The sequence below is a fragment of the Chanos chanos genome, chromosome 4 (assembly GCF_902362185.1).
Source record: "Chanos chanos chromosome 4, fChaCha1.1, whole genome shotgun sequence".
Lineage (NCBI taxonomy): Eukaryota > Metazoa > Chordata > Actinopteri > Gonorynchiformes > Chanidae > Chanos > Chanos chanos.
Genome location: NC_044498.1, coordinates 7,943,480 through 8,015,568, shown reverse-complemented (window position 1 = coordinate 8,015,568; position 72,089 = coordinate 7,943,480). Strand labels below are relative to the sequence as shown.

At 41.1% G+C, this 72,089-nt stretch overlaps 4 protein-coding genes across 5 annotated transcripts in view; 3 read left to right on the top strand and 1 right to left on the bottom strand.

Moving 5' to 3' along the window:
- Nucleotides 1-5,427, bottom strand: part of ches1 (checkpoint suppressor 1) — a 23,389-nt gene extending 17,962 nt beyond the window's left edge. Inside the window, exon 1 of the mRNA XM_030772735.1 lies at nt 5,273-5,427. The gene's annotated coding sequence lies outside the window, so the exon portion shown is untranslated. The remainder of the gene's footprint in view (nt 1-5,272) is intronic.
- Nucleotides 5,428-35,640: 30,213 nt separating this feature from the next.
- Nucleotides 35,641-39,129, top strand: kcnk13b (potassium channel, subfamily K, member 13b). The gene is made up of 2 exons (XM_030772957.1): nt 35,641-35,977; nt 38,231-39,129. The coding sequence occupies exons 1-2, from the start codon at nt 35,641-35,643 to the stop codon at nt 39,127-39,129; spliced, it is 1,236 nt and encodes a 411-aa protein (XP_030628817.1).
- A 6,253-nt stretch (nt 39,130-45,382) lies between these two features.
- Nucleotides 45,383-49,428, top strand: LOC115809481 (26S proteasome regulatory subunit 4). Of its 2 annotated transcripts, XM_030771151.1 has the most exons (10): nt 45,383-45,431; nt 45,552-45,648; nt 46,100-46,224; nt 46,384-46,569; nt 46,835-46,963; nt 47,287-47,383; nt 47,503-47,692; nt 48,002-48,153; nt 48,648-48,802; nt 49,104-49,428. In XM_030771151.1, the coding sequence occupies exons 3-10, from the start codon at nt 46,165-46,167 to the stop codon at nt 49,236-49,238; spliced, it is 1,104 nt and encodes a 367-aa protein (XP_030627011.1). In that variant the 5' UTR covers nt 45,383-45,431; nt 45,552-45,648; nt 46,100-46,164; the 3' UTR covers nt 49,239-49,428. The 2 variants fall into 2 exon arrangements, with proteins under 2 accessions (XP_030627011.1, XP_030627010.1); XM_030771150.1 differs by lacking the exon at nt 45,383-45,431 and having other exon boundaries at nt 45,567-45,648; nt 49,105-49,194.
- A 6,356-nt stretch (nt 49,429-55,784) lies between these two features.
- On the top strand, nt 55,785-63,530 carry calm1b (calmodulin 1b). The gene is made up of 6 exons (XM_030770578.1): nt 55,785-55,875; nt 59,164-59,194; nt 59,663-59,806; nt 62,041-62,147; nt 62,307-62,442; nt 62,932-63,530. The coding sequence occupies exons 1-6, from the start codon at nt 55,873-55,875 to the stop codon at nt 62,958-62,960; spliced, it is 450 nt and encodes a 149-aa protein (XP_030626438.1). The 5' UTR covers nt 55,785-55,872; the 3' UTR covers nt 62,961-63,530.
- The last annotated feature ends 8,559 nt before the right edge of the window (nt 63,531-72,089 follow it).

Here is a 72,089-nt window from a genome sequence, read left to right as displayed (position 1 = left end):
ATCTTGCATCATTTCCCCCCCTGGCCATGCACAGCAGGAACCTTCGTAGGAAGGTGCGGTCGGATAAGTCCTACAAGTGACCAGAGAGGTAAAAATGCTCTCCCGTGCACTCCGGCACACTCCTGCGCACACCATATTTCTCAGCGTGTATTCTAAGCATGAACCAGAAGAGTCAGCAAGTCTGCCTGCAGCTGCCCACCACTCAGGCAGCGGCATAACTCGGCCTAGGCTCTCTTCGCCGGATCTGCTCCCCTTTCATTACAGCTCCTCTCATATTATACCCACGCTCGCTTAATCATAATGATAAGAGAGTACTTTGTAACATATCGCCCAAGGAAGGGTGAGGTGGCCTATTCTGCTCTCAGTAATGGAATGGCTCACACCACCTCCTCCTCCTTTCTCCTGACTGGCTCTTTGTGAGGTAAAAACACCCAGGAAAAAAAACAACAAAAAAAAAAAAACCAAAACACTAAAAGTGAATACAGGTCAAGCAAACCAAAGGTCTGTGCCTCAGTACAGTCTGACAAGTGCAGGGCATCTCCTGTAACGGTTTAAGAAACAGATTGCTAGCACTTTCTGTGACAACAAGAAAAAAAAAAAAGAAGAATTTCTCAGTCAGCTTTGTGTTATGGAACACATACAGTTTTTTTTGTTGTTGTTGTTGTTTTTTTTTTTTTATTAAATATATCTCTGAAATGCAGGTCCATCTAGAAACCTTTCACGGCATGTGTGTGTGTGTGTGTGTGTGTGTGTCTACTTTGTGAGGTAACTGCTTTGAACGGTTAAAAGATTAGCATGGGTGGCACTGGTGAGCACTCGTGACTAGAGCAGCTGCTCTCGATGGTCATAGTCACACAGTCATCTCAGGTATCATACGGCAGGGACCGGGGGGAAAAAAAAAGCAAGCACAGGCTTCCTCTGCTTACAGTAACATCAGCCTTAGCTATGCAGGTCAGGAGGCCACAAGGGAATAAGAGATCCAGAGATGCTCATGGCAGAACAGCATAGGGAACATTCAGGTATTTTGTCCTAATGTCATTGGAGTTTTAATTTGTGGGAGGGTGCACATGAAGAAAAGCTTCTCTTGCCCTGGCTCCTTGCTGGTCCTGCTACTACCGTTGAGCTCATTGGCTCAGGCCTGGACCCACAGCGGTGACATCATACAGGAAGGTATTTTTTCCCTTTGTACTGCCAGAGAACAGGCCCACGCACGGTCAGTAAAACACCGGGAGAGAGGGAAGGAGAAAGCAGACGGAGAGGATAGATGCAGCGATGGCTAAGCTGAGTTAAAAGTGGGACTTTGTTGTTTACAGCACTGTTTGAATGATAGGTTTATTGCAGATTGAAGTAAAACATTTAGGGAGAGTGTTAGTTCTTTGTTTGTTTGTTTTTTTAATTTATTTAATGACAGATCTTTAAATTTAGTATAACCTAGCATTTTTAAACATGTAACAGGTTTAGTAATGGAAGAAGAAGGGGTCAGCAAAGTAAATTAACACAATCTATGAAGTTAATTGAAGGGGATTGATGTGTAATTGTCAATTATTGCCAATTATTACTCTCTCTCTCTCTCTCTCTCTCTCTCTCTCTCTCTGTCTCAAACACAGTCACACACAGACACACATACGCACACTCACACACATACACAAAGTCCAACTCAAATCGCCTAGAGGTCTGACAGTGAAGAAAAAAAAACCTGTAAGCGGTGTCTCTTGATCTGTTTGGATAATTCCCGCTCAGGCTGTCAGAGAATTCTGGCAAGTATTATTCCTTTTTTTTTTTGCCTTCTTCAGTTTGAGCTCAGGTCTCATATTTGTATGTCTGAGGTATTTGTAAGTGAAGCATTCTGGAGAGACAAGCCAGGGCTGTCACAGAAAATGACCGTAGTAAAGTCCAGAAAACAGGTTAAAAAAAGAACTGAAAAAGGAGGAGGTGTGATGACTGGGTCACTCTTGAACGACAAAAACAAAAAAAAAATCCTTCAAAGGTCAAAACACAACTTAAAAACTTCATACATTAAAATAGGAATAATAATGAAATGACTAACTGAAAAGAGTTTTTTTTTTTTTTTACAAGGGGAAAGGACAGATGCGTTGCACATGCAGATGAATCATGTTAAGGCAATGTCAGAACAGTGTCCATTTTAGGCATCAGCCATGTGTGTTTCCACTCTGACCATGACATCAGTTTCTAATAATCAAGGGAAGGCAGACCACCCATACGTCATCTGGCGTAATGCCAATTACATAACTGCCTTGCACTGCAGATGACTACTCCATTATTTCAGCTCACGTGTGACAGACAAAGACATGACATCATAGTTAAGGCACACAACATGACATCACTGCTGTCACTCTGAATCCGTAAAGACAAGAAGAATCACGAAACACGGCAATACTCGATCCTGGCCAAGAGATGACCCATATTGTTACTGGATATATGTGTAATACAGGCATGTTAACAGAGGAAAGCGTCTGCACGACTTAACGCAACGTGACCACATGACCGCGTTTCATTTTCAAAAAATAACAAGCACACTGATGTTTATTTATTTAGCGGAGGCTCTGATACGGACAAATTCACAAGTTGTGCTCTGTCAGAGGTCACACACCTCCCAGGACGCTTTGGTGAAATGCTCGTCTCCTAGGTTAAAGAGCCAAACTAGCAGAGAGCCACTATGCTTAAGATTCAAAATAATAAACCTATAGTCACTGGACCATAGTGACAAATTGATAGAGCCACCACACTCAGAATTCAAACACAAAGCCCTCTGCTTATTGGGCTGTAGAGTTACACTGGGACAAGGCCAGCATCCTTGAGCTTTGAACCAACAACCCTTTGGTTACTGGGCCATAGAAGCGTAGTTTTTGCAAAGAGCCAACAGGCTTGAGATTCAAACACACAAACTTTTGTTTAATGGACAATTTCTTTTACTACTAGGTGACTATCACCGCTGATATACTGAAATCCAGTCTTTCCCCTGAAAAAAAAAAAATCTGAAGAGACAAGACAAATAACGAACAGTCAGTGTCGACTTACTCTCCATAAACAACAAGCAGCTGTAACCCAATTAGCAACAGACCAGCATAAAGCAACCATCAAATTGCCAGAATAATGAAACATTCTGACTCTATCAGCAACAACCTGCAGGAGTAATGACATCAGCCTCCACAAATACAAACCTGTCTCATTAATTGATCTGTTTTCTCCCTAATGCCTTCAGTTTAGCTCTTGAGTCTGGCAGCAAACTCTTTGTGTAGCTAGCAGCGTTCATATGGAAGGTATTTCGGCCCAACTGGATAGTCTCCAGATAATACACATCACTTGTGGTAAATGATAGAGTACTAGAGCAATGTAGTAATCGCTGACAAAACCTCAGCTCTGTACAAAAGAACAGGGATATAACTCCTGTGTGTGTGTGTGTGTGTGTGTGTGTGTGTGAGAGAGAGAGAGAGAGTTAAAAAGGTAGAGATGTGGGGAAAAAGATGAGTCGGGGGGAAAAAGACATCATGAAGGGAACCAACAAAGAGACTGAGGGCCGTGGGAGATTGAATCACCTCATTTTAATTTGTCACACACAGTTTGACAGAATATGATCCATTTATATTACTCACAGAGCACAGGAACCTGACAGAGGACAGCTCTCTGGGCATAAAGATTGAGACTGTTCTTGTAATTCTTAAACGCATAGTCAATATGAGTAAACTGCTGAGAAAACATTTGCGCTTTGGCAGAAAAAGAGAGAAAAACACACACACACACATACGCATACGCATATTCGTATGCATATGCATATGTGCGCGCACAGACACACACACACACACACACACACACATACACACAGTCTACACATGGCTTATTCTGGAGTGAAGTGAAGTGAGTAAAAAATGGATGGTGCAGACTGTCACAGACTGATGCAAAGTGTCACAGAAAGACTACCACTATTCATACCCTCTCATTTATTCACATATTCAAACACTAGTAAGAGGACACAAACAATGAACACAGTGAGAAATGGTCGCGCATACATTCACGTACAACACACACACATACACACACACACACACACACGCATGCACATATAAACACACACGTACATGCTGACACACATACACACACACACACACACACACACACACACACACACACGTGTACACGCCAGGCTGCGATTAAAGCATACCCTGTGAGGGCTGGCGGGAGAAAACAAACCGTCTCTCTCTGCCAGTCAGACAGCAAGGCAGCGCCACGCTCTCTCACTGTTGCTGTGCATCTCCTCAGATCTGCCCCTCTGTCTCTCCCTCTCTCTCTCTCTCTCTCTCTCTCTCAACAAGTTTTCCTTCAGCCATAAACTACATATACACACAAACACATACACACAAATACATGACCGGTACTCTGTTCTGTCTGCTCTCACACACACACATTCACATTCACACACACATATACACACACACACACACACCACTGAATCTCGACTCTGTCTGCCCAGGCTGTCTCTCTCTCTCTGTCTCATACACACACACACACACAAACACATGCTTTGCCTAGTAGGCATAGAAGAAGCCCCTCTGGATGAATTTCCTTTCAACACTAAGCACAACACATGGAGCCAGTCCAAGCTGACAACCTTCTTAAGAAATCTACAATTCAAAAGGAAGGGGTATGCTGATTTATACTAGACAGCGTCTCAGAGACCAAGACTACACTCTCTGCCTTATGTATATCAACACGCATTCCTTCACTGGCATGGCCCTCTGGGGCATATGCCCACCCCACCTCCAACACTCCCTCACGCAGGCACACAACTCAAAGAGGATTCTCTTTTCACCACACTTTCACTTTTTCTCCTTTTGTAAACACACTTGTTCAAGGCGCTCTACAGCCTTAAAGGAACCACCCTTCCACCTCACACAGCAAAACACATGCACACATTTCACACGGGTGTGTGTGTGTGTGTGAGCCTGTGTGTTTGTGTTTCTGTGTTGTGTGTGTGTGTGTGTGAGTGTGTGCGCGCGTGTGTGTGTGTTTGGGGGGGTTGGGGGGGGGGAGCGTTTAGTGATAACACATGTCCACATTCCTCTGAAGGGGAAGGCATCGGAAGACTAGCAGCCCTCAGACAAAAACACTACTATCACCACTACTCTCAAGCCCCCTCCACCTTCCAGTTCTCCCTCCTTGATGTCAACACACATATACACGCACACACACACACACACGTACACCCACAAACGCACATGAGAACACGCACACACACAGAGAACCGTAAAGTCACCTTTTAATCCTGCTCTTCTCTGGACAAGCCCCTCCACATGTACTTCTCTCTCTGACTGATCCACAACAATGTCAGTTTCCGCGACTAAACCTCTCCATTTCCGCCTGAGCTGTGTTCCTGCACTGACCACGACAGCAGCTGCGTTCCTCTAGTCTCTCTCTCTCTCTCTCTCTCTGTCTCTCTTTCTCTCTCTCTCTCCGTCTCTCTCTCTCTCTCTCTCTCACACACACACACACACCCTCCCTCTCTCTCTTCCTCTCTCTCTCTCTCTCCCTCTCTCTCTCTCTCTCTCTCTCTCTCTCTCCCTTCACAGTCTTCCCCTCTCTCAGCTTTCCCTGAGCTGAGCTCTGTGTTCTGGAGCTGAGGCAACCCTTACCAGGAAACCACTAAGCTCCCTGGGTCCTAAAGCCTGCCCTCTTCCCTGAAAGAATGCCATTGTCCCTTGCCCTCCTCACCTTGGTGGGTAACTTCCTCCTGAGGGGCAATAGCGGGTTGCCAGGACGATAAGCATGGCCGGAGGACAAGCTTGAATTGGCATGTCCAAACTGCAAATGGATAGGCTTCACAAGACAAAAGAATTGCTATTGAAATATATTCGGTGTTACTAAGTGCAAATGGGTCCTAGTACATATCAAATTCCAAACAAAACAACATAGTTGAGCAGTCTAGCATCCAAAAAGAATAATTCTGTCACTGCTTTCAGCGAATCAAGCAGAGTAGGGCAAGCATATCATAACTGTATTACTTTGACTATTCTGTTTCTGTAAAATGATGTCTAACATATCTGTCTGTAATGATTTATATATTTCAGTAATTATGAATCAGTTCATCACTGCCTTTGACTAAAGGTTAAAACACAGGCAGGGTTAATGCTTTGCAAGATCCCATTAGAGTACAACACTCAAGCATTAATTGTTTTACATTTTAATTAGCCAATATTTAAAGTGTAAAACACTTAGGCTGCATAATTTCATCTGTTTAAACAGGACAGCTTATTTACATAGAAGTGCATTGGGCATTTGGAGTAAGTTTGCGCATAACAAAGGTAAAATAATGTATCGTTGTTGACAGTCTGAGCTTGAAGCTTCCGTGAATTGTTTCTACACCCGAAAAACAACGTGCACAGCCTTCGTCTTTTAATGTGTATCATATATTTTGGTCCGTCCTAAAAAGTGACATCAAGTGGTAACAAGCAATTTAAAAAGAAAATTGCTTATTCATGTTATCCTTTATTTGATCAATTAAACAAAGGAAAATCACCTCAGATTAACTAATCCATTAGTTTTTTTTTTTATCTTCAACACAACAAAGTATGCACAGTCTAGTAACCTTTTTTTTTTTTTTTTTTTTTTTTTTTTACAAAATTACTCTGGTAAGTACCACTTTCTGTGTTTCCTGGCTATAGCTTCACATTAACAAAACATGCATAGCACCTGCCAGTCGAAATAGACGTATTATCAAACGTAAATCAACCCTCTAACTACTCATTCACTGCTATCATTTTCTAAGAGGTGTTGGGATCAAAATGCAGGCTCTAAGATTGAATTTGGCAAAAAAAAAAATCCCATTACAAAAGTTGTCAAAGATGAGGAAGTGGACTTAATATTTTAACCATTTTAAACACGCAAGAGCAACATCCAGAGTCCATGGGCACTGTCAATAATGGCTATGACAGACAGAGTGTAGAAGAGGAGAGAGAGAAAAAGGGTATAGAGCGTGTGTGTGTGTGTGTGTGTGTGTGTGTGGTGTGTCTGAGAGAGAGAGAGAGACTGATAGAGGGAGGGAGAGAGAGGGAGATAGACAGACACACACACACACACACCGCCCCTGGAAAGCCATGCTCTTTCCAGCCAGGGCCTGAATTCTCCACACAGATCGATAGTAATCCCGGCTGCAGGAGCTGTTTATTTTGGAAAAGCTGCAGGGCATGGCGGGTGGCACACTCTTCACACATTCATAAATCAGCTGAGACAGAAACCTGCTCTCCTGCCCTCAGTCAGCACACAAACACAGAGCGCCACTTACTTCACCAGCAGCAGACACACCTGCAGCTCTGTCTCTCTCTCTCTCGCTCTCTCTCTCTCTCTCTCTCTCTCCCTATCCCTCTTTCTCTCTCTCTCTATCCCTCACCTGAGTCTGTGCTCTTCCCTTTATCTCTGTTATACCCAACTCACCGCCTTTTCTGAAAAGCTTACCTTGTCCTAAAGAAAGAAAACAGTCAGTTCTGACCGTTAAATGCAGCTGTTCTGGTTGCAGTGGGCTGGTGTGCTGGCCAGGGCCAGACTTGGAGGTGGTTAATGACGGTCAGGCGCTATGTGGTTGTTGGTATCTGCATATGAGTAATGTTCTCTGCCAGTCGTCTTTTGTTGCTTGTTGATACTATATATAGATACAACACTATACCCAGGTGACTGTCAAGTAAGAGGGAGATTTATCAGATGTGTGTGTGTGTGTGTGTGTGTGTGTGTGTGTGTGTGTGTGTGGTGAGGGTGGTGGGGGTTCTACAGCATTCAAAATAAAAGGAGAAATGCAAAGAAATGCTTAGGTTGATTGGTGCTTGTTAGAGAGGGAGTGGTCACAAGGGTAAAAACGTTTGTTTTAAGTGTGATGGTTTGTAGAAAGAGTTTTGCGTGTTTCTGTCTGGGTTCCTTTCCATTTGGTCACACTGAGAGAAAAGCAGGTGAAAAAAATGTAAACCAAAGGTACTTGTTCAAGCAATACTTGTTCTCTCTCTGTCTTTCAGTCTCCTTCAAAATCCCTCTCCTTCTCTCGCTTTGTCTGTTTCCCTCTGTCTCTTTTCCTTTCAGGGTAAGGTGAGAAAATGATGTCAGAAGAGGTGGAGTTAACCTGCAGGTCTGCTCTTTTATGTGTGCGCGCACACACACACACACACACACACACACACACACACACACACACACACAAAAACATATTCTGAAAAATATTTCATTTCTGCCCGTGTTGTTCACTCAGTGATCCTTCAGTGAATTTTATCCAACTGCCTGCGTCCTCATTCCTAGTCTCTAGAGTCTCTTCATTACTCCACTGCCCAGTCATATCACAATGGACTGAGACATCATTCAAAGAACACACACACACACACACACACACACACACACACACTTTGGCTTTGAAAAGCATCCATCTACTTAAAGCAAAGCGCCGTTCCCCCCGGGGCCAGAAGAGCCGGTCTTGTTGTTTGGGTGAGGGTAAATTTGGCTTTATTCACTATGACAGACCGACTCACATGATTCACCCACAGCCAAACCCCTTCCATACCCTGCCCTGCCTCAGCACCGCAATCCTGCCTCTTTATCTGCCCCCTCTTCATCCTTCATCCTATGCTAACGCACGGCGATGAGAAGTTATTTCCTCAAAGGAAGAGACAAAGAAAGAGAGAAAAAAAGCTATGTGTTTCTTTCTCAGGCCTTTAAAAAGAAACCATAGGAAATGATGACCCACTTAACAGAACAATACGCTCTCTCTGTGTGCGTATCATTAAAAAAACAAACATAAAATAACGGGCCTCGCAATCGCCTAAAGACAAACACTAAACAAAATCAATGAGGTAGGAAAATACAGACAGTGTCGCTCAAAGTACACCCCCCAGCGTATGTGTGTGTAAGCGTGTGTGTGTGCGTGTGCGTGTGCGTGTGTGTGAGCGCTCGCGTGTGTGTGTCTCTATGAGAGAGAGAGAGAGAGAGAGAGGGAGAGAGAGAGAGAGAGAGAGAGAGAGAGAGAGAGAGAGAGAGAGAGAGAGCAAAGCATCGATAATGATGCTTTCCATCTGCTAGCTTGGGAAAGGCAGCAGGACTAATGAACAAGCCAATCTGGGTTTCAGACAGTGACTGCTGACTTCACTGAGTGGCTGCTCAATGTCATCTGTTGTTTGTTTGTTTACTTCTGTTTTTGTTTTTATTTGCAACACACTCAGAAGACATTAATAACCCCTCGTTTTTACCATGTGAAGAGACTACGGAGCGTATGAGAAGTGAGCATACAGAGAGAACATCAGTCTTTGAGGCACCCATGAGTCCTGTAATGGTGGAAAATACAACATTCCTTACCTATGCGCCACAACTGTGAATTTACAAACAAAACTGAATGTTACAGCCATTAGTACAAAGAGCTAGCCTTGTATAAAACACTTATTGTTCCTGGCTTGCCAGGATATTCCCATATAGTCCATGCTTGTTAAATGAGTAGAAAAATTCTCACATTCTATAAATAATAGAATTATATGACGCTACTGGATAACAGGTTACGTCACACACACCATACAGGAACACAGAGAGAGAGAGAGAGACAATAAGAAGTTTGAAACCCTGTTGACCAAATGCAAAACACTTCAATTAGTTTTGATCAAACTGAAATGAATTTGTTGTCCGTTTATTACGTTATTGGAACTGGCCAATTTCTCCTCTTCAATTATTCAAACGTGGTAACACAAATTAAGTTGCACCTCTACCCTGACCTGAGAGGGAAAACAAATCTATTTTATCCACATTATCAATGAGTCTTCTCTCTCTCTGTCTGTTTGTCTGTCTCTGTCTGTTTGTCTCTTTCTCTCTCTTTCTCTGCCTGTCTCACCTGTCTGTCTGTTTGTCTCTTTCTCTCTCTTTCTCTGCCTGTCTCACCTGTCCGGCAGCCTGAAAACAGTACATCTCTTTGATGTTTTTGGAGTTGACAGTCACGATTGTGTCTTCCATAAGAGTGTCATGCAGCACATCATCCATCCTGACGTGGTTTGGGGGGCGGGGGAGGGGGCTATATGGGTGTGTAAGTGGGTGGGTGGGTTTTATAAAATACTATGCATGTTAATCATCTGAAAAAACTTTTCACAAAGAGGAACATAGCTAGCATGAGGAAGAAATTGGGGGGTGGGTGGGAGGGGGGGGGGGTGAAGGTAGAAGAGAGAGAGAGAGAGAGAGAGAGAGAGAGAGAGAGATGACAAGAAATAGACACTAAGCAGCAGAGTACTTCGCTGTGATGACAGAAAGAGAAAAGGAGAGAGAGAGCAAGAGAGAGAGCAAGAAAGAGAGAGTGAGAGAGAGAGAGAGAGAGAGAGCGAGAGAGAGAGAGCGAGCTTATCTTTGGACTGATTTAGGTCATTGATCGTACAATTGCCTCCTGATTTGCGGTTTGTGAGTGGCTTGTGAATGGAGCCTCTCCTTCTCTACGGGCCCAACTGTCCTCTATAAGAACACGTTACAGTGAACCTACCATCACTGAATATGGAAATTCCTGCATATGAGCTGACCCATTATAACCTTTTGTGGCTTTACATACTACATTAACCACAAGAGAGAAGGGGGAGGGGTACTTCAATGACCCCTTTTATTGACTTCTGTGGAAGACTAGATATGTCAGTAAGTTGTAAGTTAAACCCGCACTGCATGAATAAAAACCCTCCAATATGACATTCACTGGTAATCTAAGGAGGTCCAATCAATGATGGTCACAAGTGTTCAGAAGAGGTTCGTCATGGAACGTAGCAGAGTGCACCTACCTATGATAATTAATAAAGAATAAACCAGCATTGCCAACATTCACAGCTCGACATAAAATTTAGCTTTGTAACTTCAAAGATGCCTAGACACCTGTCCAATCTAGACATGAACTTTTACAAAAGGCCGAGCTGACAGGAATTCAACAAAGATTTTATCTAACGAGTCCATTATTGAATTGTTTGGATGAAACAAAGGACTGGAGAATGAATGAGATTGTGGGCCATGACTGCTGTACAGAAACCACAGATATGCACTATAAACTCAGAATTTATTTTTTTTTAAACTGAATATAATGTTAAATCTATATATTTGTTATGTGCAATGCTGTTCAAAATTTTTTTTCACATTTTACAAATTATTAACTCAGACATTTAACTGGGATAACACTAGTGAAACTTCATTTGCTTCATTTGCACAACTGATATTTACTGTAAGGTTAGCACGTAGGTAAGAGTGGTCGATTTAGAAACTCTTCACTGAGCTCCAACAACTTCTAAAATGTTTCACCGAATAAAAGCAACACCTGTCACACCTTAGTTTTAAGGCTGCGTTCGTTCTTCCTGTTGATGAAGAAACTGCGGTTTGAGATTCCTAATGAGTTGGGAGAGACGCATCTGCTTGTGGACGACTCGTATTAAATAGAACATCCATGGCATTAATGAAGCGGAAAATAACACCAGCAATGACAAGATGTTACGGTTAAAGCGATCTCCACTGCGTTTAATGGAAGTGTACAGCCACAACTGGGCTACAAGCACTGTGAAATTTAAGATATAGTTCTGTCTTTACTGACGTGCCTGTATAGCCTATTCTGGCGTCATGAACATAAGGTACTTGCTTGCCTGATGACTAATTCATAGTGTTCAATAAGAGGGCACTTTGGGTTGATGAAATATTAAAATAGACACCTTTTAAACTCAGGCCTACTTTAACCCAGGTGCCGAACCGACGCGCAAAATTTCTCGCCTTTGCACGAATCACTAATTATTTTATGCGATGCATGGAGTAAATGGACTTTTTTTTCTTTTTTTTTTTACTAAGCTTTCCAAATACAGCGTGCTAACTGCCAGTGAAATGTGCATTTGAAATACCTCGCCTTACACCTGCGGGGTTTTGAACATGATGAATATCGGTTTTAACATTCATGCAAACAAATGACATTTCATGCCGAAGCTCTTTCTTTAATCAGTGGCCAGCCACCGGAGAGCCGAGCTTAAAAACCCAACTTGCCTGTCCGTTCTGTTCTAGCCCCGGCGCCGCGCCAGTGTGATATAATTAGATTGGAAATTACAGAAAGTTACACGGAGCTAAATCCCCTCGAGGATTGCGTGGCTAAAAATGTCTCGCAAACGCCAGTGGATGTATCACCATAGCAACAGCCCTCTTCTCCACTCTATTTCAGGGGAAGGAGAGAATGGTGGAAAACGCAAACATTGCTATTCCGGTGTGATGCATTATTCAAGTGCCGAAAAAACTTCTCTAAGACAGACCATCGCTATGTTGTATGCATTACTTGACAAGATTTCAAAGGCAGTCGCGCGAGGACAAGGACAGTGAAAGGACGCGGGCACTGAAAGGGGGGTGGGGGGGGGGGCAAGGAAAACATGATTTATTTCAAAGCTGTCAAAGGTCATACAGAGAGTAGTCTCGACACATAAACACAAGAAATACTACATGTCACGAAGGAAGTCCAATCAGGCAATCTATTAACTTCAATTCTGTAAAGAGAAAATGTCTCATGGTATATTTATGAATCATTCATCTTGTTTTGCCACCCTAATGAAGTGCTGGTTTCCTTTAAAAAAAAAAAACATGCTTTCAGTTTATTATGCAAACAGACCAGTGGTTTCAGAGTGAGATTCTCTCTCTCTCTCTCTCTCCCTCTCTCTCTTACACTTCACACACACACACACACACCTTGGGCTGAGTTTCCTGTTAGATGAGGAGTGGCAGGTAAAGTGGTGTGTACAGACTGCAGGTGTGGAGGGTACTCATCTGACCCTATCAGTGACCAGTTATGTGACTGACTGACTGACCATTTTTCCCAGTGTCCTCCACCAGCAGCCATAGTGCTCTTTAACACTCCCCCAGATATCATTACAGCCAATCAGATGCCGAATACACATCAGCTTATACAGAGTTCACTCACACCACATGAACACACACTTCTTATTGTGTAAAATGTTTTGTTATGTAAATCCAGAGACACAATTCACTGCTCTAAGACTAAAAATGATACAAAACAAAAACAAAGACAAAACAACAAAAAAAGGACAGCATTATTTAGAGATTTCTCGAAAATTATAGATGTGCACGCTTTGAATTATGCTGTATAAACAGTCAAGTGCTCTTTGGATTCAAAGCTTACTTAATCATGCATTGTTTCTTGGGATAAAGAGGCTACTGCTAGTCATCTCTTTACACTCACCAAGAAAGAAAATCAGAACCTAATTGGGTCTATGGACACTAGCATCATTTACATCAATGTTTCTAAACTACAGTCCCTGGGACCAACTAAACTACACATTATGGTTAATGACAAGCAACAGTACACCTAGTTGAAGAGGCCAAGGGTTCAATAATTAACTGGTACGTTGAATCAGGTCTGGTAATACTAGTCTTATCAGTTCCCAGGGCTAGATAACAGGAGAAACACTGTTTTACATGTCTGTCAAACGCATATGTAACCATGAATGCAATGAAGCTTCTCATCTTTTCTTTCTGAATATTTTCCAAAATCATTTTTAATCCAGAGACTTACAGTTTTTTTCTGTGTAAAGAAAATTCTCTCTCTCGCTTGCTCTCTCTCTCTCTCTCTTTCTCTCTCTCTCTCTCTCTCTCTCTCTCTCTCACTCTCTCTCATTCTCTCTCTCTCGCTCTCTCTCTCTCTCTCTGGACGATCACATCATCTCAGTTTGAAGGACAAATTGAAGGACACAAAAGCAAAGAGACAAAGGCATCGAGTCGATCCCTGCATCCAAGACTAAGACCACGTATGAGGAATGTGTGGTCTTGAGAATTCCTAATGGACCACTGCAGCCGTCAATAGAAACATATCACGATTTCATCTCAGTAAACGAGTACCAGGACAAATCACACGAGCTACAGAAAACATCCATTCATTTTCATTCATTCATTTTCTAAGCTGCTTCTATTAATTAGGATCACGGGGAGTGCTGAAGCCTGTCCCAGCGCTCATTGGGCGAGAGGCAGGGAAACACCCTGGACAGGTCGCCAGTCCATTGCATGGCAGACACACAGACAAACACATTCACACTTAGGGGTAATTTAGTATCTCCGATTCGCCTGATTTACATGTCTTTGGACTGTGGGAGGAAACCCATGCAGACACGGGGAGAACATGTAAACTCCACCCAGAAAAGACCCTGGCTGTCTGCCTGGGTCTCGAACCCAGGACCCTCTTGCTGTGAAGTGACAGCACTACCCACCTTGCCACCATAAGCAAAACAACTTAATAATAATTTCAGTTCAGTTCAGTTAAATCTGCTTTGATTCAATTCAGTTCAGTTCAATTCAGTTCAATTCAATTAAATTCAATTCAGTTCAGTTCAGTTCAGTTCAGTTCAGTTCAATTCAATTCAATTCAATTCAATTCAATTCAGTTCAATTCAGTTCAATTCAAATAATAATAATAATAATAATAATAATGATATAAGTTTATTTGGAGCTCAGTATCACTATTTATAGTCAGTTCAATTCAATTCAAATTTGCAAAAAAGAATTGGTTACAGAAATCACAGGAATTCAATTCAATTTCATTCAGTTCTGACCTCTGACCGGATTGAATGTACAGTGATCTGAATGTAATTTGACTTTGACTTCCAGTAGGAATGAGAGATTTAGAAAATTTCAGATAAAATAGTGTCAGATTGTTTCCTTAAAAGTAATATTTCATTGTATATGATTAATATTCATCCATGGATTCACTGGATCATTCAGTCAGACTTTCAAAATTGTATGGGTCAGTTGAATTCAGAGTTGGAACTCTGGTTCTCTCTCTCTCTCTCTCTCTCTCTCTCTCTCTCTCTCTCCATCTCTCTCTCTCTCTCTCTCTCTATTGGAAAACTGATTACTCTTCAAACAAAAACAAGAACAGTTGAGGCTTCCATCAGTGGTGAATAGTGTTCCCCTGCGTGCGGCAGAGCGAAGTCTTTCAGGTTTATGTCAGCTCATTCTGCCGACTCCCTCTTCCTGACCGACAAGCTGTGGCTCTCACACGGATTACGGGGGTGGGTGGGGAGGGGGGATTAAAGGCATGCTCAGATGTGATGTGTGTGTGTGTGTGTGTGTGTGCTTTGTTTTTCCAGGACCTCGTTTCCTCCGATGAGAAGGACATGCTTGGTATTTCTGAGTAAAGAAGATAACTTAACTTTCTGTGATGTTCTGTCTGTGGCTCACAGACACATGATGAAGAGATCAAAAGTTCTGCTGTTGTTAAGGAGATGTTTAATAGGCCTGTGAAAAACTTGTAAATCATCCCTCACAGGTGAGAAGACTCATAAACAAACAGAGAAAAGAAATGAGTGGGAAAATGGGATTTAAAAAAAGTATCGGATATATACAAACAAAGAGAGAGAGAGAGGGATGGAGATACCTCCTGGGAGAGAGATTAAAAAGGCGGGAAGAGAGTGAGAGACAGAAACACAGAAGGAAGGAATGAAAGCAGGAGAAAATTAATGAGGCAAAGATACAGTATATGAGGAAAATAAGGACTGCAGAAACACAGTACATAAGAACTAGGTGTTGGGGGTTGGGGGGGGGGGCAGTTTAAATGAGACATGTCAGATAAAATATAGAGGAAGGGCTTTTATCAGTCGGCTCATTGGCTACTGTCAGCTCAGTGCTTTACCTCCAGTGAGCCTCATCATTGTTGGCCTCATTTGAAAGGTAGGGAGTTGAGCCATGAGGTCATGAGAGATCTCCCATTGGCGCAGTCTTGTAGGAAAAAAAAGGCCAGTTCATTTAGTGCCATAATTTTAAAATTACAGCAATTAAAACAGCTGGAGTGCATATTAGGGGGGGGGGGGGGCAGAAGGGGCAGTGTTCATTCGAATTTACCCTCCTTCCCAAAGAGCAAGCAATAAAGACTGAAGACTGCAATTGGTTCAGTGAAAACAGTAATTGGTGCAATGGTGTATGGGCCATTCAGCAGCCCTAATAAGGTGGGGGAGACCGAGAGAGAGAGAGAGAGAGAGAGAGAGAGAGAAAAAACTTGAGTAAGACTGGAAATGACCATCTTTATGACACACATAACTGATAAAAGTTTTCATAGCTGAAGTCAGTGCTAAGCCAGCTGAGGCTAAAAGGCTTTGTCTACCACATTTGCAGCTGTACAGTGAATGACTCTAACAGAGCTGGGAGAATGAATCAGGCTACATTATGGGAGTCTCTCCAGTTGCCGTGGTGAAGTCTTCAAGTCCACGGGGATCGAAATGAGCAAGCCACCATCAGATGGCCTGCGGTGATGACATCATCAGTCAAGGGGAGACAGAGATGAATGAGGAACTGTGTTTGAGCCTCAAGGTTTTTGGAGAAGGTGTTTGGGGGTTAAGAGCAAAGATGGATGCCAATCCTCATGTGTCATTTTATCAACGTCATATGAGGATCCATCTTGAGTTTTCAAACAGATGAAGACACATGCAGACCACCGTGCCAGTCACTGTCAATAAATGATGGACATTGTGGATGTAGTTTCAATCTAAAACAATTACACTGAATTTTTTTTCAATTTTGTTGGGTTGTTTAAGTTTTTGATACACAACACAAATGCAGAACACCATACAACGCTGTCTTGAACTGACAATGAGATCCTATGAATCTCTCTCTCTCTCTCTCTCTCTCTCTCTCTGTATATATATATATATATACATATATATATATATATATATATATATATATATATATATATTTTTTTTTTTTTTTTTTTTTTTTTTTTTTTGTCATCTCTGGAAATATATTTCATTAGCAACCAGCATACAGGAAAGTAACTTGCACACTGACCACACAGTATGTCAGTGTGTGTGTGTGTGTGTGTGTGTGTGTGATAACTGATTTGCCTTTGGCTCCATTCCTATCAAGGGCAAATCAGTCCTGTCAAAAGCATCATGCCGGGCTGCCATGGCAACAGCGTTGGCAGCGGAGAAGGTCATGAGATGGAGTGTGATACTAATCTTCTCATCTGGCGCTCCACTCATAGATGCACATCTTACATCATATAATCATAATTAATGCGTTGCCTGTTCAACTCTGCTGAGTCTGTACAACACAATGCATACCGCATTCCACCACAGAGGTAACAAGCTCCGCATTAAACATTTGGATGATATTGGCTCTCAATTAGCTCTCATGCTTATTAACTACTTGTCTGACCTTAGAGTCAATCCAGCATTTCAATGAGATGAATGAGAGCAGCCAAAGCTCATCAAAGCTATTGCATCAAATCAGCAGACAGTCTAAAAATCCATCCTGCACAACTCCACAAAGTCTCTCTCTCTCTCTCTCTCTCTCTCTCTCTCTCTCTCTCTCTCACACACACACACACACACACACCCCCCTCCCATTCTCTTTCTGTCTTGTTCTGTGTCTCTTTCTCCCTTTTGGACAGCAGCACATCAATTTTTCTAAAAAGGAGGATGCTGCCAGTGGGAAATTAAACCATGTTTTTTCTTTTTTTTTTTTTTCCTCCTCCAAGCTGGATGATGAGTGATTGAGTTTGGCTCTGCTCCCATAATAGAGCCATGCACAGTGCTGGTGACTTTCCTGTGCCATAGATTACACTGGGTCGAAAGACTCGCTTCCATACAGGAGAGGAGCTGTTTGGGATTGAACGATAAAGCTGTTTGCCTGGGTGGATAATGTAATGGGGATGTCAAACAGGGAGGTTCACGGCCGGGCCGGTTCATTTACATCACCGCTGTCTTTCATTCTGTTATCCAATCAGAGAGACTCTTTCATTTGTTTCGATGCAAAGGTGCCAGAGCGAATTTAACTTTTCAAATAAATCCCTTCTTTCTTGAGTCCTTCTCTTCGCTGCCTTTCTCTCTCTCAAACGCACTTGAGTGCAGATCTGTCTTATCAGTGTGGCAGGGTTGTCATGTTTGGATTTCTCTGTAATCACTCTTTGTCTCGGCCTGCGTTGTTTCGCGTTGCGTTCCGCTAAAGCAAAGTGACACTCAGACATCTCTAGCAATGTGTCTTGCTTACTGTTGTTGTTGTTGGTTGTTGAGTGTCTTTCATGCTTGGAGGAAGGGGCTGACAATATGGTACACAATCAGGAGAAGATTGTGACAAACAACGAAATATCATTGTGCCTGCAGCAACCTTACTGATAAATTAGGTACACATTTCATGAGTGGCTTTAAATTGGAGCATTTGCTGTATGAATAAATGCACAGTTAATATAAACGTACGCGTGTCTGTGTCAATCATACTGCTCTTAATTTTCATTTACAGATGAAAACTGTATCAGATATGAAATGGATGGATTAGTGAAATGATATTGACTAATGGGGAATGCATAAGCCATCATGCTGAAGATTTGTATTGGATTACATGGATTCCAGCTGTGCATGTTTTTTTTGTTTTTTTTAAACTACTGATGTAATGAAATATGACATGATATAGGGCTACGTTAATATGTCACAAACATTGAAGACTATGACATTAATCAATGTCCAAATATTGTAAGAAAACAGCATTGAACCTCTGTTTTTGACTCTCTGGACCGGAAGGCACAAGTCAAGACAGCACAGACTATGGTAACTATAACAACAACGTTACACCAAGACATGTTTTTCAAAGGTTATTAACACACACGCACACACACACACACACACACAAAGAGTCTGAACAGTTGAAAAGCCAAGTTCAAACAACAAATCTATCCTACTTTACCTCACCTTTAACTCAGACATGGAACTGCATTAGTTTTCTCTCTTTCTGTGTGTGGGTTGAGTTGTGTTGTCATGGGATTCCCTCATTAAGGTGCTAATTGGGTCAACCCTCTCCCCATCTCAGGGTAGCTCTCAGACAGAGGGCTTTCTGAAGGCAACAACAGAGTTCAGGATCATTGAGAGAAGGCTGAGCATCTACTGGGAATGAAAAACTAGACAGTGTATCTTAGATATGATTAGCTTTCTGACTGGTAACTGGTACCACACCGGTTGGGATAGCCAAGAGGCATTCAATCAAGGATTAAATTGAAGGTATAATACTTTGGTGCATAACACGTTCAATGACCTTTGGTGCTGCGGTGACTTTGAATATCTGCTTGAATTCACAGACAGGCGAAAACCTGAGCCAGGTGTGAAATAAATGGTTAAACTCCACAACAATAGAGACCCAAAACACTTTTGGATGCAGCATTTGACAACATTAATAGCATGGTGTGTTTGGTTTCACAGCATATAAACGTCTTTCAATGTGATGTCCACGTCGCAAATGGATTTCAAAAGCTTAAGTCCCTATTCCCTCACAGTCACTACCACGTCAATAACATGGCTAGATCTGACGCTGAATTAACCAGTGTCACTGATTTTGAAAGACCAATTAACCCAGACTCCAAAGATCTCTCAGCAGACCCTTCAGGGATGGGGAGTGTTCATTCTCTTTGATTCATCATCAATTCAAGGCCTCTGGCCACCTTCCTCTATTTATCCGCAGACTTCAATCAATCAGACTTCAAATATGCTATCATTTAGCAGCCAGTATGCTATCAGTGACAATTGTGAGTTACACAGTGCCAGGAGGGAAGCCCAACGGAGGAATAATAATTCTCAATATAGAAAATGGATTTTTTTTTTTAAAGCATAAATCTCATATTGTCTCTTTCAAAATGACCCCACATGCCCACAGAAGCAAATCAAGGTATTTTGGACGAAACTACAATGGTCTCCTTTTCATCAACACGCTATCAAATTGTGTTCCCAGGTTCTCAACCAATCATAATTGCTTACCTAAATTAAGAGACCTCGCTTGGCAAAAAAGCATATGTTTTTGCTCCACTGTAAGCACACCCCCCCACCCCACCCCACCCCATTATGTTGCCCACAACACAGACATGTAAAATTCACATTCATAGGTAACACATTACACCTATCTTCTGAGTCGCTCCTCATGCAGCTAAAACACTTTGTTTCACTTAAATTTTGATTATTGAGTTTGATCCCTCAAGCAGTTATTTCAATTACAAATGAGAGCCGAGATTATGTGAAAAGAGCAAAACTGCCAAGCAAAATAATAGGTTTTACAACCGCAGAATTAAGTGCTACCCTTCTCATGCTATCCGGGGTACGAACCTATAATCACTGCAATGAGAGGGTATGACTACTTAATGGTGTTCTTAACTGCATTAGGACAGAGTGGAAGTGACACACCATTAATCTCTTCATCCTTTACTGCTTAGAGCAGCCTCTCCAATCATAAACCATATTGAGTTGTGGAAAGGCAAACTCACACTTCATCATCAAATGCTTTGACTCTACCCCCCCCCCCCCCCCCCCCCCCCCCCCAAGGGTTGTCCTATCGCTCTCTGGGGGGGTAATGAATTGCAGCAGATCAGGGAGGCGCCTGTCGTGATGTGGCTGGTTGGTTGGTCAGGAAGGGGGGCAAGGGTAGGACAATGCCAGGCTGTGGGTATTTTTGACTGAAGACTGCGGCGAGTATCTCTCAGTATCCTGGCTGACTCATCGTTTTCTCGTTGCCTTCCTGGGACACGGGACACTTTTTCGCATGCTGGGTGTCCATCTGTTGTAACGCGGAGAGAGGAAGTGTAGACGCCCACTAACCTGACCTCACAAAGCTGCACCACCAGATGGAGATCTGGAGTGTGTGCGTCGCTCTTTCGCGGCAACAGAGTCAACTCTCTCAAGTTGGTTACACCAAACAGTGTTCACGTGACTTCTACTGGTCAATACATTCCTTAGGCTTCTCTCCATTCCACAGTTAGTTCTCCCAACAGGCTTTATCTCTTTTGGGTCTGATGGAATTAAGATGGCCCAGACTTTATCTGTCTGGGGCGGATGGAGCTCAGAGGGTGCAGATCTGTGAGGTCATCTTCATCCTCTTCATCCTCAAAGTAGTCTGTTTTTTTTTTTTTTATTGAGCCCACAAGGCAGAGGAAAACCTAAGAGAATAACACTATGGATACCACATACTCCTTTGAAGTCTTGTGATGAATGCAGTGTATTCAAGCTAAAAAAAAAACCAAAACAAAACTCCCTAACAGCGACAAATCTCAGATGAGACATACATGTAGGGCTTTTGATAACTGTTACTATCAGTGATAAATGAATTTCTGTTGAATTAAGTATTAATATTACTGTTAATAATGGAGTTCCGGGTCATTTAAATGGACAAACTGCATCAACAGTAATGTTAATAAGATCTGAGGGAATTCACATTAAAGGTCTTTAAAGGTAGTAAAGCTTGACTGTGACCAAGGGATAAAAAAAAAAATGGATAAAGTTTAATGACGTTACCCATGCTGAAAGAAAGCACCTAAGAAAATAAATACAAGTACATCCATAATAAAGATGAAGTCACTGATTTATTTATTTATCTTAGGTATAGAAATTGCGTGAACAACATCAGTTTGGTACTATGATACAACAGGAGACTGGAAGTGACAGAATGATATAGAGTAACCACAACCTCAACAAATAAGGCTGTGTTCCCACTCCTGGATTTAAGTAAATAGGAGCGTTTTTTGGAAAGGCCAGAAAAGCGACAGATGATTGGCTGGTAGATTTGGAATATGGGAGGACTCTCACTCCCCTTTGACACTGCTGTCACTCTGAATTTATGACGGTACGTGACAGACACTGTACTAGACAGTTCCCCAAACAAGCCTCATTCACATAACACTTCCAAGACCTATTCCATCGTCTGTGTCAGAAATGTGTGTTGGGTTTTTTTTGGTAACTATGGAGTCTGATGCCTCTAGGGTCACTCTCCATTCTGAAGTCTGAAGTTTTAGTCTTTCTGCATTTGCAAATGATCAAACATGACTTTTAATTTATGAGGTTAATTTTACAGTTCAGTATTCACTATGGCAAGTAATCGTTTCATGTTTGCATCTCCTAAAGTACAAAGATTTGTATAAGGCAGCAAGAGAATCTCTTTGTCTCCGTTCACACTCTTCATGTCTTTGATGTGACTCCTGTTTCCACCATCAGCAACAGAAGGTTCTAATTGCCTTTTGACATCATGGCAGATGTGAAACTTGTCATTATAGTGCTGACCTTGATTAGTCAGAGGTCACGGTAATGTTCGCCAGGTTTCTCAGGCAAATAGCATTTTGTGACAGTACCTAATATGTATTTCCAGCCTTCCCCTGGTGGGGGCAAACTGCGGTACAGACAGCTTCCAAGACACAAGCCAGATACAAAGTTAAACAATGTCAATCTGTCCATTTGCAGGAGACCAAACTGAAGTAAAACTGGTTCGACAAATTCATTTAAATGATCCTACAGCATTTTAATGTGCACTTGGCCTCTTTTGAAGGGGCAGCTCTAGTCTTCACGGTCTGAAATTCCTGTGAAACTCCCGTTTTGTTTGAGGTCATTGACTTCTGTTCATGGGATGTTTAGATCAGTTCTCCTTCAGGTCCAACACCACGCAGTTTCGATCATGCTCTTCCGGTAAAACTTCTTAGATAAACTGTTTTAGCACTTTCGTGTCAGTTTACACTTACACGCTCTCTCTGAATCCTGTCTGGCCAAACAACACAGGTAGGCCTGTCTAAACAGAAAAAAATATTTTTCCATTCTCTGCGTAGGGCGGCTCAGTTCTCACCACTGTCATTCCGTCTTACAGCACTCTTTAAAGAGTGAGACCAGAACACACATGCTCACTCTAGCCTGTCAGACTCTCACACTCCCAATGGCTAGAGCTCAATTCCAAACAGCTGTTTAGAGGCTGGAAAAGGAACACAGTTCCAGACTTCTGGTACTCTGACCAATCAAAGCTGATTTTAAAGAAAAAATGGAGACAGCTTTGTTCCCCTTCATACACAAAGAGGGGGAGATAAAATAGAGGCCCTTCATTGACAGAGGATAGATAGAATCACCTTTAGACTTTTCACAAAGTTTGTTTATGTGAACTCCATCGCACGGTAAATCATTAAATTGTTTGAAGACATTTTCAGCTGCACTTTTGTTAAAAAAAAAAAAAAAGCTTTCTGTATGTCTTTACGGGCTTACTTGTCTAGTCCCTCACTACTTTTCTTGCTTTGACAGCATACAAACCCTTTTTTGTTGGCTCTTTCTCGTGCTTCCCCTGGCCAAGTAGCTTAAAGAGTCTTCAACTACAAGGAATGGATTAATCATACCGCTTCAACATCTCCGTATCGACTGCTGAGGAAAGCGGAAAAAAAAATTGCACGGAGGAAGAGAGGAAGAGGTTGATGCTGTGCTAAGTGAATTGGCATACTAATTTTCTCCCCGCGACTTCTGGGACGTTTTAAAAAGGGGCAGAGCCGTAGAGTTTTCGTACTTTCGTAATCCGTGTTTTCGTTTTTTTGTTTTTGTCCTTTCCTCTTCCTCCCTGTGAAAGTTACGCTTAAACGTGTAGACCCTGTCACCACTCAGCTGGCATCATCCCCACGGGGGTGACTGCTCCTTTTGTGCACCCCCCCCCCCCCCCCCCCCCCCCCCCATCATGAAGCGACACAGAGGATCTGCCCAGGCATCCATCAACGACATTTCCGTCATCATCACTTATCTGTGTCACTGAACCCTCTAGTCATCTCATCTCTGACTGTAAGACGAGCCATCCGAGCTCTAGGAAATTTTCATTAAAAGTCATCTCTCGTATGTTATCACCAGCGTAAGGAAAAGAAAAAAAATGATTTGATCTATTTGACACCTAAAGTAAGTGAATGTTTGCATCACGTATTGACTGGGGAAACTGAAAGCTTTTCCAAGAAAAAAAATTAGTCGACAACTACGTTCGGTTTGGCGAGGCTGTCTTACGCAGACAGTTTTACAGCAACATTAAACTTTAGAATAAAGTGTTTACCTCCGATTTCATTCTACTGAGCAGGGGTATACTTTACGGGGTTCTACAGAGATTCTGACTTAGACAGGTAAGATTGATTTGACTCCAATCTCCATCCATGTTGATAAAAATGACTAAGCCTAAAATAAAGAAAGGAAAATGACTAAGCCTAAAAGAAAGGAAAGAAAAACTATCTCTAAGCCTAAACCTTTCATCCTCAACTTTATTTCAAATGTGTATCCTTAAAAGGCAGTTTCCTCAGCGTATCGAAACAGCACTGTTTTTTTTTTTTTTTTTTGCCTTAATGGTATTTTTTATGGTTGTGTGGAATTTTAAACAAACGCTAAGCAAACAGCAAAGTGCCTCTTGCCTGCCACAAGACACTGCTGGGAACAAAACTGGATTTTCCACATGAACTCAAATAAGATTATTTTACCATCTATATTACTCACCCCCCCCCCCCCCCAAAAAGTATCTTAACTGTTGCATGGATTCATAAGATTTCTAAAATGTGTTATTTTGTTCGTTTTGAATGTATCCATCATTTCCACCACGAATACCATCAAAAAGGAATTAAAGCTTCAGTTTAGATAACAGTGAATTAAGCTTAGCTTCCATAACGACATATTAAGGACCAGCTTTCCTGGCCTTTCCATTAATTTTATCACTTGGACCAAATATCAGGACTGACATCATACATCATAAGCAGGAAACAGCAGACCAGACACCGATATTTGTATCCTAGAATCATTTAATGAATCAGCGGTAAACTTACTTTACCTTTTGCGCTGCAATTACAAATAGCAATTAATTGCATAATAGGCTACTTATCTAAATCCTGTAGAGCAATTTTATTTTAAGGGTTAGCAAAGCATATTTAAGCAGGATAAAAAAAAAATTCCAATGAGAGAACTGAAGTGGGATGCTAAAAGAAGTGGGGAACATTTTTCCTCAAATCTCTCTTTAAGTTTCCACCGCAGTGGGTGAAACGCACTCTTTTTTCCTTTAAACTTGATTCTTCGTAAGGACACGGGGAGAAACTGTTTAGGATGAGTTTAACGAATGACGCTGTTTTTATCCACCGATAAGCCTCGTCTGACCTCTACAGAGCGTTTCAAGAATGACAGTCAATCAAGAAAAAAAAAAAGAAAAAGAAAAAAAAAAGAAGAAACAGCCCCTCAGTTTTTCTTTGCAATACATCCACTAATGGATTAAGGTTTTTTTAAGGTAATATGAAACATATTTCTCTTAGATAACACAGAAATCGCATATTTCTAAATTTAATACAATAGCTCTTTTATTTTTTTCCGTTATTGCAAACCAAACACTAGAAAATCAAATTATTAAAAAAATGTTTCCTTGGCAAAACAAACGGAAATAGTCCTGGCGTCTTTGCCATAATAAGAATTGAGTTAACGTTTCCATCTGACAGAACACATCGTGCAGAGTTCAAAAATATGCATATATAGTCAAAATCATGCCCTGGATCAAAAACCACCGTAAAAAACAAATTTCTGTTAATGAAATAAAATGTAATATGATTTTTATTTATTTATTTATTTATTTATTTATTTTGGTATCAGAGACCTGTTTATCTGCATCCCCTTTGGAACAATCACAATTTTTCTTGTATAATTATTCCGTACAACGACCAGAAGGTGGTGGCATACATCCATTTAAGATGCAGTTCAACTCCAATAGGAACAATGAAGTGCTGTTATAATTAGAATAATTTTTTATCAATGACTATTATCATAGCATCTAAATGGACACAGAGGGTATTTGAGTATGAATGTCCATTGACAACAACGTGACAAATCGTTCCGAAGCCACAGACATTATATCATTTTATGGTTTATCTGAGACATTGATGAATTACTAACAATGAAATCTAATACTTAGACAGCTGTGATACAGAGCTGACTTAAAGAAATTACAGTCAGTGCTGACATTGCCTGTTTTTCATTTGTGATGAATTGCATTTCTCCCTTGACATGTGTATGACCGCTCACTATGAGAAGAGTAGCATAGGTAATTACCAGAAGCAATGGAGTTACATGAAGACGGGAGTGCTCACTGCATAAACTCAGCTCTGTGTATTACTTTGTTCACTTGATTTCAAATTTCACATCGGAAATGACCTTGCTCCCAAAAACGAAGTGTAGCCACTCTGTCCCCGGTTATAAACGAGAAGTGAGAGCAGGTGAGACAGTGAGAGAATGCTTCGGCTGGGTGCTTCTCTGCCACTATACTCACCTGCAGGCATTTGACTGTGCCTTTTGGCTTAGACATAGCCTGTGGCATTTGAAGGCTCACAGTGTACTCCCCAAGGACAGGACACTCTGTTCTACTCAAGCAGGACAGCCCTGTATCTGGTTTTGCTGAAGTCATCCACACTCTAAAGGAGAAAACTCTATGGGGACTCCACAAGGAGCAGTAGGAAAATTGAGTGTCAGTATGTCAGATTATCAGCCATTCAGTGTGCTGCACTTAGCTCTCTATGATTCAGCTCACACAATTCAGTCAGTGTGTAGCACCACATATAATCAGTCAATCAATCAATCAATCAATCAATCAATCAATCATTCTCTCTCTCTCTCTCTCTCTCTCTCTCTCTCTCTCTCTCTCTCTCTCTATCTATCTGACTAACTGACTGACTGTCTGTCTGTCTGCCTGTCTGTGTGTTTGTCCGTCTGTCTGTTTCTACCTTTGCTGTTCTTTTATGAATGTGGTCCCTGGTTGCAATGCTCAGTTGGATTTGCACCAATATAACACTTTGCAGTCATATAAAAAAATCTATTGAAACTCTGTCAAACCCTAATGTTTTTTTTTACAACTTGTCTGTGGGTTTTGTTTACATCTTTTCACTCTTCAAATACAATTCAGATGAGTCTCTCTTAGGCAATGCTTTTTGCCTTTCAGCATCATCATACTGGCTAGAGCTTTGGAGTGCCTGGGATATTGTTGATATACTTGAACCAGTCTTGGCCATGAAAGATATTGCCTTTTTCAGAGTGTTATTGGCATCTTAGTAGTCTCACTGATCAGTTTTTCTCTTGTTCATATCGGTTTTTAGAGGTACAGACACATCCAAAGTCCTTATGACTCAGAGAGTCTTCGCTTTGAATTTGTTAGTCCTTTGCTTTTGAATTCATTAATTCTTTTATTCACAACAGTTAACATTCACAGCGGTACCACCCGTCGATGGTTAGGGCTATATTCATGCAGTGCATTAAAAGCGATCATATAAATACAGTCATTCGTTTTTCTTTAGGGAAACAGAGACAATTCAGGATCACACTCTTCCCTCCTCTGTGTCATCTGTGACATGTCCCAGTCATGAGCTCCAAACAGGTGTGTCAGACCCAATAAACCGCTTCTGCTCAATGGACCGTCACGCCATTCATCCCCATGCATCTCACCCCCCGTCCCACCATCCTGCCAAATCACAGCTATTACAGCTCAGATCGTCCATTTCCAACTTCCATTTCTGTGTGATGTACGCTTTGAAATGCTAAATTCATTCCGAGGGATATAAACCAAAATGTCAGAGCCGAAGCTGCAGAGAGACATTTGCTCTTATGCTGCACAACGTTGGAGCGGAGTTTCTTGCTTCTCCCTGAATCAATTAGTTGGAAAATTCTTGTGCCCTTTCAAGCAGAGAAATGCACTTTCATTAGTGATGCAGAATAATGACAGAGAGCAGAGTGTCATCTCTAAACATGGTTTTCAAAGTGGTCATTAAGTGCATCTATTTACAGTGAGGTAAACTGAATGCGTGTGCGTGTGCGTGTGCGCGCATGTGCGTGTGTGCGTGTGGGTCTGTGTGTGAGTGTGTGGCTGTGTGTGTGTGTGTGTGTGTGCGCATGTGCACATCTTTTAAGTGAGCATGCACATTTCTCTGGGGGTCCTTGAAGATCATTGTGGGATTGTTGGAGTGGAGGTCAAACTAGCAGCTTTTTTCAGAACTGCCGGTCTGACGGGAACCTTGGGTACTCAGCAAATCTCCAGAACACTTCATAATGGCCTCTTCCATTCTGAAATCTTTGCCCTAAGAAGTCATTATCTTCAATTGTCTCCACTGAGTCATTTTGGCCAGTAAAAACCTCAAAACCTCAGAGAAATCATTTTAAATTTTTTTCCTGCCACACAGCAAATATTACCAGTTTTGCATTAATTCAGGCGACATTAAATAAACACCGAGAGTGTTTATTTAACCGGCACCCATAGTGCTGATTATATGAACATCGTAACAGTTAATTTTACAATCTCAGAGTTCATTTAGTACACTGTGTTCTCTGCATGTATTGGTCCTGTGGGTTTTCTCTCTCTCTCTCTCTCTCTCTCTCTCTATCTCTCTCTCTCTCCCTCTCTCTCTCTCTCTTTCTCTCAGTCTATCATTTTCCCTCATTGTCTGCTTCTCTCTTCTCTCTGTGTGAAATATGACAATGGCACTCTAACCAAGGATAGTTTCAGTGAGGGGACAGTCATTTTCCATGGCAACCATAGTTTCAGAACACATGGAAATGGGTCACAGTCATGGATTCCAAATAATCCCAGGAGGCAGTCAGGAACCAACTGAGCTGACTGAGCACTGTAAAGGGGATTTGATTTTTTCTTTCAGCAGATTGATGGTGGAAGAAAAAAAGATTCATAAATATGTAAGATCTTGTTTCACATTCTATTTGTGAGATACAAGAGTGTTCGCATAAGGGTTTTGCCCCTGCTCCTGAACCCCCCACCACCCCACCCCGCCCCCCAACACACACACACACACACACGCACACACGCACACACACAAACACACACACACCTCTAGAGTTTCCATAGCAGCCAGATATTAGTGGTCCAGTTTGGTCTTTAACATCAGCCAAGACATCATCCAATTGAGTCATTGGGGTTTCCAGTAAGACCAATGAACTACATGCATTTTGATGCAACCATTGCTTATCACTCCACCTCCCAGAGGTCATGTGATACTCCACATAGCACCAAAGTGCTCAACCACCAGTGTTGCCAAGGAACACCAACTAGAAGTAGGACCAAGTGAAGAGAGAGAGAGAGAGAGATAAAGAGAGAGAGAGAGAGAGAGAGAGATGAAAGGGGGATGGTGTGGGGATGAGAGTTAGGTTTAATTATGAGATTGGGGGATACCAGTGATGCCGTAATATTTCTGAGGTTTTGTTTGCTTGTGACCACCTTAGGGCATTTGACTAAAGCATGTCCCAAGTGAGTGGCCATGTCCTCTACTGTCTTCATCTTCTTCTTCTTCTTCTCCTTCTTCTCTCTCTCTCTCTCTCTCTCTCTCTCTCTCTCTCTCTCTCTCTCTCTCTGTCTGTCTGTCTGTCTTCGTTGCGCTTGGACATTACGGTCATTTCTTCTGGAGAGGTTGATCCACCTACTGAAACCAAAGGCACAGAGAGAGCATTTCTTCCATACGTGTCTTACTTCATCTGTCATCACCACTCTCTGAATCCCATCACTCCTTCCACACATTTCCCACTGTTCACTAATGGGGGACGGAAACAGTCTGAGACGGCTGCTGGTTCACTGCACCAGTAATGAGGAGAATCTGCATTCTGGTCTGTTGGCGCTCAGCTGGTGAATATATGCAGTCCTTCTAATCAATCCTACCTCTTTGTTCCAATGCCCTTGTGTAAACTGTGTTTCCTCCTGTGGAATTTGATGTGTATTACAGCTCTTGCCTGTCTTGAACGTTCTGGAAAGAAAGCTGGCTTGGAGTTCTTTTACCTTGCATGACACGTTCCATTACGAGTCCCTGTACTGCACCGTTATTGGTGAGGTCAATTGTTTACCTTGATACTCTATTTCTAAAATCAGTGGGATATTTGTTCTCACAGAGGCAAACAACTTGTGTGCCTCTTTTCATCCACGAGCTGACCTGCATTCTAAATATCATACACATCTATATCATATCAATCTCTTGCTGTAACCTCTTTGATTAATCTATATGGCTGATGCAATTCATCATATACTCGATCTGAAGGGTGGCCTGTATTTGAAAATTAGAACTCTCTTCATCACTCCGATTTAAAAAAGTTTTTGTTTTTATTTGTGATTTTTTTTTTGAGTGAGTAGAAACTTCCTGCTATGAATGCTATGCTGAGACATCTTTGAAAATCAACAGTAATGTGGTATACAAAAGTACTGGTAATAAATGCACAAACAACCCTTCAAAAACAGAAAGAATCTATGAACAGAATATGACAGCTTTAAAGTTCAGTGTAGGACACTCCTGGGCTTACTATCAGTCATACCACACCATATGTCTGTGTCATTGACCTTTTTTCAAAAAAAATTTTAAATATCTTTAGTTTCCTAAAAGCTTTCTAGGACTTTCTTAGAAGAGTCATTGTACAAACTTAAAATCATCTCTGTAAGGTCCAACAGACTTCCAGAGATATGTGATAGCTGTGCAAAGTGATGGCAAAATGCTTTAGGGGCATTAGTTGCTCTGGAAGGTCCAACAGCATTCCACATACATGGGAACTAAAGTCACAAAATAGACTAAAAAGAGTTTTAGGGCATGAATGGAAGCAGTTCTCCCTTTAAACATTTCCCAAGGCTGTCCGAGCTTTTGCCCACATAGCATCTGCCTCTCTGCTTTGAACACAGAGCTTAGCCCCAGGCTCGTGGTCCCATCGTCTGGCGCTGAAGCACAGGAGAGGCCCGACGTTGCCGGTGGGATTGACAGCCGTAGCATAGAGCCACGGCACAGAGCAATGTGGAGGGCTGGGAGGCCCCTGAGGCTTTGGCCTGTGGGTATTGAATTTACCTTCAGCCCTGCAAACAGACCCACTCTGCTGTCTGAATGGAGACACGATTCAACTTTGCCTTTATTTGATTTTAGAAGCCTTTGGCTTTGGTCTTTCTGAGTAGTTGACTTCTCCCAGCTGACAGACAGATTCTCTATGCAAGATTCTGCTTTAGGACTCAGAAACCCATTGAGAACCACACATCTTAATCTTTGTTTACAAGATTGGGCACAGTTAGGGTTTTTTTTTTTTTTTCTTTTTTGGCGGGGGAGGGGTATGTTGCTTTGCATTCTTAATGGCATGATTTTGTGTTTTTATGCAAAATCTTTCTCTTGTGTTTTCCACACCACCTTCCTCTTCGCCGTGGTGTATCTAATTCATTTTGCTCTGTGGAAAAGGGTAGCTGGTTGAATCTGATTGTGTCCTGACAGGCGTCTGATGGAAACCATGGTGATGATATTTGTTAGGGAATTTGTGGTCCCACAATCTTATTGCATATTTTATAGTCATGTGGGCTAATCTAAACCACCCTCTCCTTGTGGAAGAGCCTATTTTTCTAAACTGTCTCTTCATCATCCATCTAATTCTCCTCTGACCCATATCTCTGGCAGAATGTGTGTCAAATTATATTTAATTGACACACATCGATGTATATTCCAGGATTTAGATTTATACTGAATTGGAGGGCATGTGAGAATGAGTTCCAGTCTATTATGAATGTATTTCTGTGGTAGTAATTAAATAATTATGACTCTACGAAATTCGGTGGCCTAAGGCATTTTGACAGGGCACGCACTGTTTGTTTGTTTGTTTGTTTGTTTTTTTTACAGTGCATTAAAACACACTGGCTCTGACTGGAGGCTGCTGTTCATTATTGTGTTGTGATTCTCACATGCAGAGGACTGAAGAGGCTTTGTGGGTTGTCATGAAATGCAATTTCTGAGAGCTCAGAGAGCCATAGCAACAATATTTTTCTCCAACAGACTTCACTGTGCCAACTCTATCTGTCTATCTATCTATAGATATTTTGGAGATAACTATGGTTATTCAACTGAAACTGTATCCTGTTCGGGATTATAACTGACAAATGTGATTTGCGGTGGAGAGGTGGAAGTGTTGGCAAACGAAAGAGCACAGTGGTTGGAATGCTTTTGTGTTACCTCTTCACCTTTTTAACAGGCATCACATTCCTGTTATAAAGTTCACTGCGATACTTTAGATGAATGAGTTTTAAACACTAGTGGAACAAAAGAACACAGGTTACTCACCATGACACGAAGTGGAAAAAAAAAACCCCAGATCTTTTAAAAAGAGACAAGTAATTAAACCAAATAAGCTCTGCTCCTTTTTGACTGAGAGATTCACAAACATAGACTGATAATACCAGTCCTTCATTCCATTATTTTAGATGTAGCCTAAATATTGTTTGATCCAAAACTACACCATACCCTCCATCGCTATCAGAGTCAATCTCCTCTCCCACACTCCAACCGTCCGTAAAAGGCATCAGACTTCAAAGCTTTGAGGCACAGGACTGGTGAGCACAGTCAAACCCCCTGTCCTCATAAAGCCATCAGGACACAGAGACCACACGATGCTTTAGGTGGATGAAAGGTGGAATTCATTTTTTTTTTAAACAGTGACATGTGTCCACAAAGATAAACTGGAACAGGGTTTAGGAGTCTCTGACCAGCCTGGTTTACTCAGAGAGAGGTAGGAGGAAATTATGTTGTCTTATGTCAGCATTTCCAAGGAGGTTTTTAAACAGCTTCTTCCTTAATTTTACAACACAAGTATTTTTATATATTGGCCTTATATTTTATATAAGACAGTAAATAATGTCATAACTATCTGAGTACAGAGGAGAAGAAATGGCAACAGCCCAAAAAACAAGAAAGAGCAAATCAACAAAAATAGGGAGGCTTCTCAACCCTGCTTGAAGATATTCCAACAACTAGGACCAGGCAAACTAAAAGCTTTTTTTTTTTTTTAAGGCTTTTTATTTAGAGGCTTTAATGTGTGCAACACAAAGCGGGTGTGTCAAAAAACCTGTGTCATTCTGTACTCTTATAAAGGAACAAAATCAATCTTAAAATTCACAGGAAACCATGACAGAGAGAAAAAAGGATTTAGACAATAGTAGCTCCCTGAGCAGAGACCTGCTATAGCAAAAAAAAAAAAAAAAAGGACTTTCAGTATCAAAAGGAAATGGCTTTATTTATTTATTCATTGTGCACAAATAACACACATCAAGTGTCATTCCAGTATTCACAGTTAATATGTCAGCAGTAATCTGACATGTTTATGGTAAATATGTCAGCATTGGCTAAATCCAAAGCTAATTTTCATACATGTCTCCGCGAGTGTGTTTTATGCCCGCAACTAAAAACTTTAATGTCAAAACACAAGGGTCTGAAGTTAGTCCCTTTTCTGACAAATTTTGGAATAAAACCAAAATTTGCATCAGTGGTGACAGACGTGTTGACTTCCCTGCTGTAAATATAGCTGTGATGAATCTGATTTTAATCCTGTGAGGGAAGTAAAATTGTGAAAAAAAAAAAAAGTGAAGATCCACATTCAGAGCCAATGAGCTGCGAGTTCAAATCATCTTCATATTAAATATGTGATCTTTTTTTTCCCCTTCTCCTACGTGAAAAGATGACAAAGTTAGACACTTTCAGCAGACGTATATATTCTCTTTTGCCTCCGAAGAGTGTGAAAACCCCGTAATTAACCACGCGTCTTGGTCTTTCTGGATCATTCTCTGTCTAACCTATTTTCCAGTTCTTGTTACCATGGTCACCCTTGTTATTATATCTGGCTAGCATACCCCAAAGAGCTGGGCTGATTATGGGTATTTACTACTTGTGTAAAATATAATTCACAGCACTACAGAAGTTTAAAAGCAACAAAATAAGTAAAAATATGTGAAAATAGCTTTGGTCTGTATAGTGGAGTTTTACTACCGTTAATATTAGTTATGATATGCATACTCACACACACACACACATGTTGCTATACAGAGAGCTCTCTGTACAACCATACACATAAACTACACAGAGAGAGAGAGTGAGAGAGAGAGAAATAGATAGATAGTGTGACGGCCTCCACTCTGTATCTGTGTTGGGTGTAGTTGGGTGTCAGAGTGGGAGTTGTCCTGGTTGATGTTGGGAACCTGGGTGCTCTGATCTCCAGGTGTATAAAGCCTAAAGGGAACTGACGGTTCTGCCTCTCTCTCACCCCTCCCCTTCCTCTCTTGCTTTCCCTTCCCTTTCCTTCTACCTCTTTTCTGTTTCTTTCTTCCTTAGGCCTCCACCATTTGTTTCATGAGGATTTTGGTTACTGCATTTCAACACCCCCACACTTCTCTAACACACATCCATACCTTGCCTGCACTACTGATACTGCTGACTACCAGCCTAATTGTTAAGTTATTGGTGGTTTTTGCTTTGATAATAAATTTGCTTTGTCCTTAATGAGATCTGTGTGTGGTCTGCCCTTCTTTTTGTCACCTCTTCTGAGCCGAGTCGTGACAAAAAAAAACAAAACACATAAACAGAGAGCTCTCTGTACAACCATACACATAAACTACACAGAGAGAGAGAGTGAGAGAGAGATAGATAGATAGATAGATGAGGCTGTGTGTAGATGTGTTATTCTTGGTTAATTAGGCAATCATGGGTGGAGTAAGGTTTGATACACACATTGCCGATAACAGTACTGATCTTGGCTTGGTGTCGGAAGATGACGAGAGCCACGTCTGGCCTTCGAGAATGGACTAGAATCATTAATATACTGTTAATGATTATACTCACATTAACCTCTAGATTTCTTCACCAGACACCATCTCTTTGCCATGAAATTCAAAGACTTTGCCACAAATGCGGCAGCAATAAAAGCAGTTATTCAAGGTCCTGAGATGCGGTAAGTATGAAATATATCCAGGGCCATAACTGGATAGCTCCTCCATCTATCATGACCAGACCAACTGATTATCAGTAGATTTTAGATGCTATAAATATCCTCTTTGTGAGATGCATAATGTATTTTTCCTCCTGTCTACCAAGGATGACATTTGCTGAGACCATCTCAGAGCGTCCCTGAGCAAATGTGGGAATTCTCTGACCAGATCCAAAAGGTCATACCACATTGATCATTTCTGCAAAGACGTGATTATGCCAACCCCGGAGCGCAAAGAAAAGACCAAAAACTTTTGCCAAATGTTGCAGTCATGCCCAGCATCACAGTTGACATGACTCGGTGTGACAGCGCAACACAGCGATGTATGTCGCAGATCGTATGTTACAATCGTAAACAAAAATTGGCGTTTTAGTAATCTCTTTGACGTAACAGTATGCTACATGCATTGATTCGGCTCTCCTTCACGGGCCAGTCTACAATACGAATTAATCATACTACTAAACTTAGGGTCACTGATATTGCAGAAAGATATAGGTTGGTGAATGCATATCAAGAAGTTTTAAGGAGTAAATTTCCCTACGCGTCACAGGTTACATCCTTTGTTAAGCGTGCGTATTCGTATTGCCCGCGTCTTAGACGCTGGTAGTTTTGTGGACTAGTGTTTAATCGAAGGGAATAGATTATGCGTGCTGTTATACATTCACTCCATTATCGCCGCTCTTGGGACGTTGTGAGGTAAGCAAGATGCTCTATAAATCTATAAGCGGGGGTGGGAGTACTATTTTTCATAGCTCGTGGCTTCGGCGTTACTTGGAGAGGCTGAGGTCACAGACTTTTTTTCACGCTGAGCGAGAAAAGAACAAACTATAGATGAAGTCGTTTATAGCATTGAAAGACGATGCATAAGCCAGAGTTTCACAACCTTGTCGCTCTCTCACAGCTTTCCATGCGAAAGGTGGCTCTGGTTGCGCATTAGGTATTCAGACACTGCTCTCTTGGGTAAAATGTTTGGAAGATTTGGAATGCGCTGCTTTGGTGTCGAACCTCTTTCAAACTCAGAATTCAACTGTGAACCATGAGCGATTCGTGCTGAGCGTCAAACAATGCAGTATCTCAAAAACACCTGTTCGACAGTTTTCACATAATGGCTTGCCGGAACGGCTGCTGTTGTGGCTTCGGTCCATTGAATGAGGATAACGCAAGATTCTTAATGTTGGCTCTGCTCATAATTATCTACCTCTTTTGCGGTGCTGCTGTTTTCTCTGCCCTGGAGCACCCGAAAGAGAAGCTCGCAAAAGAGCGATGGGCTCAGAGATTCGAACATTTTAGTCAAAAGTACAACCTCAGTAAAAGGGACCTAGACAACTTCCTGAGGAACTACGAGGAAGCGAACGTCGCTGGTATTCGTGTGGACACCACCAGACCAAGATGGGATTTTACTGGTGCTTTCTATTTCGTCGGAACAGTTGTTTCAACGATAGGTGAGAGCACTTGTTATTGCCAGCATTTATAATGCCCTCTTTACTCAAAATATTATCCCCAGTTACATGAATTACTCATTTAAGTGGGATGATATGTAATTTTATTGAATAGAGAGGTTGAAACATAAACGAAAAGAAACGCTAGTAGAGGGAATCTCTTTATCTTTAACAGATTTGAAAAAATATATATACTATGTAAAAGTTAAAAAGCCTACTTTTATTATGTTAGGGTGTGCAAGATAAGGAATGAGGTCCACCAGTTGCGCGGGCATTTCAGAAAGTGACGTATAAGACATGCATGTGCAGCACGCTTTCAAGTAGACGTAGACAAGTGTTTTTTTAACATGAAATAAGATTTTTTTTTTAAGGTACCACAGCAAAATCCACGTTGCCGATATAAACATGCGCATATTTCGCAAAGTCTCTGCAATGTAAAGATGAACTTAATGATAGAGATGGTCCAAATACCGAGATTCCCTTTGCTTTCTCGCGGTGTCCTCTGCGCGCAGTTCACTGGTCGTTTGTACCAACAAATTCCAAATTTGATTTGGTAGCTCTGTTATACATTTTCATGTTACATCATTGCCATGTGAAATACAACTCCTATTTATTTTTGAGAAGACAGAAACACGTGATGCACGTGAGCGTTATTTGGGATTAAAATTCGGTTTTCTTGAGCATCCACTACATGAGAAGCTTTCGCTCTTTCAAGTTTTACGATCAAACAGCACCAGCCCTCCTTGCCTTTGTTTTGAATGCTAGATAATATATAAACATGGAGCTTACACTGGCTGAATTTTCACTACAGAGATTGCTGTAAAATTACAATAATTACTTCTCTTGTCTTCTCTTCTCTTCTCACTGTTATGTACGTATGCGTTGCTAAATAACCGTTAAGTCTGAGAATTCTCAGAGAACGTGCCATCCAGAATGTTTTCTTACTGACAGAAATGTAGGAGAACTGCAATGTCAGAGACCAAGTAGCAAATACGGAATAGGAGTTGTAAGGATAGATATATGATTTCTTTAAGTCAGTTTCACGCATAGAGATGAAATGGCATATATGTAAATAACAGTGACTTCATCTTATTTAAGGCCGTAAGACCACAAGTATTAACATCCATCTGAGGAGGAGGAGGAACATATCTCCACAAAGATAAATCTTAGTGCCAGAAGGTAGATCAGATGCCTCATAACACGACGAACAGCACAGAACACAAACTGCCAGAGGCAAACAATACATTACACTCGTTCGTGAAAAGAAAAGAAAAAAAAAAACACAAACAAACCGTAGAAGCATTCTTAGCTTGCTCATAAAATTAACACTCCAGGCCTGGAGACTGACTTAACTTAACTTAATCATGGTGCTGGGACCAAAAGACAACAAATGCACCAAGGGTGAGATAAAAAACAGGGGAAAAAATATAGATATGTTGCTATGACTGTGCTGTTGATGTTTTTGACATTGATAGAGAGGGTGAAAGAGAGAGAGAGAGACAGAGAGAAGACAAGGAGAGAGACAGGGAGATTAGTGTTTAGCATCAAGGTACTAGCTGTTGTCACCAATAGCAACCCATCTCATACAGTGTGGGTTAGGAGGAACAGGGTTGCCTGAGTGAGAGAGGGGGGTTGGGAGGTTGGAGGTGGGGAGGTGGGGAGGGATCACGTGGGAAGCAGAGCACATGCAGCTCGTTATAGGGCAATTAAGCCTCAGCTCTTAATGAGCGACAGGCCTACTCAGAAAAGGATTCAAACAAGTCAGAACAGCTGTAAGATACTGACACATTGAGCGCTGCAGTTTACCGAAGGTCATTTATACATGCATGCGTGCGTGTGTGTGTGTGTGTGTGTGTGTGTGTGTGTGTGTGAGAGAGAGAAAGAGAGAGAGAGAGAGAGAGAGAGAGAGAGGGTAAATGTGTGAGTATGTCAGTATGCGCCTGTGTTTATTGTACTGTGAGTCATTGTCAGAGACTAGCAGCCCAGAGGCCTGTGCTTTATCTCCAGAGGAGGCTTGATGTGAATAAAACGCAATATATTTCTGTGAATCTAATCAGGTTTCAGGGGTGAGAAATTCCAGGAAAAACACAGATGGTGAAATGGAGTAACTGATGGGTCAACTGACAATATTTGCTACAAGTGACAGAACACTGAATGTGTCGCTTGCTGATACAGTATTCACACCAAAAAAAAAAAAAAAAAGCTTATTTACGGCAAACCTTTTAAGTGTGGCTTTTTTTTCCTTTATGATTGCAGGGTTTGGGATGACAACCCCTGCTACTATCGGAGGGAAGGTGTTTCTCATCTTTTATGGGCTTATTGGCTGTGCTGCTACCATCTTGTTTTTCAACCTTTTCCTGGAGCGTGTCATTACCGTGATTGCGTTCGTGCTCAAGTTTTGCCACGAGAGACGGCACCGTCGCAAAGCCGTGCTCCCGCAAAATATTCACGAGCCGTCGGAGAGCAGCAATGGGCGTGGCGGGGACAGCCTGGCCGGGTGGAAACCCTCCGTTTACTGTGTGATGCTGATTCTCGGAGTGGCGGCCATCGTAGTCTCATGTTGCGCCTCGGCCATGTACTCAACGGCGGAGGGCTGGGGCTACTTGGACTCCCTCTACTTCTGCTTCGTGGCTTTCAGCACCATCGGTTTTGGAGACATGGTGAGCGGCCAACGGGAGTCCTATGAGAACCAGGCAGCCTACAGGGTGGGCAATTTTCTCTTCATCCTGACCGGAGTGTGCTGCATCTACTCCCTCTTCAACGTCATCTCCATCGTCATCAAGCAGGTCCTGAACTGCCTGCTTCAGAGGCTGGAGGCCCCGTGTCGATGCCCGGGCGTGGCAAATCGCCACCTCCGCAGGAACGTGGTGGTGCCCGGGCACCTGCGGACGCGTCGAGACCCCTCCATCGAAACGGACGCGGTGAACGACAGCGAAACGGACGGGCGTCGCATGTCGGGGGAGATGATCTCAATGAGGGACTTCCTGGCGGCAAACAAGGTCAACTTGGCTATTATGCAGAAACAGCTTTCTGAGATGGCCAATGGGTACCCACGACAGTCAGGGTCCAGCTCACGTCACAATGGCTTCTCTGGCGGTGTTGGGGCCTTGGGCATAATGAACAACCGGTTGGCAGAAACCAGTGTGGACAGATGAGTCCAGAACTTCTTCTGAACTAAACTGTCCATTTACAATCAAGATTTGGTTCTCCCTGTATAGACTATATATGTATAACTGGGAGGTATGCTATCTCTGTTGCTGTCAAAGAATATAGTGTATTTTTTTGTTTCTCATGCATGTGCATTTTTACTGTATGTACACTTTTACAGTTTACTGACTGTGAAGTAACCAGTGGTTACATTGCATTATTGTATTTGCAACATGTAAGACACCATGTGATTTTTAAGCAGAAGTTAAACTGCGCTGACTAGTGTAAATACACAACAGTAAGAAACTTGACACGAAGTGTGACCGTTTCAGGTCGGGTTTCAGTTTTCAGGTTTGGGAGGAAGGGGTGTTGCCTCATTTTATCTTTCTTTGAATTAAGAGATTCCTCATTTTTAACCTTATGTTTTCTTAGACTAAATCATTTAAGCTAAAGAGGTGACTGGTTATCACCTCATTAGAGTCACGAACACAAAGAAACTTGAATGGTATTTCAGCGCCAACACAAATGTATAGTTCACACTCTGAAGTACAATATCCATAGGTGTTATCAGTATTTGTGATTCTATATCTGTTTCATTAGCTTCTCAATTACACTCTCACACACTCTATACAAGACATATTGTTTTAGAGAGAGTGGATATTTCTTTCTATTCATTTATAATTTGCAATATTTCTGATCTGAGGCATGGAAAGGATTAAAAATAGTTGGGGATGTGATGACAGTGGTGTAGAGGCAGAAATACCCAACAATTTCATGAACATCACATTGATTCACCAATACAGAAGCAACAAAACCTCTTCCTAATCCAGTATGTCTTCATGCCCAGCAAGGCACTTACGAGAAACGGGAAGAAGCTGAACATGTCAATGCAATATGTTACATATAAATGAATGCATGTACTGCTTTCTATTTTTGTATGAAAAGACAGAAAATGAATGGACAGATGTGTCACTTGCTATGGAATTGTTTGGTATAAATATCATCAGGAATCGTATCATAGCACCATATGAAATGATAGCCAACATCACTGAAAGCTAAAAATAATCAATTTCACAAAGCCAAGGAAAACAAAAAATCAGCTTACAATACAATTTGAAACAACAGCTGTATCAAAAAATGAATAAATCTGAACATAGCATTTTTACTTGATTTTTTTTTTTTCTTTGTTTTGTTGTGAATGTTTTGTTGTGAATGTTTTTTTGTGTGTCCGTGTTTCTGTGTGTTGTTTTTTTCTTCTTTCTTTTTTTTTTTCCACTTTCAGTAAGAGATTGTACTCAAAATAGCTGATTGAAAGATCTCCACTTCTTATTATCATGGCAATTGTGTTCTTACACAAACAGCACCGTGTAACTTCAATAGCAAGTCATGATGATATCAAGTCGCCATGGAGACAGTTACACTTAGAGCGTGAGCAGGCACACTCTTGGCCAGCTGGCATGAGAACAGTGTATGATTATAATAGACTAATAACACAAGTCCCGTTAGAGACCGAGGAGGAGAGAGAGAGGGGGAGAGATAGAGAGAGAGAGATAGAAATGCAGGAGGTTTAGAACAGGGCTGTGGGGTGCTGACTCACCCTGTTGTTCTCCCTGGGCGCTGTCACACAGATGCTCCTGAAAGGTGTCAGGGTTGCCTTTTTAATGTCAGTTTAAAAAAGTATATTTTAAAAAAATAAAACCAATTTGGGAACACAAGATCAACCAATTAGGCTGTTACACAAAACATTTTTTTCTGAACTCAGACTAACCCAAAGAGAGTAATTCTTCATTTGGTACTTTTTCATAGAAAGGTTCTATCTTGTAGGACATATTTTTAGTTTTCTTCTATTCAATATGGATGCAAGTTGTTCTGAATAACCTTCTGTTACATAGACAAAATTTAACGGTGATTCTTAAGTCATGTGGTGTACACCACTATTCCCTGCTGGTCCAGCTGATGCTATGATTGGAGGAATGGCTTAAATTTATTGAAAGGCTGTTATTCAAAACTGATAAACAGACCTAATCCATATTTGCTGAAAGGTCTACTAGCGCTGCCTAAAGAACATGAAGGAAAGGATGTACTGTGATAGCAACACATTTCATTTTGTTACGGCATAAAAGATGTTGCATTACGTTAGCCCACAAAAGATGTATGCATGATTTATCAAATTCTGCAGTCCGTGTAAATGAATACATTCCACTAATGGGTACTGCTGAAATTGGGGATGAAAGCTGTTCCGTTGATCTACTTTGCAAATGAGTAAAAGGGTTTGGAAAATTGCTAAAAGTCATTACAACAACTAATTGTCTCTCGCTTTCACACTTTGAGCGACGCTATCAAAACTAGAGTTTTATTTCTCTTTCTCATCAGCACCTTCCATTGCAAGCCTAACGGACCTCGCTCGCAACGACAAACTTAGACCTCTGCTTTCCAGCGCTTTTTGTTTTTGACAGTCAAACGATGAAAAGGCTACAGATAGCAGGTACATTTGGGGTTGTGCGTCGTTGAGACTTCAGAGAGAGTTTGACTTTTCTGAGGAGACCACGCTGACCTTTTGGAGCGGCTGTCTCAGCACATATCCCAGAGCGCCTTAGTCACAGGAATTAGACATCAGACCTCCTGTATGACATTGTTCCACACCAAGACAGCTCCATCTTCAGATCATAAATTATAATTTTGACTTCATTATCTCGGTTGTCTGAGTGACAGTGCTATTCTACCAACCTAATATCCTGTCAAATCCATTATTAGACTAGCCCATTGAAATAAAGTCAGATTTCCATTACAGTAAAGAACCATATGGTAATACAAGACAGATCAGAATGGACTGAACTGATTTACCAACTCATTTTCTCAGCATTCTCATTTAGCTTTAAATACTGATGCAAGATCATGGGCAACTTAGATGGAGAGCGAATTTGATGAAATTTGACTCTGCAAAAACAAAGACAAAGACCAAAAAAACCCCCCAAAAAAACCTAATAATCAAGATGATAGCAAAGGTGAAGGTACATCGCACCAGACGTCCAAGATATAGGAACAAAGAAGGCTCAGATTGTTTCAGGCAAACCTGAGAAACTGACCAACAGCACTCCTGTAAAGTTCGAAGGTATGTTGTTTAATATGTTTAATAAAATAAAAGGAAAACATTTTCACCTTACAGGATTCCCTAAGGTAATTGAGCCTACTAGTGTTCTTCTTGAGTACAGTAACTGCCTCCACAACTATCTGTCAGAGACGTGGTTATGAGTTTGCTCTGAATGAAACCTCCTGATTGGAAGAGAACATTGAAATGGCTGAAAGCTCTGCAGGCTTCATGGTCCGAGTCATTAATATCACTACAGTGTCTTAGAACAGATGGAGTTCAAATAATGATGGTTGACAATACAGTCTCACATTCTATTTTCTATAATTGCACATCCTAGTTCTCAAGGAATGTTCATTGTTCCTCAGTCCAATACAAGGAACTTTTAAGTCGACGGACAGCATTTGGATAAGGATGTTAAATTAGAAAAGGTCAAACCTTGAAAGGTTCATTTTGGAAGGTTCATCATATTAGGTAGCCCTGGTAGAATGACTACCTACAGTGTCACCAGGAGAGTCATACAACTCAGTAGTATATGTCAGTAGCATATATTCTTGGTGTCAATTTTGATATTCTGAATTTCGAATTCTGAGTCTGACAACCTTTAATACTTATTAGAAAATCCCATTCGTCATTTATGAGCATGCATGTACTTTCATATACATTTAACTCAAGACAGAATTGTGGTTGGGTTAGGGTTGTACATGTTGAGAGAGCCAGTTTGTTAGGTGAATTTTTTTTTTTGCAGAAACCCATACAGTGGTATTAGATGAAACACACAGGCAGGGGGGGATGGAAGTTATAAAAAAAAAAATATATATATATATATATATATATAGTATATGCATTTTAAAAGAGAGGTCCCTCAGTTGTGCCCTTCACACAAACGCAGATGAAAGTGAATTTTAACATTTGGAGCAGCTCTGCTCTAGGTCAGAATCAAGTGAGCCCTGCTGTAATTGATGAATTGATTGAGGAATTACTGCTGATTATTTTGGCTGCTCTCCTTTTTATTAACGGTGTGTTGAAAGATGTAAATTTTGCAACAGTGCAGAAACAGATAGTGTTTTGTCTGTCTGTTGTTTATTTGTTTGTTGAAGGCTGGTAAACACCTGTCCAGTGTATACAGATACAGATGTATAGTTTTGACCGTTTTATGTATGCCCATGGGGAAAAAAGGTTGTTAGGCATTTGTCTTTTTTTTTGGAACGGAGTGAACTGTTCAGTGGCCATCAAAGTGATTTTCACAAAGGGCAGTGAATCCTAGGGGCTCTGAAACGGTATTGGTCCTGAAATAGGCAGGGGTAGTAAAAGTTCAGATGTTGTAGTTCAATTAAAGTACAGATGCAGCACAAAAGAATGATTCTAGTGAAAATTCAGGTCACGCGTTAAGAAACAGTTTGAGTAAAGGTCTTAAAGTATCACGCTTTTAATATACTCAAGTTTTCAAAAGTAGAAAAGAAAAAAAAGTTACATTACCACTGAAGGCTGTAACCACACAAACTGCTGTTTATTTTACTGGCCGATATTTTAACGGTGAGAACGGGGAGAAAAAAACTAACTGTATACACTAAATGGGCTATCACTAACTTACAGTTGTCTCGACGTGTTGTAGACATGCCTTGTTTGTCTTTTCAAATTCCGTGTTCAGTTAAAGAATTTAGATGTTTTTTGTTTGTTTGTTTGTTTGTTTGTTTGTTTGTTTTGTAACCCATAATATTACAAAGCAGCATAGAAAGCGCTTACGGAACCAGCCTACCATACTCAAGATGTCAACTTAAACCGAAATACCGCATTACCAGTCTGTGTTCTGCAGCCTGTTTGTCCTAAACGACTTTCCGTACAGCAACGTATTTTGTGTGCGACAGTAGAAGCAGAAATGGTAAGTGAGCAAGCACTTTCTTTTCGATGAACCATTTATGGTTTTGATATGAAATTTACAAATTTTATGGCCTAGTTTTCAATCAGTGTTCTGATTTTTTAATCTTAACACTTATTTTTTCACATCTGGTCAATAAATTTTAAGATCAACCTGAGTTAAGCATATATTGACCGTTAGCCGGGCTAATGTTAACTCAGTAGATGTGATAAGCTGCAGTTTTATTTAGTGTCACCAAATCATTTGACACCTGATAAAGTATCCACGTCATCCTTCACAAACTCTCGTTCATGGTGATTCTGTTTTATTTATATTTGTCTTGCCTCTTTAGTGAAGGTAGCTAACGTAACGGTGCTAATATGTTAGCTATCTTAGTCATTTAAAGAAGTCTTGCAAGTATTAAGAGATTTGAGAACGTATCGGTAAAAAATAAGTAACAGATTCTTGTGGAAAAGTCATGTTAAAGTGCTAAAACTTAATGTGATACTTCATACTTAATTTCTCATGTTTTTGGTCGGCTGAGATAAATGTCAATATGTTAGCCCCTAAAATATACACTAGTTGATGTGCAGACATAAACTCATGCACACACTGAACTCATAAACGACAAACACCACTGCTGTGCGAACTCTATCTTCTTAGTTTATTTATTTATTTATTTTTACTAGCGGTACAGATAGCATGGTCGGTTTTGTAAAGTAGGTCATAATATTCCCTTTACGTGTTTTCATGGTTTATAGGAAATAAGTCATAGATTTGTAATGTAACGTTTATCAAAATTCTCAACTTCTTGTGCTGTATAGCTGTCTAACTCAGATGGCGTTAACTAGAATCCCAGTGTTGTCAAATTTGTCCTTAGTGTTTAATTATAGACGCCAGTTATTGGTGCATAGAACAGGCTGGCTCTTATATGGAGTAAGCCTAAAACTCTCTGATCAGGAAACTGTAGCCTATAGGCCTACTGTAAAATCTTGTACACTACTGTTCACTTCTGTACTACTACTACTTTCAAATACCAGTTCATCTTTGCTACTACATAGTACTAATACTACATTCATCTGCCAGTTCCTAATCTAATATGACAGTGGTCTAAATATAATAATTTTGATTTGTGGTTGGATTTTCCAACTAGTTTTGAATTTTCCCTGAACAGAGATATTCAGTTCACCACCATGGCAGTTCTGTAGACTTTATCTTGTGCAGTGCCTCTGGTCCCCGATAATGGATACACTCACTATTTGTTCCTGACTGCAAAGCAATTTTCTCTGTCTCTCTTACTTTGATAACAGGGTCAGAGTCAGAGTGGTGGACACGGACCTGGGGGTGGCAAAAAAGATGATAAGGTGATAATGGCCTCTCTTGTCCCTGCGTTTTATCTATCTATCTATCTGTCTTGTCTGGATTCCTGTGAAGTACTTCTTGTCAGCTGCTCAACTTCACCATATCATCCCTTACTTTAATAGGATAAAAAGAAGAAATATGAGCCACCCATTCCCACCAGGGTAGGAAAGAAGAAAAAGAAGACTAAGGGACCTGATGCCGCAAGCAAATTACCTTTAGGTACCAAAGAGATACCTAATATTAAAATACAGTATATTTTATGTTTGAAAATATATTCCATACGAATGATTTGTGATATGTATTAATACAGATATATAATAACATAATAGTTCATTATCAGTATATTTATAATATGACAAATATTAAATCAGTACTCTTATAGTGCCATTCTTTATGTATAGATGGGAAGGCAGCTGTCATTTTTTAATATACTCTATGACATATCGTGCAAGAGAACAACTTACATGACTTTTAAACAGCATAATGGGGCGAAATATACAGTTTTGGATAGATAATTGTATGCTTTCTTGGCAGGATATTTTGAAGTATTTGGCATTTGAATGTGCAGTTTCCTTCTGGCCGCTTTTCGGTTGTCGTTGTCGTTGTCATTTTCATTTTCCTTTTAATCAAACTCATTTATAATTGTAATATACAACCTTTTCCACTCCAGTCACTCCCCACACTCAGTGTAGGCTGAAGCTCTTGAAACAGGAGAGAATCAAAGATTACCTGCTAATGGAAGAGGAGTTCATCCGTAACCAGGAGCAGATGAAGCCTCTGGAGGAGAAGCAGGAGGTACAGGAGCTCTGTACATTCACAGGAATCTCTTCACTCATTTTCACTCTTTTCCCATCTATTTTATCATCACCACGACGTTCACTCGCCGACTTTTATATTTTTATTCCCAATAAAAATGTGTGTTTAAGCTCATGTGGTCCTTTGTTCTGTCTGCAGGAAGAGAGGTCAAAGGTCGACGACCTGAGGGGAACTCCCATGTCTGTTGGAACCTTGGAGGAGATCATTGATGACAACCATGCCATTGTGTCTACCTCTGTGGGCTCAGAGCATTATGTCAGCATCCTGTCCTTTGTGGACAAAGACCTGCTGGAGCCTGGGTGTTCTGTGTTATTGAACCACAAGGTCTGAATCTCCCCACTAATCCAGACTAAGCCAGCATATGGCTTAGGTCTAATGTATGACTCAGGATTGTATGTATCAAATTTCACTGAGTCAGAGTGATGATCAAGGATCAATTTTTGCCTGTCATCATCCTAGTAATACATTTATGTAAACTTAGGGTAGCTGATCTTAGATCAGTAGAACTGTTCAGAACTGCAGTACCCTGGTATCTGTTTTGGAGGTGGATGTTCAGAGAATATATGATTAAACCTGTGTTTTTGTGTAGGTTCACGCAGTCATCGGGGTACTGATGGATGACACTGATCCGCTGGTGACTGTGATGAAGGTGGAGAAGGCTCCACAGGAAACCTACGCTGACATCGGAGGACTGGACAGCCAGATCCAGGAGATTAAGGTAAACACATCTCTCAGGGCTTTCAAGTAACAGTAAAGAACCTGTTTTGGATTCATCAGTAGCAGTATTACTATGACAGCAGATTAATAGCTGATCAATAACCATATGGTTATGCATTCAGACCCAAGAGTGATGTCTCATCGTTGATGTGCCACTGAGTGAGAAACTTAACTCCAAGGTTTCTTTATAGGCATGTGAACTCTCAAAGCAATAATTGTAAGGGTACTTGGGCATAAGTATCAGCTTAGTGGATAAATGTAAATTTAGCGTAATAGACAAGAGTCTGAGTGACTCAACAGTTCCTCGATTGCTGTTTCTGATAGGAGTCTGTAGAACTGCCCCTCACACATCCAGAGTATTATGAAGAGATGGGAATCAAGCCACCGAAAGGAGTTATTCTCTACGGGCCTCCTGGTACAGGTAAATAGCGCTAAAACATAAATGTCATTGCATTAGTAATTGGCTTGTAATTCACATAAGCATTTGATGACCCAAAAAGGACAGCTTTGACGTCAGCTGATGTTTGCTTTGGGTTATAGGCAAGACCCTTCTAGCCAAAGCTGTGGCCAACCAGACATCTGCCACGTTCCTGCGTGTGGTCGGCTCTGAACTCATTCAGAAATATTTGGGAGATGGACCCAAACTGGTTCGCGAGCTTTTCAGAGTCGCCGAGGAGCACGCTCCTTCCATCGTCTTCATCGACGAGATCGACGCCATCGGGACGAAGAGGTATAGAAAGCTCTCTCCTTCCCTCTGTAATCTGCTCCAGCTCGCATACTTCAACCTTTTCTGTGAGGCTGACCTTTTTATCTAAGCTGTTATAGCGGGATAAGTAGGTCATGAGCTGTATTGATTTTGAAGAAGCGGTTAAAATAGCCAATGAAACCATATCACCCACTGAATCACGGCTTTGCACTACCATACAAATTGTTTTTTTACAGAAATGTTTTATATATAGGTAACCTGTATCAGATTACACCTATAGGCTTTTCATGTGCGCATAATTGAGGATTTGACCTGAATATCTCTCGTTCTAAGATACGACTCAAATTCGGGAGGGGAGCGTGAGATTCAGAGGACCATGCTGGAGCTCCTTAATCAGCTAGATGGCTTTGACTCACGGGGTGATGTGAAGGTTATTATGGCCACCAATAGGATAGAGACTTTGGACCCTGCACTCATCAGACCGGGTAAGAGATTCTGAAGAGGAGGCTGTGAGCAGGTCCTCCTGTTGCCCGGGCAACTGACAATTTTTAACCCAGACGCAGAGCTAGGAAACCCTCATGCTTTTAGAGCAGTGATACACTCAGATGTTAATTCCAGCTGAACTCAAACAACAATTGATTCAGCCAATCAAGAGCCTCATGAGTATTTGACTAGCAATGGCAGGCTTCTCTGAGTCCTACATACACTTCAGCTTCACAATACCGAGATCTCCTGGGTATTTGACCACAGTTGTGGAGCATGGTTCTAATCAAATGGGTTGATTGTGTGCTGCTGTCCGGGACACTTTTTTTTTTTTCAACTGATTAATCAGTCAGCCCTCCATGATTTTCACAATACAAAAAAAAAATCTGCATGAATTAAATTCTTCTCTGAGGAATTCATGACCAAAACAACTACAAATGGTGCCAATTAGGTTTTTATTTAGATAAGGTTTGTCCTTTGTGTGACCCTTCTTTAGGCCGAATCGATCGTAAGATTGAGTTCCCCCTGCCGGATGAGAAAACCAAGAAGAGGATCTTTCAGATCCACACCAGTAGAATGACCTTGGCAGATGACGTGACTCTCGACGATCTCATTCTGGCTAAAGACGACCTGTCGGGCGCTGACATCAAGGTAAATGGAAAGAGTTAGCGAAAGCATCCTGATAGTTTGACTTACATTGTGAGCTCTCAAAGACTTCCTTTAGGAACGTGACATAGACGAGACTTGCTTATTGGAATGTTTGTAGCACCTCCGTGTGGTAGCTTTCAAGAACCCAGTGCAAGCTACCGAAAAACTTTCAGAGAAATACTGCAGGTTTTTGCCGTCTAAGACTGCGCTACTTATCTGCGTCCCTTTGCACCATTCGTCTAAATTCTTTCTTTTATCTTGTTGTGACACATTCATTAATTTACTCCTGCTCTGTCTCTCCCAGGCCATCTGTACAGAGGCCGGACTGATGGCCCTCAGGGAACGGCGAATGAAAGTCACCAACGAGGACTTTAAGAAGTCCAAAGAGAATGTTCTCTACAAAAAACAGGAGGGCACCCCAGAAGGCCTTTATCTCTAAAATCTCGTTACTTTTTTTTGTCTTCTCTCGGTCCCCGTTCTCTGTGTGAATGCACGAGGAGATTTATAACGTCTCCTCCGAGTAAATGTTTTGATATATATTTTGCCTGTTGAGTCTCGCGTCCCGAATTTTTTTTTTTTTTTGCCTCTGTGTAGCCCGATAAGATAATAAAAAGTTGGATTCAAAAACATGCTTAATTTTGTGCTGCAATTTGTCTTTCAGTTTTCTCAAATAAATAACCCCGTAACAGTATTGACAGAGTAAATGATGTTGTGGAAAATCACTCTTTGGAAAAACGTGAATAGTAATCTTATAAATTCTCTAAGGGTTATTAGTTGTTGAGAGTTTTCTCTCTTTACAAACTTGAGTCTGAGTAATTAATTTGTCACAGCAGTGCCCTTTTCTAACGTTTTATTAAACTTAAATCATTAAATCTGCCTTATTTCTAAAAGCTTCCTTGAGGGAATGGCTGTTATTGCATTTGTTGAGTTATTTAACAATCCTAATGGATAATCTGAAGTCCAATTAAAAGTTAGACACTTGATTAGCTGAAACTTTGTCATTCTTTCCATTAAAATGACTGTTGTCTTTGTTCAGTTTTCCATTTCTGGTCAGAGAAATATGAACCAATTTCATTACTTTCTTCCAGAAAATCGAAGTATTTGATGGTTTTGCCATCTTTGTTTGTCAAATTTGACACTTGGGGAGATAGTACACACTAATATTAGCTCAGGGTACACCTGTTTGTGTCAGAGCATTCCATTTTTAAACTGGTGGTTTACATACAGAACTAAGTAAACCACCAACTCTAAAGATGAACTGTCTAATGACAATTCATCTTTAGAGTCGAATGAAGTCAAATGAAATTAATTCTCTGTCAGAGAATAAATTCAACCGGCATATCAGAAGCCACACAAAGCACACATTCAGGGGGTCAGAAGTGTGCGTAGTTGCGCTGGTGTAAGAGGAAAGTAAGTTTCTACTTTCTATTACAAATGAAACTCTACGCTAATTGCAAAAAGGTCAATCAAGGTCAGCTGCTACTCCCACATTCGACTTGGCAGACACACTGACATCTGAGGCAAGCAAGATTCTCCTTCAGTGAGTCCTTGTCTGCCCTGTGGTTTGGCACCATAAAAGCAGAACACACAGAGAACCAAGAAAAGTTTATCTGATGTACATATTCAATTAGAAAGAACCAAAGGAAGGGGGTGGGCATCTCAATACAGCTAACAAACTTCACCCCCCCCCCCCCCCCCCCCCCCCGCCACTGTCTTTCCTTATTAATCACAGTTACTGTCAAAAAGACCAGGCTAGCTACATTTATTTGTTTAACCAGCAGTTTGGCTCCATAAATAGACATTGGTCAAAATGCAGTGCTGATCTAATTGCTCTTGATGTGAGCGTGCCTGTAGGTTTGTACTCAGCAGAAAGCACTGAGTCCAGAGAGAGGACGCTGCAGCAGGGCTGAATTGCATTCCCATTAAATCATTCCTCGTAAATCCAGCCACAAACCAAACATGTTGAGATCCCATTCCACAAATAGGGGAAAATACGAGCAAATGAACAGTGGAGCACAAGCCCAGAACACTGCGATATTCCACTAATCCAAATAGACGGTATCGTTAGCTATTACCAATTACCGGATCACTCTGTATTTTATATGCAGTGTTAACAGGTTAAAGAGCAATATGGAACAGGATTGACCAAGCAACAATAGATATACGCTGATTAAATGTGTACATAAAGCATTGAAATAATTAGCCTTAATGTAATGCTCCCTTTATTTGAATCCCACTCAAGCTGTGTTTGCAGTGCATGGGGTATAAGGACTAGGGGTCGACCGATTATCGGCCTGGCCAATTATCGGGGCCAATATTCAGTATTTTTCTGATTATCGTTATTTTTTTTATCCGATAGCCGATAAACTAAATTAACTTTGAGAAGCGTTAGTTTGGCTCTTGCAGCCGCTTTTCTCCGTCTGTAGTGACCACTCTGTTGTCTAGAGTAATACCCCACCCACAGCACTATCTGATAGGCTATTACTCGTGACGTATAATCAATCAACACTGAAGGCTACTGTGCCACGCGCGGGCACAGAGGAATGCATTTGCAGACTGGAACTCACCTGAGCTGTGTTTCGGAGATGAGGCAGGAGATGTTGCCGAAGTCGCAATGAACATCACAGTCTTCTGCGCTTTACGTCAACAAGTTCATTTGTTGATCCATAATTTAGCCAGCTGACTAGCAGAAAAACTGAAAGGGTATAACCTTATTTCTAACACGTCACTTACCAGGGCCGGTCATACTCTCTGTATAAACCCACAACTGCCAGTAACATTACTGAATTGTGTCCTGAAGCTGTCTCTGACTCTGTTTCTTAAGGAGAGGTGCAGGATATTGTTGTTAGAGACTTCAGAAATGCTGCTGGGAGCTCCCTTCACTTGTTGTTTTAAGATAATGTTGAAAAGTTCTCTTTTAATTAAACATATGCTTAAAGGCATTTCAACGAAGTTTTGAGTTGGAGTTTGTGTTATTCTAAATTTTGAAACCAAGATTTTCATTTTTACTGCAAATGTATATCGGTTCCAAATTTTGGTTATCGGTTTCCATGATTGCTAATGATCGGTATCAGTATCAGCCCTGAAAAAAAACATATCGGTCAACCTCTAATAAGGACTCCTCCCTAAGTGCATTTGAGGAAGTCTTCATACAAATGTTTAATAAGCCATTAAAACCCGTGGTCAAAAGTGTAAATAACACAATATTGGGACAGGACCACTATGTGTTTAAGGAGGTATTTTGAATGAAAATGGCAAACGTGAGATCACATTTGTAATTCCAGATATAAATAAAAATAACAATAAAGTAATAAAATAGCAATTATAAATAATCCAGTACCCCACTCTCAGTGGGGTATTTTGAATGAATTTGTACCCTTAAATGTTATCATCTTTTGTTTGTTTTAAAATGAAGTATTTAAGATTAACTAGTTTGCATGTGTTTCATGTAAATTATCCTCATATTTGAATGTTAACTGGTGGGAAAAAAAAAGATGTTAAATGTTTAGACAGAGCTTTCGGCCAAAATCCAGATATTAGTCTCTTAAGAGGGAGAAAATGAGCCAGTTGATGGATATAATCAGATAAGAGACTTGGACCCTTCCCAGCAAGAGTAAATTAGACAGACAAATCAATTCCTCCATGAGACCTCTGCTGAGAGACTCTATCATTACAATGCAGAGGCCGCATTAATTATTCAATCATTTTAATGAATGTTTTATCTAATAATGATTAGCAGAAAAATCTCTCGTTTCTCTTTTTTCCCCCATCACATTTGCACCCAAATTTTTGCAAGTTTTTATGTTAATAAGTTAAAGAGCACATTTATTCAGTAAGCAATAAACCTTTTTTGATTCAAACTGAAGCTGTTCTTGAACATTTTTTGGTAAGGTGTGTCGACAACAAACTTGTACAAATACACATCCAATTAAAATGGGCATTCAAATAAATGAAAAAAAATTTTTTCGACCTTAATAGCAATAAGAGCGGTGTTTCTTTCAGAAACGAAGTTGGCCGTCAGTGCTGAATGTATGCAATGCTCTTCTTGGCCAGGGGGTGGCGCCTGGCACCAATTTGTGTACGGAGGTACGCACGCAGCTACTTCTACGTTGCAGGTTCCGTCATTTAGGACACATGTAAGAAGCAATTTTAGGTTATGGTATGGGGCACTAGCAATATTAGATTATGTCATGGGGTTTTATTGTAAAAGTCAGCTTAGATGATTCCTTACATTTCCTAACTGAAAACTGCCAATATGCTCAGATGCAAATTTCTGAATGGAAAAAGCAGTTAGGTACTTCATCTTTGCCACAGTGACCTGGTTCTTGACTGTGCTGCATCCATATCAATAGCTCCCAAAACCTCCATCAAGTAGAGCTCATCTCCACTAAACACAATTAATGAAATGAGCATTAATCAACAGACAGTGAAACAAAACGGTCAGCCCTATAATCACTACAATAAAACCAACCTCCGTAACATAGCTTATTACAGGGATTCCGTTTTAAAATGAAATCTGTTCACTACAAACATAAGCTGGACCTTAGAAATGGCTACAGATACAAACCGTTCAAACACCTTATATACTGTGTGTTGTCAATAGAGGGAGAACTGGGTTTTGTGCACTGATATGCTAAAGCTGCGAAGTTTACTCACTGTTGGTGGTTCCTCCACTCCTACTTATAACTGAATCATTAACGGCCTCATCAAGATTCTGAGGCCTTCAACCTCCTTCACAAGTTAGAGATGAGGAAACTCTGGAATGCCCTGTGGAGTTGGGACCTTAAGGATCCTGGCCAAGCAGGATATAGTCCTTCTTGTGTCTCTGTATAATTTGATTCCAATGATCCTATATTCTTCAGAACTTTTTACTGAGTACAGAAATCAGCTGGATACATGGGTGATGTTTTGTAAATCTTAAAGCAGATGTTCATCTTTTTTTTCCCCATCATCATGCTTTAAAATTAATACAAGATGTAAGCTTACACTAAAGTATCATGACAACTATCAGGGTGCTACTGATAGCATCTCGAAACTCGGGTTTAACAGCTAGTGGAATGCATCAAACTTCTATCTATACAGTCGTTTTGAGGGAAGAGTTCGTGTTGAAATCGGTGGAAAAAAAAAGCGTCAAACATGTCCTGAATATTCTTATATTGTATTTCAATAGCAGTTTGAGTGTTCATAAGGCCATTAAAATGAACACACTGTCAAGAAACATACTGGATTTATTTCTGTGTGATTTGTCTGGGCAGAACATCCTTTATGAATTAAAAATGTTTACTGTTTGTTGAGAAATTTGCTAATTCCGTTTAGCATTCTGTTAAATATCTAAATTAACACATGTATTCCAGATTTTTTTCTCATTAGTGTTTATTACCCTGCATCTTTCCTCACACTCACACATTTCGGCAAGTCGACCATCACCATGATCCCTTGGAGAAAGTTCATTTCAGCAAACAAACCAACTTTATGAACTCAGATATGGACATACAAACAAAATTTGATATATTTAAAAATAAGTGATATATTTTTTTGTTATTTTTGATCGGCTGGAAATGATATTATCCTACGACTTTTAATGTAGTTTCACAGCATTCGGTTTCTATAAAGGGGTCATCTGAACTAAACGGACATAAAGTTTAATGTGAACTATTACATCTAAACAGAAATAAACAGCTGTTCAATGTCGCGTTATCAGCATAATTCCGTCGCATTATTCAATAGAAAGAGCTGAGCCTCCCAAAATAAAGGATTTCGATGCCTGACTCGCTATCGACGCACTGTCAGAGAACTACATTTTAGGAGCGGAATTTGTGGAATGAGATGCTAAAATTATCTTCTCGTACCCAAAGTAATTTAACGCTATATTATCGGAGAGCAATTCAACGTGTAATATTTAGAAATTGCCTTTCTGTTACCTTACTATATTGAGAAAATTTCTGCCAAGCTCTATAGCCTGCTGCAATGCAGGTCTAGTGCAGCCAATAATGACTCCTATAACATTGTGTATAATATTGCAGGTCCGCAGCAACCAATAGAATGCTCTGTCACATCACAGCATTGCAAATTCTCCAACACCAACTAGGAATATGCGTTACAATCCACTAGTATTCTTCCGCTAAAAGAAAGTAGTACTCTATAGACGCTCCTTCTAAATACCATGTGTCCCATAGAAGTATCGCAACAAGGGGCCAAATGCATTGGCCACCATAGGCCTAGAAATATGGCAACATTGTTTCTTTTGTGCTACCTGACTGACATTGTTTAAGAAATCAGAATTATTATTTGGATTTGGTCTACTGGAGTTGTACTTTAAAAACCTTAGATCTGATGAACAAGTCACATTTCTCTGCAGGGTAAATCTGACCGTTTGTTGCACTTTTTTGCTGGTGGTAACACAAGCTGTTAAAAAGTGATAATCCATCTGAGAAATAGAGGTGAACCATCAGCATGTATGGTGGTACAGACTACGTCTGGTACCAAGATCCATGACTAAAGAGGGTCAGGTCTAAAAAGAGTTCTAAGGTCATCAGACCGATTCGGATTTACATTAGCCTGTTTTTACAAACATGGGCTTAATATTAGCTAAACTGGTATCTGCACTTCAGTGCGATTTGGTGATACGGTAAGAGTGTGATAACTTTAAGTAGCCGAGAATATGCCCACAGAAATAAGAATACGGCGATGACTGAGAATTTTTTTCTTTTTCTTTTTCTTTTATCTTCTTTTTTTTTTTTTATTAGCAAAGCAAGAGTCCCTTAGAAATTCAGAGTATAGTTTCACTTAATTTGCTGCATTGAATGATTGTCATGTATTTCAGACGGCGAGCAATTTCATTGAGTGACGTGTCACTGCCCTGTTTGATTGGTTAAGTAAAGGGAGGCAGGGCTAGACTCCACTATGAGAGGAGGAAGTGAGCGAGCACAGGCAGGGCTGATGTGGCGGATGAACACATAAGCAGATACTTACCTCGGAAGAAATACACACCTTCATTCTAGCAAAGGACCTGTATAACAGGACGATACACGCGTAGGCTAGTCTATAGATAGCCAGCTCGTATTCTGTCAACAATGGTACGTATCCTGCATTTTACTACATATTCTAATCTTAAATTTTAACTATTTCTCATCAAAATATCATCGAGACTTCCTAACCCCAAAGTAACCAAACGGTTTATCCTCAGGTGGATGTACTGGTTGGTGATTTGTCCACACTTCCCCTCTAATTTCTTAGTAATTTATTTTGGTAAATTTAAATAGATATAATAAATATTTACCATTGTGTAACGTTTACGTAGTGAACGGACATTGATCTTGTCTATAATGGCTGGTAGGAAGGTTTGAGGTTTTCCCCAGCAGAGAGATGCAACAGTCAGAACGGAGCGGGAAGCGTTCTCAACTGCGCAATTCTAACGTCTGTCCGCTAATTTGCTATGTCAGGCTACTAACTTTTAGTCGAAGCTAACTAGAGAAGGATATGTAGAAGTAGGCTATCTCTTCGCGTGAAGATGAACAGATAGTGAAATATCGGTTTAGTGAATTGTAAGGATATATCTGGGCGAACGGAGGCAGGTGTAGTTCATCCTGCCGACGATTTGCACGGTAATCTGGTATATCATAATCCTAGAGGGAGGGAGTGGGTGCCTGTATGAGTCTTGTAGAAGATGTATGCTGTATCCTTATGTTTAAAAGCTATTGATACTTCTAATAATTGTGTCGCATTCGAAAGGGTCTTATTAATGAGACTGTTGAATATGTGTCAATTGCAGCCGCACTGTGATGTTGCATCATCGCAGAGCCTGAACATGTAGATGAGACGAGATTTTAATTGAAAATTGCATCACTGTATTTCTGCGCAAGCCCAACGCAAGGTGGTCTAGAGCGAGAGAGTTACATGGAACCTTAAATTGGGTTGCTTAGATGTTAATCTGTTTAATTACAGTAGCAGGCTGTTTGCCTTGATTTTCATGTTATCTTCGAATGCAAATATGAGGTGCGCCGCGTCTCAAATGCTTGCATTGAAGCAGATAATGGGTTGAGAGGCCAAGACTTATATTTTAAGCGTAGCTTGAAGGGTATTCTTTGATAAATCTGTACAGTTGGATTACATTGGCCCTAATAATCCTGAGTATATTATGTAATTTTGATAGTTTATTTAAATGATCTGAGTGTGGTTGCTTGTTTTGATGTTCTGTCGTTTTGCTGAGCATTCCCTTAGATCCGTATCTTCTATTCACAATGATAGATTCTATAATAATGTACCGTGGAGGTACTCAAATATGTATAATATAATATGACAAAAACTGTATGGAATCAAATGTATGCGGGGAATCTGAGGTTATTTCTGTAGAAGCTGCGGGAATATGACGAACTGTCAGTTGCTAGTTCGTCACTGGTATAAATTTCATTTTTCATTCTTGTATAATGTTGCATCTGTTAATACGTATAGTTGATATAGTTCCTGTACATGTTGTATAGCGTGGAATGATGTAATATGTCCATATCTCTATTAATTTTATTTATTTTTACGTTGGTACTCTCAAGAGTTATTGAGCTTGTAGACTTCACTGTCATTTGCATGGAAATCTTTCAGGGAGCACCAGAATAGCTCTTAATCACCACTGTACAGTCTCAAGCGATCAGGACTACAAATCTAAAAGAAAACACTAAAACACTTTTTAAATATACATAGCATATATTGTATATTGTTGTGTACACACATGTATGTATGTATGTATGTATGTATGTATATGCATATTTATATATATATAATATAAGCACACACATACACTGCATTATTTAGTTGTACAACTGACTGTAAAGAGAAATTGATTTGTGGTGAGGCAGAAATGACGTGTGTTTGTGGATTGTTCAGTGGGCATTCTAGTCTAGTGCAGATGTTCAAAATGAGACATCATGTGACTTGACTGTAGATCAGGGAGTATGTTGCCCAGCTCCTACTGTAGAAACACTACAGAAAGATAGTTAGAAAAAAAAATGGATAGATGTCGTGCTGGTTTTCTGATTTGCATTAAGCTTAGTCCATGACCTAAACAGGGTTTTCACTAAAGATCTTCCATTATCTGTGAAATTTAGCCCATGACTTAGCCAACGTTTTGGCAAACTGCCTGTATGCTTTTGGAAGTACACTTCTGTCAACTCTTCAACCCTTCCCACCACCAAAACCACTGATGTCTTTGTTGAAGTTTCTCTGTCTTTGAGAACCAGTGGTGATAACAAAGGCATTCCGTAACAGAGAAAGATAGAGATGGAGTACCATTGCGCACTCAGGGTGTTCTCAGCCATTACTCTCCTTCAGTTCAACTGACAATCAAATGAAAACTGTACAGTACTGGTATGAGTAATGTCTGGGAGGAGAAGTTAGAAGAGGACATGGACATTAAGTGGATGCCGTGGCGTGAAACTTAACCACACAATTGTGACCGCAGAGCGTTTCCACCAACCTTACCTCTCGCGTTCTATTTATGTGAAAATATGTGCCCCGCGCTTTGGCGGGAACATTATTTTGGGCGACGGTGCCATTGTACGGGGTGGCTGTGATGTAGAGCTGTGAGTAACAAAACAACTGGGCGTCAGCCACAAAGCCTCATTCAGTGTATCCCTGGCACTGCCTGTTCAGAACCCAGTGGAGAAGGGTAATTAGGCTGTGCTGTGGGAACGAGGGGAATTTCTCAGTCCATTAGTGCAGCCCGTCCAGTTCGTAATGCAGGGTTATGCCTTTTTGCCATTAGCCGTTACACTCTTTTCCCTTGACTCTGGAGACTCAATTGCGCAATCAGGTCTGTTCTGCTTCTAGAATACTCCGGGCCTGCTCTCCGCTAGTCATTAAGGTTTGTTTGCTGCAAGAAGAGCTAGGTTTAAGTGGCCTGGATGAAGCCTCGTTGTAGAAATATTACTTTTTTCTCTAATGGAGTCAAAGGCTGATTCTACCACAGATCAGCAAATCTTTGAAGGATCTGCCAATACAGACTCATGAGAGATGATGAGCTTATGTTGGGAAGAGAGCTTGATATGAAAGAGTATTATATTTCTGATTCTGTCAGAGTGTATCTGTAGGCTATAGCTCCTACCTTGTTAATTGGATTGAATATCTCTTGCATTATAGATGGTTGAATGTAAGGCTTTTCAAGGTTTTATTCCTTTGTGAAGATTAGTTCTGGCTCTAAATGAGAACTCCTACTTTTTGACGCATAGAACAAACGTTTGGAAATGACATACTTTACGGGGAAGCAATAAATGTTATTTTGAGAATTTATGCTGAAAAAATGATCGCTAATAGTCTTGTGTATTTAGATGTTAATTTATCCCTTTTTTTTTTTTTTGGTCCTTTTTTACCTGTAGGCCGACCAACTAACAGAAGAGCAAATTGCAGGTGAGGAATGGTTACTCTGGAAATATTTCTATAATTGTATTCTGAGGATATCTTGTTCATTTCTGCCCCTCACCAAACAGTATCCGTAGCTAATATACTGTGCACTTCCTCCTATGTATGTCTTTTTCATTTCATAAACCTTGGGCAGGAAATGAAAGAGACTGTTCTCAAATGCAATAAAACAGTACATTTGCCATTTACCAATATGGAACTGTATCATTCTCTAAACCACGCTAGTTGGAGATGATTTTTCTCTCTTGGCTCCACACACCCTTCTTCTAACATCTTAATTCGGTCTTTGTCCTTTCGATTTTTTTTTTTTTTTCCTTCTTTTTTTTCCAATCATGATTCTGATAAAACGTTTAGGCTTTTTGTAAGTCTGCTTTACTTGAATCCTTGTTTTAATGATTGCTAACTGTTCGCTGAATAATGATTTTTTTTTTTTGTATCTCTTTTTACCCATCCCAGAGTTCAAGGAGGCTTTCTCCTTATTCGACAAGGACGGCGATGGTACCATCACAACCAAAGAGCTGGGCACGGTCATGCGTTCTCTGGGTCAGAACCCGACGGAGGCTGAGCTTCAGGACATGATCAACGAGGTGGATGCTGATGGTGAGTTTCCCCATCTTACCGATGGAGAATGGGGTCACAGGGGACAGCTGGGATGAGGACAAATTTACCCTCTCTGGGTTTGTTGACTAAGATGTCGTGATGAGCTGGATTCAGCGAAAAAGGTGTGGGTTGGAAACAGATCTGTCTGAGCCAGATGGTCGTATCTCTTTGACAGCCAAGCAAAACACGTCGATAACCTCAACTGATTACCAGCTAAGAAACCCAAGGAGAATAATAGCAATAGCACCACATTCAAATGTTTAGTAAACTTTCCTTTGTCTTGATAGAGGCTATTTATAGAAAACTGTGGAATTGTTAAGACACGGCTGGAATATCTGGTTGTCATCTTTTGTTAGACGCTTATCATTGACCTTCATGGAGTCTGGAGCGGGGCTGTCAGTCAGTAAGGGATTGCCTGTCTCACAGAGGCCGGCTTAAAATATTCAGCTCATGCATTGGATATTACGCGCATGGAGAGGAGGCTGAGCGGTATGTCGTCGCGTTAGCATCTTCTGTCACAGCTCTGGAGATTGAGTGACATCAAGCCGGCGCCCCTCTCATTGGAGGCCCTGTCACGAAGCCTGGACGTCTCCTTCTCTCTCTCTCTCTCTCTCTCTCTCGCTCTTTCTCTCTCTCTCTCCCTCTCTCTCTCTCTCTCCCGTCGGTCACATTCTGAACTGACAGCCACGCTTCGTTGCCTGAAATGATGTTGGATTTGGAGAGGTGTTCGGTTTGAGAGCTTTGATGCTTTGATGCTCTGTCAACTTTTGAGCCAGAGAAATCGGGACGTATCGATCGTGTCGAATCGATAGCTCAGTGGCACAGGTACCCCTATTGGCACTGTGTGTTCCTGTGTCGCTTTCTCGTACTAACGCAATCTAGGTCAGACAGCAGTGAAGCGAGTAATGGAAAATAAAAGCGATTACGTAATGCACTCTTTGCGTGTTTTGCACATCCAGTGCCCACATACTTATCCGCTTGTTCATTTATTCGAATGATTTGCTGAGCTACCGACGGACGCTTATTTAGAGAACTGACACCAGGAACAGCTTGAAAATGACTAAGAGCAATTTCAGCTGGAATGTGAGGGCTATAATGTGTTGTTGAGGGATCTGTTCTGGTACTGACTTAGGGAAATGGATGTGTACTCCTACTTGTCAGGTTTTTTTTCGGTCATACTGATATGTTGTGAAAATTTGATTATGTGCCCTGGAGCACATGAAAATACATTCCGTTATCTGTTGTTTATCTTTATCTTTTGTTGGCTCACATTCTGTGTAGAATACTGTGCTCTAGCCATCCTGCTGAATTAGATTAGAGGCCATTAGATCAAAACCCATTGTCAATTAGATTACCATCTGCCCTGACACATAAAGATCATGACCAACAGGCTAATCCTAGTCTAGCAGCCTTGGCCTGCTGTGTAATCCAGTTTGCCCTGTGATCTTAAACTTTCTTGTGTTCAGTGTCTGTTATTGCCTGGTTAGACAATTACATTCATAACCCCCCCCCCCCCCCCCCCCCCCAAATCCATGTTTTTGGCACTTTCTCTCCTCTTAATGTCTTCCTGCACTTAGACCCTGTAACACGTTTCAGTCACAGTGCAGATCATCATCCCCCGCTAATCCTGTGTAGTAGTCACATGACTATTGATCCCCCTCCTCAATACTGCCCCCCCTCCCATAATCCCCCTTCCTGTTCAGACATCCTTTTGATGGCTGGATCGTTAAAGCCGGGAGAGTATGTCGGCGCTTGCCCTTTGGTCCAGACGCTCCTGCTTACCTTTTTTGTCTCTTTCTTTCTTTTTCTTTTTTTTTTTGTTTCTTTCTCATGGCGCTCACACAATTTATGGTGTTACATGGAAGGGGAGGTTTTACATAATTGAAAGCCGGGATTCTCCTCATGGGCTGTGGCCCACAGTTACTCAGCCCCCCCGGGGGGGGGGTGTTCCTGAGGTAAAGTGTGGAAGAGCACTAGCCCGTATCCACAAAGCTTTATCCACGCATGCTCTCTAAGAAAACTACCAGACTCTCACAGAATCGGCAGCTGATGTGTTGAAAGGAAGGTTGTTTTTTTTTTTTGTTTGTCAGGAACAGAACCTTTTGAAATCTTGATGCTAGCGAGGAATGCAGCGACTCAGATCTACCGTGTTAGACCTGTATAAATGAGTCACAAGCCTGGGCAACTGACTTTCGTTTTGTTTCTGCTTTTTTTTTTTTTTTTCCCCCCCACAGGTAATGGAACCATCGATTTCCCAGAGTTCCTCACTATGATGGCCAGGAAAATGAAAGACACAGACAGCGAGGAGGAGATCCGAGAGGCTTTCCGAGTATTTGACAAGGTCCGCTGAAATTCCTAAATCATTATCCCACAGTTCCTCTGAGCTTAAACGCTTGGCATCAGATGCCACGTTGAACCAAGGTTAAGAGGAAGTCGGTCTTGCTGCTCTGTTACATGAATATTTTTTTCTGATTCCCGCGCTGATTTGCTTGATCTTCAGGATGGCAATGGCTACATCAGCGCTGCAGAGTTACGTCATGTCATGACAAACCTTGGGGAGAAGCTCACAGATGAGGAAGTGGATGAAATGATCAGAGAAGCAGATATTGACGGCGATGGTCAGGTGAACTACGAAGGTAAGAGGAAGCTTCACCTCTTAACTAACTCAGACAACATCTGTAATCTCAGGTTATTGAAATCTTTTGGTATTTTGTGTCGGTGAATTCTGCGATTTCTTGCGTCGGCGAGTCCTTACTTTGTCCTTGAGAAGGCTGCCTATCACCCGCTCCGAGATCTGTTGACATATCATCAACTCTTAAATCTGGGTTAAAGATGACCTACTTCTCTGTGAGCAGTCGCATTGTATGGATTCCAAGAATATGACACTTGTCCTTTTGTTGTAATACCAGTACGATGACTTAATTAGATGAAGACAAAAGCAATTTTGGAAATGCGCTGCTAATTATGGAATCAATGTCTCGTTCAGTCCTCGATTAAAGAGATTTATTAACCATGGAGGAATGTAGGAAGTGGTTGCATTGTTTGCATTTGGCCAGTGCTTAAAGAGTAAAGCACATTTTTCTCTCTCTCTCTCTCTATCTCTCTGTCTGTTTCTTTCTCTATAGAATTTGTACAGATGATGACTGCAAAGTGAAGCGTGTCCGTCCATCCCTAACCCTCTTAGAAGACATAAATCAGTCAACTGTTTTACTTACCTCTTGGGAAAAAATGTGCATTTACTCATGTTTCTGTATAGAAAATAACTGAATGTTAAAGTAAAATATCCTTCTATCCGCACAGATAAATAAAAAAAAAAAAAAGTCAAAAAAACCCAAAAATATCTGCATGAAATGGTTAGTGATCCTGTCCCCAACAATCAGTCTAGCATCGGTACTTAAAGAGAAAATAACTACCTTCAAAAACTGAAGAAAAGAAGCACTTGGTGAACTCCTTAAGTTCCATTTGCTCTTGATAATGTTTGGGCTGGCCATCTGTTCTTTTCTTTTTTTTTTTTTTTTTTTTCTCTGTTTTTCTGTTCTTCATGCATGCAGCTTGAGACTGGAGCTCTCTCTCTCTGGCCGACCAGAGTGTGCTAATTCCACTGAAGTGTTGTAGTGTCAGTTTGGTACAGTTTTTTTGTATATTGAGAGGAATCCTATAATGAATGAAAGCAGGTTCTAAGTCAAGCTGGAAGTCTATTGGGGCTTTGTTGTATTTTGGGAAGGGGAGGGAGGGGGTACACAAAAAAAAAAAAAAAAAAAATTGAAAAGAAGAAAAAAAAAATTCTGAAAAAAACAAAACAAAATAAACAACAACAACAACAAAAAAAACATTAAAATGTTTGGCATGGTTTTTAGGCTTTTAGTTTCAAAATTTTGTTTTGTTTTGTTGTTTTTTGTTTTTTTTGCCTCTTCTTTTGGACGGCCATCTCTTTCTGGCGTCTGTCGCCGTGAAGGAGGGAAAAGAGTGACAGTGGTGGACGGGGTTGAGGAGCGTGGGCGACTCCTCACGTTTCTCTCCTCTCTTTGTTGACTCCGAGGCCAGAGTGGTGAACGATTTCGTTTACTGTGACTGCAGTGCTTACCGTTGGAGAATCTTCTCCGCTGTTCATCTGAGTTCAGTTTACATTCATTCCAAGTTGTACATGCTAGTCTTTTTTTTTTTTTTTTTTTTTCAAATAAAAATACCATGGAACTTTACTTTTTCCTTGTGGCTTGTATAATTGCTTGGCAACAAAATTAGCATAGTGTGTGTGTGTGTGGGGGGGGGGGGGTTGTTTTTTTTTTTAACTTATTTATTTAGCCTGAAGTTATTTTTGTAACCACTTGAACGCTGTTCTGTGGTCAGTTTTTGAATGACAGAATGTATGAGGAAACACCAAACTGATAGTGTGCTACTAAGCAGGAAATCCATTTCATAGCTGAAATGATGTGAACCGTAAAGTCAACAAGCATATACAAACACACAAAATCTTCACGTAATTATTATGTCTGCCCTTACCATGGAAGCCATTCATACCACCTGAGAAGGAAAAGACATGAGGCTTCAGTCTTACATCGTGCGTTTCTAAGGCAAACGCCCGTCGTCATACTGTCTGATTACGAACAATACTAACGACTCTTTGAGTAAAATGGAATCTTATTCATAACAGGTATCTACCATTCAGTCCACGGTTGAGTTGTCACGCCCAAACCTGCGGCACATGCCACATTCCGGTTCGCAACACACTCCGGTCTGAATACTGGATTTGAGACTATGTTAGAGCGTGATTGGCCGAAAAGAGAAAATGCTGATGCCTTAGTGATACTCTCAGCAGAAGCAGAAGATGGGTATCTAAGTCCTTTTTTTTTTTTTTTTTTTTTACGTTTTTCCCTTACAGACGTTATTCTAGATAATACAGTATCCTCTGGGTGCACAGAGCTACCTGCCTCTTGAATACTCCCAGCCCAAAGCGTTTGGTTGCCCTAAGAAGAAGAGTTGTTCACGTATTCACACAACAGTAGCATTTGATAAGCGGACTTTGGCTAGCTGTCGGCTCCTGTTAAAGTGGAGATGATAGAATGAGACTCAAACCTGCACTGGTTCCAACGGAACGATGACAAGAAACCTCAGGAATGAGGCCTCCCACCGACCGGGCCGGATAACAGCTTCACGAGAACGGGTTGCTAGCACACAGCTTTGAGCTGAAGAGCAGAAGTCTCATTACTCCTTTTAATGCCATCACAAGCAAACAGTGCTTGAAGCACTTCAGTGCTTGTTGTGAGAAACAAACCTGGGCAAATCTTAGATGAGAGAGTATGAGAGTTACTGCTACTACAGCAGATACCGTATAAACCTCCTTTTACTCATCAAGACTCCATTGTAAAGGTTTAATGTGTCCACCAAGCTATCTTCTTCTCAAAAGATCTATTGGTGGTTTTGGATACACTTAAAGCAGGCTTACATTCAGTGAAACCTTGTCTATGAGACTAGCGATTGGTTGTCGTCATAAGAGCCAAGTGAATCTAGGGAAAGTTGGTATAATGGATTATCTTCCATTGAAAATTAACACTGTACCACTTAGAAACACATTGTCCCCATCTACAAGTTCCAGACCCGGGTGGATGGCTGGACCTTCGTGGGAAGATCTTTCTCCAGACACACACACATACCCCTGCCATTTGAGATGCCCCCAAGGTTCATTTAAGCACATCAATATTTCACGTGTAAATGAAGCAGCACACCGCTGTACTAGTAAGGGGAGAGGGTTTTTTACTAAACCCCTTAAGCCAGGTGCAACATAAGGGAGACGGAACCCTATCAGGTGTCACACACAAAGACACTGAGAAAGGGAGATGGTCATTTGGAAAAAAAAAAAACCCCACACACACACACACATACATAACCATTCCTTTATTCACGTCCGACCAGCTGTCGAAGCACAGATATTGCGTGAACGAGAGAAGCTAGTGGTATGATGTCTGAGTAATAGAAACTGACAGCTTGTCTTTTAACAGTTGTTCCGCGTCTGGCACGTGTGTCAGGGAAACCAGAGAGGCACACACCACTACCGGACACGCCCTCAGGAGGGTGGCACGTATCCGAGAAAGAATCTCAGGCATGAGCCGCCAAAGTCTGTGATAACGATGACGCAACCATGCATAGTGAGTTGTACTCGTACATACACACAAAGCATCACTACGCACCCTTTTAGCCATGGCGCTAACCCTAAACGAGTTGGCAAATGAGGGTCAGATAGTCAGGTTACACAAGAAAAGCTGACGGGTATGATGAAAGGATATAAAAATGGGCTTGCTTTACAACGAAGAACCAACAAAAGGGGGTTTCTTCCTTTTATGGTATGTTATCTGTGCCTTATGATAACTAGGGGTAAAAGGTTGAGGTCAATTGATAAGTACCAGAACATTCCTTGGCTGATGATACTTTTGTTTAGAGCACCTTCTGTGATGGTTACTGGTTCAAATGGGGTTGTTTACACAAACCACACCTCACATGATTTCCACTAATATATATACACGACCACTGAGCCCTCGTCAAACTGCGTTGACCCATGCCAGCTGGAAGAGTGACGTCGATAAATGATTCCTTACCCCCGAGAGACATCTCCAAAGTTTTTTTAACTTTCCATCAAGATCCAAACCCCCCCCCCCCCCCCCCAAATACACCATTGACCAGAGGAAGTGACTCAGGGTAGCTGCTTGTTCAGTTGGACACTTGAGATTTGGATCATGGACGGTGACAACCTGCACACTGCAGTGAATGGATGGATCATCACCACACCCTTTCAAAACCAACCTGGTTCTCCAGGCCAGCCGGCAAATTATTACTGAGTTAATTTAATGCTGGCAAATTTATTGTAGTCAGTGTAGATGAAGTGAAGAATCAACCTTCATTCATTCATTCATTCATTCATTCATTCCGTTCATCATTCAACCTTCACCATTTCAGCTTGTTTAGAAAACACGGAGACTAAAAAAATCATTTTATACCATTGTAAAACCATATAGAGTTATTCAAGGCATGTGTCCAGACAGCTGAATCAAGTGAGTGGCATTCAGTCTGTTTTGGTGTTAGTTGCCCATCCCTTGGCAAGTGTTCCGCTCAGTTTCACTCCTGTCTTACTCGACCGTGGGTAACCACAGCCCGTTTGTTTTTGCTCTCCCGACTGACATTCCAACAGGAGCATCTGTCTGTGACATAAACAACTGTCAACTTTAAATATGACAACCCAGGTGATGGCTGTTCGAGACATCCCAGTCATGCTGCTAACTCAGACTAGATGTTCCAAACCCATGCACAAAAGCCTATGACTAAGAATTGTTTTACACCTCCACCTCAACTGAGAATGAAATCAAACTGGATATGATGCAAACAAACAAACAAACATGAAAAAAAAAACAAAAATCTGGAGTTAGATGACAGACGTGACTTCAAACTCCTCCTTATATCAAAATGTTGTTGTTTGAAATGTTCGTTTCAAAGCACAAACTGCTGTACTATACACTACATTTGAATAGACGTCGGCTGGTGTTCTTTATGCTGTATAGTAGTTCTCCCGGGGCTTTTTTTTGACAATGACGATGAGCAGGCTTTGTTGTAGTGTCTGTCTGGTCAGCAGAGAGAAGTGTGTGTGTGTGTGTGTACAGGAAACCCACAGACACACTGAAACACACATCAGCAGAGGGATAAAGGATGCAAGAGACAGGCTGTTATGTAACACAGTGGAGGGGAGCAGCCGCAGAGGGTACAACTTACAGTTGAGCATGAGTGTGTACACGCACTCACTCACACACACACACACACACACACACACGCACACACACAGATATACACATTAACAGAATATAAATATACATGACCTGTTTTTTTTTTTTTCACATGCATAGCTGATGAGATAAAAGGGAGGTTTCATCTCACTCTGGGCTGTGAGAAAGAAGTGGGGGAGGGGTGATGCTTTAAGGGTTTCCTCAAGAGAAAAAGCATATCCGCGTAGCCCCGCTCGCTTAAAGCATACGTTCACATGTTTCTGTTCCTAATAACCGTGACATTAGCACAACAGGGAAATGGAGATGAAACTTATGTCATTAAAAGTCGTGTGCTTTCCATTGTGCATTTCATTAAAAGTGTTGGACAGTATTACGTTTGAGAGGACATAATCATTAGCGTGCATTAGGTCCATTGGGTCTATCTTAATAACATGTATGTGTGTGTGTGTGTGTGTATATATATATATATATATACACACACACACACACACACATTTTTCCATATCTATATCTATATCTATATCAACATCTATATCTTTATCTCTCTCTCTCTCTCTCTCTCTCTCTCTCTCTCTGTATATATATATATATATATATGTGTGTATAGTTACATTGAAAATGTTATTGAAGCTTTTCTGAAGGTCAGTGACTAAATCTGAGATAAGAAGCCAAGAGGGGTTTTCTCTTTCCATTTTACTAATAGGCCGTTTGAATCTGCATGACTGGGTGAGCTGTCAGTCATCTCATTGGCATGGCCCTGGAGTACAAGGGTGAAAGAGATACTGACACTGAATTGCCAGAAACTCTGTGTGTGCGTGTGTGCGTGCACACGTGTGTGTGTGTGTGTGTGTGTGTTGGAAGGGAATGCCCCTCCCTATCACACTCTACTTTGAGCTTCAGGGGAACCTCCCCCAGGCAACCTGGTGAAACAGCTGAGACTGCACAAGACCGGGAAGCACTGTTAGCTCTTGAAGAAAAACTAGAAAGTAAGGAATAAATCAAAGGGAGCTGCAGACAGGAAGAAGCTGAGAGAGACTTGGTTTATTATTAGAGGAAAAATGCTGGAGATTTACACATCAATAGGGAGTCCAGGGCCACCTCTCTCTCTGTCTCTCTCTGTCTCCACTTTGGTCTCTTTCTGTCTCTAACACTGTCTGTAACTGACCTCAACCACACCATTAATGTGTTCTGAAAACTTACCACAGCACAACCATTGAGAAAAGAAAAGAAAGGGGAAGAAAAGAAAAAGAAAAAGAAAAAACAGACACTTGAGTCCCAGTTCAATGCTGAGAGAGTTTCTCTGTGCTCTGTGTGTGACTCTGAGGAGATTCAGTCCTGCATCCCCATCCTTTTGCAGTGATACGCACACACACACACACACACACACACACAGACACACACACACATGGAGTATGCAATGCGGTCCGATCTCCTCGCTGAGCTCACTCTAAATCAGCACCCGCTCCAATTATAGAGAGCAGCTTCAGCAAGCCCTGGGTGAGTTACTGTGTACTTCAGATTATAGGGCTATGGCCACGCCCCCTCCCCCTACACCCCCCCCTCCTCCCACGCAACCCGTAACTCTGCATCAGAATTCCCCTTCATTACAAAACACCCCCCTCATACATGCACCCCCCCCCAAAAAAAAACCCCACACAGACATACACACCCACACGCCCACTCAGACGGCATCTCTGTTCTCTGTTCTGATTGGCCAAGCAGCATATCTCTCACTTTTATTGCTTGGAATCCGTCATTTCTATTATATATATATATATATATATATATTTTTTATGTGCAATAAGGTATTTCCTCTTTCACTTCTCGGAACACCTGCATTCATCTTTTGAAATAGTACAGCATCTGTGTGCCAAAGAACAGGGTGAACTAAAACATAACTCCGAGCGTGATGAGGAATATTCACGCTGGCCGATGCAGTCAACCTTTCAATAACTCAGTTTAATAATCCGTGCCCTGTCCCCGTTTAATAAGGATCAGTCTGCCCCATCTCAGCCCGCCCTTCCACCTCCAAAAAAAACCCAAAAAACAAAAAAACTCTTATATTACCATCAAAACTCGGGGTCAAAAGCCATTGTGGTTGCGGAGGCCTTGCGCACGTCTCTTGAGTGCATGTGTGTGTTTTTAAAGACAGAGCATTGAGAAACCTGTTGATCAGGACACTGATAAGAGAAATGTCCAGCGCTGTCTGTGAAGAGGGCCTTATTTATGGTGACGTGTTTTTTGTAACGTGGTTGTCGGGCTCTCTGAGCGGTTTGTGAGAATGTGGGTGTCAGGACATTGAGGAAAAGGCGTGATGTGACAGCTTTACCCACTGCTGACTGAGCCGATAGAGAAAAAAAAAAACAAAAACAAAGATAAGATGCAGAAGGAGGTATAAACAGTGCTGACAACATCACATGGCTAGAAAAGAGTAAAAAAAAAAAACACTATAGGACTGGGATCAGACATAGAAAGCCAAAGTACCATTAAAACGCACACACTAGCCTGATATAGGTAATGCTTTGATTTGGGAAATACGTAGATCAAAGTGCAGGTATGTCCGGGTAAATCTGTAAGGCAATTGTTTTTTTTTCTCCTTGGCCTTAACATTACAGACCTACAGCGCATTAGCAGACTGTAGCAGACAGCATGGAGTGCCAGTCTGAACTCAGTAATGAGTGTGAGCATGGGCATGGTTTCAAATGAATCATTACATTTCAGGTCAAATGTATGTTCTTCACAATTACAAGAAAAGAAAAAAAAATTCTGGAACCATGTTTCTATATCTCACCAGCTTTTTTTTTTCTTTTTTCTCAAATAAAAGGGAATTTCCCTTTGATGTGTTTTGATTCTGTGGTGTCATTTTGTCCTTAGATACTGATCACCGCATGACGACGTTTAATCCAGATCTTTTAGATAGATATCTGTAATAGCTGAATACAAGACGGAGAAAATTATGCTGTTCCATCTTCAGCAGTACGTTTTTCATGACCTATTATAACCTGTAAGCAAATGAAACTGTTTGGTGGAGGAGTCAAAAGGGAAATGACAACACACGGGAAAACCAACAGTAACAAATTGGATTTTTTTTTTTTTTCCTCTCAATATTTTTTTTTAAAAAAGTCAGTATCACGCGAGATTTCTAAAACATACAGTTTTTCGAAGACCATACAAACACCTTCGGTTTTTACTGATTTTTTTTTTGGGGGGGGGGGGGGGGGGGGGGGTTGGTTAAAATCTGTCACCAATGCACTGCAAACTGCTGGTTTGGTTGATCATCAGGATCATTAAAAATTTAGAACAAACAACCTCAAGGAGAACCAAGGAGAATTCACAGCACACTGATGTAGCTGAATAACTGGATCACTGGGTCATTGCGGTTATAAAGAATTCAATGACATTCAGCAAAGTACACAGCAGTCAGAGAACACCCCTCATAAACCAAAAAGGAAAAAAAAATACAAATGTACTAGCAGGGGGCAAAGTCTGCAAAAGGAAAAAAAAAAAAAACAAACAAAAAAAAACCCCATCAACAGCACCAAAAGCCATATGAAAATGCAGCACCTTTTTGGCAAAATATGATACTTACTCACACATTCAAATTTACAATATATAATCTGCATATATTACAATACATGATCGAAATCAATACTAATCATAATAATCTTTGTCATAATGGAAGTGAGAGACCATTTTAATGTACTGCATACAACGTCTGACCTTTTAGATATGTAAAACGGATTTAAAAAACAAACCAGGACGATTGTAAGCAATAAATTCCACAACAACAGTAATGGGGTAGGGGAGTTCCTTGTCCTGTTTACATAAATCGCTTGGTCTCTCACTCTATTACACATACACTGCAGTAAAGAAGTGTGTGTGTGTGTGTGCGCGCGCGCGTGTGTGTGTTTGCGTGCGTGTGTGTGTCTGCGTGCGTATGTGTATGTGACTGTGTGTGCGTGCGACTGTGTGTGCGTGCATGCATGCGTGCGTGCGAGCGAGTGTGTGTGCGTGTGTCTGTGTGTGTGTGAGAGTGTATTGCAGCAGCGTCAGCAGCCCCTGTTGGGATAAACCTCCGGTTGGCGGGCAGAAGACAGAAAGTGCTGAGTTGGAATCATCCTGCCAGGGATTTCCTCTTTTTCTGATGTATTCCCCCCCCCACCTCCACCCCCCTTTCCTTTCTTTATAGCACACTAATCTCTCCCCGGGTTTACGCTGCTTTAGCCACAGCCCGGGATCTCTGTCCCATGCAGGTTTTTCAAAACCTCCCTGCATCGAAAGTACAGAGAGAAGCCAGTCTTGCAGATGCAATGCAGTGGCTATAAAACGCCAATGTTAAAAGAATGCAGCGATAGCAATGCAGACACGGGACTGCCAAGGCGGTAATGGAGCGGTAAAAAGGAGAGCGCATAAGACAACCATGGCTCTTTATTAGCGGAGCACGTGCGTAATTAAAACGATTCCAGTCGAATCCGTTCAGTTTAAAATGTGAACAATCATTTGAAATCCCCCATTTT

Excerpts from the sequence above, each read along its gene's own strand:
- LOC115809481 (XM_030771151.1), top strand. The coding sequence starts at position 46,165 with ATGGAAGAGGAGTTCATCCGTAACCAGGAGCAGATGAAGCCTCTGGAG. Across the intron at positions 46,570-46,834 it reads CTGTGTTATTGAACCACAAG|GTTCACGCAGTCATCGGGGT; the intron begins GTCTGAATCTCC and ends GTTTTTGTGTAG. Across the intron at positions 48,154-48,647 it reads CCCTGCACTCATCAGACCGG|GCCGAATCGATCGTAAGATT; the intron begins GTAAGAGATTCT and ends ACCCTTCTTTAG.
- calm1b (XM_030770578.1), top strand. Across the intron at positions 62,148-62,306 it reads CTTTCCGAGTATTTGACAAG|GATGGCAATGGCTACATCAG; the intron begins GTCCGCTGAAAT and ends CTTGATCTTCAG. Across the intron at positions 62,443-62,931 it reads TGGTCAGGTGAACTACGAAG|AATTTGTACAGATGATGACT; the intron begins GTAAGAGGAAGC and ends CTTTCTCTATAG.
- kcnk13b (XM_030772957.1), top strand. The coding sequence starts at position 35,641 with ATGGCTTGCCGGAACGGCTGCTGTTGTGGCTTCGGTCCATTGAATGAG. Across the intron at positions 35,978-38,230 it reads AACAGTTGTTTCAACGATAG|GGTTTGGGATGACAACCCCT; the intron begins GTGAGAGCACTT and ends TTATGATTGCAG.